General features: G+C 36.7%; 3 protein-coding genes, 1 non-coding gene and 1 pseudogene across 4 annotated transcripts; 3 read left to right on the plus strand and 2 right to left on the minus strand.

Annotated features, from left to right (window-relative positions):
- The first annotated feature begins 7,187 nt into the window (after positions 1–7,187).
- On the plus strand, positions 7,188–38,077 carry LOC149001964 (dihydropyrimidinase-like). Its single transcript, XM_089136542.1, has 13 exons — positions 7,188–7,542; positions 7,641–7,790; positions 16,642–16,693; positions 18,270–18,539; positions 18,618–18,829; positions 25,540–25,660; positions 32,076–32,163; positions 32,252–32,330; positions 33,217–33,304; positions 33,408–33,448; positions 33,534–33,586; positions 34,567–34,723; positions 37,377–38,077. The coding sequence occupies exons 1-13, from the start codon at positions 7,390–7,392 to the stop codon at positions 37,566–37,568; spliced, it is 1,656 nt and encodes a 551-aa protein (XP_088992668.1). The 5' UTR covers positions 7,188–7,389; the 3' UTR covers positions 37,569–38,077.
- An 8,808-nt stretch (positions 38,078–46,885) lies between these two features.
- Positions 46,886–46,958, minus strand: TRNAE-CUC (transfer RNA glutamic acid (anticodon CUC)). The gene has a single exon. It is a non-coding gene; the product is annotated as a tRNA-Glu (tRNA).
- A 2,041-nt stretch (positions 46,959–48,999) lies between these two features.
- On the plus strand, positions 49,000–51,012 carry LOC149001966 (uncharacterized). Its single transcript, XM_089138618.1, has 2 exons — positions 49,000–49,401; positions 50,755–51,012. Exons 1-2 carry the CDS (start codon positions 49,000–49,002, stop codon positions 51,010–51,012), a joined length of 660 nt encoding a protein of 219 aa, XP_088994744.1.
- A 3,913-nt stretch (positions 51,013–54,925) lies between these two features.
- LOC149001967 (splicing factor 3B subunit 6-like protein) lies at positions 54,926–57,485 on the plus strand. The gene is given in 2 exon segments (XM_089137284.1): positions 54,926–55,087; positions 55,090–57,485. Coding segments are annotated over 2 exon segments (372 nt in total). The 5' UTR covers positions 54,926–55,065; the 3' UTR covers positions 55,440–57,485.
- Positions 57,486–58,240: 755 nt separating this feature from the next.
- On the minus strand, positions 58,241–58,990 carry LOC149001968 (flavonoid 3',5'-hydroxylase 1 pseudogene; annotated as a pseudogene).
- Between the last annotated feature and the right edge of the window lie 3,267 nt (positions 58,991–62,257).

Below are 62,257 nucleotides of genomic sequence, written 5' to 3' on the forward strand. Positions count from 1 at the left end.
GTTACTGTTGAACCCCATAAATGGCAGACTAACGTTTGCAACAGTAAACGATGCATTTTAAAAGAGAGAAGAACAGCAGATGCAAAATCTTTGTTCATAACTCAGAATATGGTTAGATTCTAAGGACCTTAAATTGGTATCTAAGAACCCATCATGACAACAATTAGCTAGGGAGGATGAACAAGGATCTAAACCCTTATCAGCTCATTAATTATTAACAAGGACCTCACTCACACTCCAAACCCTCGTCGTCGTCAAAAGCAGGAGCAACGATCATCGTCAGAACCCTCGTGGTCGTTGAAACCCTTATCAGCTCACCCTAACCTCCCTATTTCTCTCGTTTCGTATGCTCTCTCTCCCAACTTCGTTCGTAGGCTGGAATGAAGAAGAAGAACGAAAGAGAAAGAGGTTTGGTTTTCCCTCCATTTTGCATTTTTAGATTCATATCTAATTGGATGATGTGGCTTGATTCTGGTCGTTCGCAACTCAGTTCTACGCATTTAATGCACATCTCTGAAGCAAAATCCCAACATTTGAGGTATTCAGAAACCTTAATTATCTTAAACAATACAAAACTAATTTACAAGAAAAATGATGAGACTTATATTCCTCAAAGAGGACTAGAAGCTAGATCCACTAACAATGACAAAAAATACAATAAAAAGAAAATTAGATCATAGATTGTTATACCGACCAATTGGTTTCTTCCAGTGTCCCAAAGTTGTTCAATACTTTTTCTCCATAGAACTTTATGATATCTAAATGTGAATATCATGGATCACATTTTTAAAGCAAACATCATGTTGATAATATGGATATTGGATTTCATGTGTATACAATGAAGATGGATTAGTTCCTTACACATTGATTCTGGGGTTGAATTTTGCTTCCATTTTATTCCACTTTGATTAGTGAGAGGGAATGAACTTTTTAGAAAAATTATGTGATTAGCTATTTTTAGGTTATCTTTTACAAAAGTAACCACTTAATTTTTCACTTAACAAAACTATCTAAAAATGAATTTACATTTACAAAATTAACAAAAATAGTGATTTTTTTTATTCTTTTGGACAATTTTAACCTTTAAAATCAACCAAACTAAAGAGGGAAAATCAATATTTTGTCCATAACAAAAAAGTCACTAATTTTTCATACCCTTTGGACATTTTCACCCATCATATTGGTATAATTAATTTTAGGGGTAAAAATGTCTAGAGGGATAAAAAATTACTATTTTGATTAGTTTTGTAAATGCAAACCTAGTGTTATCTAGTTTTGTTAAGTGAAACATTGAATGGTTACTTTTGTAAAGAGAAACCTAAAAGCAACTAATCACGTAATTTTCCCAAATTTTTTGGTGAGAAGAGCCCATAACATGTGATAAGGGTGTCAATTGCGTATCGAAACTATTTAACCATACCAAACTACACCATCTAAAACCGCACCGTCGTTCAAAATTTGGTACGGTACGTACCGAAACCGAATTTCTTCTATATGGTTCCGGTTTTAGATACTCATATTGTAGGTATGTATCAAAACCGTACCAAATTGATACCATACCAAATTAAGAAATATAAATGTAACTTTACAATTAAAACCTCTTTACATTTACCCTATCCCTAATTCCCTATTTCAGCTTTTCATTTCATCCTCACTTCTCTTGTTAGTTTTACTTGCTTTGTCTCTGTTAATATCAGATTCTATCGATTGTTTGATCACAATTTCATTAGGATCTTAATGAACTAATAACAAAAGTGGCATGGGTTCATTTATACTAAAATTGTACCACACTTATTTTTCATTCCATAATTTATTTTGCGTAAAAGTTACCAAACCATTTTTTTGTTTCTAACCAAAAATGAATTCTTTTACTCATTTAACTTAAATAGGCAAAATAGATTAAGAATTGATACCAAAAAAGCCCTAAATCTAGTCATTTATTTATAAGAAATTGCCAAGTACATTATTTACAATTTTTTTTAATGGAAGAACATATTATTTACTTAGGATGAGGTTTTATGCAGGGGAAAGAGATCATCTTGGCCTCCACCATATTCGATATGAGAAAAGCACTTATTAATTATTATTTTTTGGGCCGATAGAAAACTTATATTAAATTCTCCATACTAATACTTTTATAGGATATAAGAGTTATCTACAATGAAAAGGGTAGTTACATGCCACCACACCCTAGGTAGTAAATACAATATTTGACCTAGTAACATAACGAAAAACAACTCTAAAAAAACTAGGAACAATTTTTTTGATTTCGTGTAATGTGCTGCAACTTGCCCAATCAAGTGAATGAGCATGCCCCAAAAGAGCATAGATAGTAGACTTACCATATGAATTAACAAGAACCTGATCTACTCATACTAAATTTGCCAGGCCAGTAATAGGCCATCACGAATAATGTCCATCTCAATAGTATCAGTTGATAATCCCCTACATAAATGAGCCAATGTTGCAATAAAAGTACTTGTGGACTCCATCAGGGGTGGACCCAAGATTCAACATTGGGGGCTGGAAGAATGACAATCCAAATAACTTTTCGGTTGGGGAAGCACTAATGCTTTTCTGCAACACATATTGTGTGGGCTTTTATAAAATTCATTGGGAGTTCCTCCTCTAAATTATTTTATTATATTAAAAAATATGCCCACATATATTTTGTGGGGCCCACACATTTGAAAACAATAGGTACATCATTGATAATAATAATATTTTTTTTGACAAAATATAGATTAATTAAAGCAATAAAAAATTAAAAAAAAAAAACGTAATTCAACCCTTTAAAAAGTTATATGCAAACCAAAATTTTATTTGGCAGAACCAATTTTTAAGGTTTTTTTTTTTCCTCTTCATGCAAATGAATGGTAGTTTTACCTTATTAGACACTTTATTCACAATATAAAATCAAATAACAAAAATTACAGAAGAAATAAATAAACAAATAATATAAAATCAAATAAAAAGAATAATAAAAAAGAAAAAAAGATAAACGATAAGTTGAGAAAGAGTACCTAATTGTGAAGAAGATTATTTTCCAATTTCTCTTTAATCCGTATTTGTAAAAAGGAGAGAGGAGAGAATAAATAGGGATTGAGGAGTTAGTTTCTAAATAAGAATGATATTTTGAATACCTAATAAGATTTTTTTTAAAAATATTTTCTTTAACCCACGTTTATAGAACGGGAAGAGAATTAATAGGAAAAAAATATGAGAGAGAAGAGAAGAGAATAAATAGGGATTGAGAAGTTAGTTTTTAATTAGGAATAACATTTATACTCATTATTTTACCTTTAAAAATTGTTCTCGATATAGGTCCACCCGTGAACCCTAGATCCATCAACTAACGTACCAAGTCAAACAGTTGCCTTCCCGAACAAACCCCTCAAAAGGCGAGAAAACACGTACCCACTCACCTTGGATCCGCTAAGTCACACCCACAAACAAGCTCACATACATCCAAAAAACTAATATGAAGTTAATTTTTTTATTTTTTTGGATAAAAGAAAATTCATTAGATGAAACTAATAGCACTTACAAATATTAGATATTGTTCTGTTACTGTCATCCATTTGATTATCTTCAATATTTGCATATTATTCAAAAAAAATTTGGAGCACTGGGTTTGGGATATTATCAAATATGAAATTAATTGGCTGTGGATTGTTTGATGGTCTGCAACTATGAGAACTCTCTCTAATGAAGAATGTCACTGAACACACCAAAATCTGGATGAATGATATGGAAGCAATTCTTCTCTTTCATACCCCACACAAGGAGCAATGACCTCTTCACCTAATCCCAATTTTGGTAGACACTAGTCTACTTTTTTTAATGTTTTGTTTTGTAATTATAAGTCCCCAACTTATACTTCTTTACTTTTCATCAACTTGGTAGGCAATGCTCTTAGTACTAATACCTCTACTAACAAAAGTGAAAACCAGCTAGCCATGAAAACTATAAATTATGAGGAAAAAAAAAAAAGAGGAAAAAAATCTCTTGTCCCTCATCTTTTCAACAGTCATATGTTCATATGTGGTAGTGACCAAGGGGTGAGTTTTTAACTGGGATTTCAACCACACCACAACCAAAAATGTGTAGTCCCTCCAAAAAGGGGAGTCCATAGCCTATGCCATAGTAATGTTATATGACATTGAAAAATCATGCTCATACCCAAGTGCTTTTCGAATTAATATTTTGATGGGGATTTCGTGTCCAATGCAAAACTAGGACATTCTAATGATGGATTGTTGGTATACAGTACCATTTTTTTTTATGAGTACTCATTTTTTTATCCTTTTCCTCATCAAATGTATTTCCAATTCAGTTCTCTTGAAGAAATCCATTGTACTCCCTTAAATTGGTTGCGGAGTCTGGTTTTCTTTGTTCTCTTTCACCTGTATTTTGTAATTCATGCATTTCAATTTAACAAAAATATTATGATATGTGCAGGGGTCCCTTACCAACAGCTAGGAGTAACAGGTTGGAGCATTGGGATATGGAGAAGTGGACATCTACAATCCGTCAATTTTGGAAGGCGGGAATTTAGAGGATTATTGGATACTATGCTTTTTAGCCTACAATTAGGCATGCATATTGCGAAAGGGAAGAGTATAAGGATAGACGAGATCTTGACTAATCATCATCAAATTAAGAAGCTCTTACCAAGACCTTCAATAGAGAAGTGGTCTCTAGAGGAATTACCAAGGTTATTGGACTTAGTTGACATAACAAAATTTGTGAATTACGTTGACTTCCCTAATCCAATGCTCAATCTGTATTTTGAAAAGTATGCATATTTTGCAGCCACACAGCTGAATGGTTGTAATAGTATATCACGTACAATATGTAAATGCTACCAGCACTACTTTCCTTTAATTAAAGTTTTTTCCTTCACCAAAAAAAAAAGAGAATCATGGAAGCTTGTCGTTGTGCCCTTGGTGGTCCATATGTTTGTTTCCAAAATTATTAGGCTTTATAGTTTCACCTTCTTGATGTGAAGAATCATTTGAGAGCAGATGAGGTTATGAGAGTTAAGTAGAAGATTGTAGCGAATGCTAACAACCCTTTGGTGCCACTGTTGGAATTCCAACCATTACATGTTACAGTTGGGATGTTAAAAACACACTAATTGGGGGGGAGTCATGAAGCCTTTAAGAAGCACGAATCAACTAGAGCTTGTGAGATGGCAACAACTTTAACAATTAAATGGAACGGAAAGGTGGCCCATTGCAAACAAACCAAATATGAAATATACCTAAAACCGACGCAGGGCTACATGTAGACCTGTAAATGGATAGTTGACATCCGCCTCCGAATTTGCATTCATATTTGTCTAAGGGTGTTCATATCCGAAATTTTTTTTACCAGAAAATATTCGTATTCGTCCATTAATCAACTAGATTCGGATAATTGTTTATAAGATCGGAATATCTTATTTTGGCAACTTTTGCTTGTTTTAATCCTTAATTGCTCCTATGACATGTAATAAATACATAAAAAAAAAGTCAGTTTTTAAAATTTACTAAAAAGATGTTTTAGCAATGTTACATTAGTCGGGATGACCTTGTCTATAGCATTTATGACATTTTGTCAATTTCCATTATTTGGTTCAACCGAACTTTGTGTTTTCATGCATTTATCTTTTGTATTTCTTTCTTTTCTTTGTTATGTGTCTGTATTTCTTTTCAAGTTCATGAATGAGGTTTTTCAGCTTCCTGCCAAAAGCAAGCACTATTCACCAAGCACATTGCAGACAAACCAAATATGCCTAAAATCAACGCAGGGCTACTTGTCAAGTGGGAAAATTCAATGAAAAATATGCGAAAAGTATATCAGCAAATAAAAAGGCAAAGGATGAACGTCGAATAAAGATCTTCAACATGAAGATTTACCAACAAGGAAAGCTATGCCTATGTAGCATGCTAAAAACAAGTTGTTCTCATCCGCAATATAGCACAAAATAGATAACTGGTCCAATATATAAACAATGCTTCCAGCTCCCCTCCCATATGCTTAGCTCATTTGGTGGAGGATATTAGGGAGTTATGCTCATCTTTCCTCTCGTGCTCCTTTTGTTTTGTTCCAAGAGCGATAAACGCAATTGCGGATGCTCTTGCAAGGAGGGTCCAGTCGATCCCGTGTATGGCGATTTGGCCTATTTTCATTCCTTGGCTTCTAGAGTTATGCTCTCCGATTGCCTAGGCTGTTTTGTGGGTTTTCTTCTTTTTTTCTTTTTTTTCGTTTAATGAAAATTTCTTACCAAAAAAAGAAAAGAAAAAAGAATAGATAACAAAATTCATGCTAACTTTTGCTTATCTTAACCCTTATTGTTCCTAAATCCTATGTTGACATGTAATAAATACATTAAAAAATCTGTTGTTAAAATCTTCTAAAAAGATGTTTTAGTAATGTTACATTATGTTTATTTTTTTTGGTAAAAGGTAGTTTGTTATTATGGGGTGGGAACTAAATTAGACTACAAAATTTGAAACATTTCCTCAAATCAAACCAAACAAATTTATCAAAACCAAAGAACACATACTTCTATAAATTCACATGCGAACCACGTGCATTTGCAAATGGCATTTTTCTTGAATGTATTTAAAAAAATTGTCTGTTCCAAAGAAAATTTAACATTTATTTTGCTAAATCTAATCTATTTAACATCAATTTCAAATAGAAGAGGGAACTTTTCTCATGACCTTTTTTTAGTTGAATTTTGGTGGGCCATCGTAATCTTGATCTTTAATTGCAAACGGTTCCAAAACTCGTTGTATGGTTAGTGCGCAGGACTGAAGCTCACTGAGTTTTACGGTTTTTCCACCCAAAAAGGAAAAATAACTTTAAACAGATACTCTCATGTTTTTTGTGAGAATTTGATCAGATATATATATTTTTTAATTTTTTTGGTAAGAGACTTTGATCAACGTTTGAAACAGAATATCTAGTAGTCAAACAATATAAAGTTATTTTCATGTTTGAGATTGTAATGCAATGATCTTCAACTTTTCGTTGCACGAGAGTTGAAAATTTGATCCAAAGGAGAATATAAAGAGCACATATTTCAATTGGGATATTGACAGGAAAGATGCGAATACGATAATAAAGGGTATAATTCTAAAGAAATTTCTTGATTGGTTGAGTGATTACCTGCTCTGATCCAACTTCCGTAGAAGGAAGGAAACCTAGAATTTCGGGACATAATTACCGTTTTATCCAACAAATGGAAATGGAAAACTATGATTATACTATAATTCCGTTCCGATTGATGACGTGGTCACTACCCACCTCAAAGGTCAAAGGATTCAAAACGGTTAAGTGGAGATGTGAGAGAATAGAGTGTGAGAGATCAGACTCCGTAGTTCTATTGGAGGTGTGATGGCAAAGCTTCATGCAACTCTCCAATGGCGGAAAATCGAAGAAGGAAGATCTATAGCTTCTCATTACAGATTTCAACTATATAGTCTGTTATCTGTTTTAGCATGTCTCTTTATTATTTTTCCGTTCTCCAGATCGAACCAACTGGGTGGGGTAAGTTAAGTTTGAAAAGTTCAATATCTTTGTTGTGGGTTTTCAATATCTGTTACTGAGTTCCAGTTAATTGATATTAATTTGAATAAACCTAACAGTTTTGTGCTTATGGAGAGTCGGAGTCATGTGGGTCAGCATCGACAAAGCTGTTGATCAAGGGTGGAACCGTTGTAAATGCTCATCATCAGGAATTGGCTGATGTCTATGTGGAGGATGGGTTGATTGTGTCCGTTCAACCAAACATAATTGTAATTTTCTGCTACAAACTTATCATTATGGATTTATATTTTCATTTATGTTTTGGAATTATAACACCTAAGATTCTAACGCATGTTAGAAAGTAGAAATTCTAGAGTTATGCAACGTGTTAAATCAAGCCCTTTAACCTATTCTGCTAGGTTGGCCCTATCTAATGTGACTGTGCCCTGTTGAGTATGGCTTATGCTTCACATTGTGTTACCGATGGACACGGAGATCTATGTCTCTTTGGGCCTCGGAGTTTCTTTATAGTTTGGGCTTTGACCCATGAATAGCTGTGGCTCAAGGTTTCTAAGCGCATATATATATATATTCTTTTGTAACAGAACATCTGAAATAGTTGTTTAAGAAGAATATAGTGAAAAACATAATGCTGGATGTAACTTAACATTGAGGTGAACTAGGGTAAAATCCGTCTCTTTCTTTCTTTATGTTCGATTGTGTGTGATTGATCGCCCTAATCCTAACATCTGGTATTAGAGCCTGGTTCCGATTGGTTCTTTTCTTTGAAATTAGTTGCAAGGTTTTTGGTGAGATTCGATCTCCGGAGATGTTGGGTCACCGAATCGAGGTGGAGAAGTTCGGAAGAAAGGGTTTTGAGTTGTGGAAGCTAAAGATGGAGGCTTTACTCTTAGATAGAGATCTGTGGTATGTGGTTGAAGATGATAAACCATTTGTGCTAGCGAAAACCGCTGAAGGTGGATCATCAGAGGCGGTTGTGTCTGTTGAGATGAAGGAATGGATAAAAAACGATCGGAAGGCTCAAAGTCTGATCTGGTTGTGCCTTACTGATAATGTTTTGGTGAACATGACTTTTAAGAATACAACGAAGGATCTCTGGACGAATTTGGGAAGCCTTTATGAAAGCAAATCACTCGTGAATAGGTTGTTTCTGTGAAAGAAGTTGTACAATCTATGAATGAGTGAAAGTGATTCGTTTTCTGAACATTTAAATGAATTTAATACTATATGTGGACAACATGCATCTATAGATGTTAATCTAGATGAGGAAGATAAAGCTTTTACTTTACTTTGTTCACTACCTAACTAATAGGAGCATATAATTATTTCGATTGGCTATGGTGTTAGCAAACTATCTTTTGAGACCTTAGTAGCAACCTTGTTGTCCAAGGAGATGAGAAAGATGGGTTCTGAAAGTACCACGTATGAGGTTCTGTTGGTTAGAGGGAGAAGCAGGGAGAAATCTAAATTTGGTGATAGAGGTAAATCTAGGGGATAGATCTAAATCCCGAGATAAATTTGGAGTAAAGTGTTGGAAGTGCAAAAAGGTTGGACATTTAAAGAAGGATTGTAGAAGTAAAAGTGTAGGCCTAGAAAAGCGAGATGAGGTATAATCTTCTGCTACAAAGAAGGACGACAATAATAGCATAGGAGATCTGTACATGGTAGGTAGCTCATCTCAGAGTGATTGCAATGAACGGATAATTGATATTGGAACATCTTTCCATATGACACCTCATAGGGAATGGTTTTGTAGTTATGAGCCATATCACGAGGGCATAATGAGAACAAAAGATGACACAAAACTTGATATAGTTGGTTGTGGGAAGGTGTGGCTGAAGATAAAAGATGGAACAATCAAGGATTTGCCTAGTGTGATGCATATTCTTGGCCTTACCAAAAATCTTATCTCAGTGGGAACTATGGCAGATGTTGGTGTCAAATTCAGCTTGACAAGTTTTCATGCTAACTAACTCGTGGGTCTATGGTAATTACAAGAGGAGAACGACATGGGAGCTATGGAAACTAATGTGTAACACAGTGTTTAGTGGCGAGAGCTATATCTCTAAGCAGGTGAAGGAGGACACTTCAATGTTATGGCATAAAAGGTTGGTCATATTGGTTGGAAGGAACTAGAGACCTTGACAACAAAGAAGCTAGTGGATGGAATGCCAAGATGTTCTATGGGATTTGAGTTCTTGTGAACATTGTTTATATGGGAAAACAAAAGTGGGTTTCATTTAAATCCAAAGGAGGTAAAGCAAAAGGTATTTTGGACTTGATCCATAGTGATGTCTTTGAACATACACCTAATGCATCACTTGGAAAATCGAGGTATTATGTTTCTTTTACTGATGATTTTTCAAGATATGTGTGGTTAGTTTTCTTGCAAAGCAAATATGAGGTGTTTGAAAAATTTCAAGAGTTCAACGCCTTGGTAGAATATCAATTTGATAGAAAAATCAAAGTACTGAGGACTGACAATAGAAAAGAATATTGTTCAACAAAGTTCAACAAATTTTGTGTGAACAATGGAATTGCAAGGCAGAATACACAAACATATTCGCCTCAGCAAAAGATGGAGTGGCAGAGAGGTTGAATCAAACACTAATGGAGAAAGCAAGATGCTTGTTGAGCGGTGCAAGCTTAGCAGTTGAATTTTGGGCAGAAGCAATGGCTACTGCCTGTTATCTCAAAAATAGGTCCCCTACCTTCGCTTTGAAGGATCAGATCCCATTTGAAGCATTGTTTGGGAAGAGGCCGGACATTTCTCATCTCAAAGTGTTTGGTTGAGTGGCATATGTGCAAGTGCCAAAGGAGAAAAGAAATAAGTTTGACAACACGTTAGAGAAGTGCATCTTTATTGGGTACAAGGATGGTATCAAGGGATATTAGTTGTGGAATCTAGAAACTAGACGTATCTCTTATAGTAGAGATGTGTTCATAGAATCAAATTTGAATTAGATTTTTCTAGATGCTCCAGAAAGGCCACAGACAGTGAAGTTAGATGTGGGTTTTGAAGAAGAGTCACACAGCCAGCACACAAATTGGAGCAAAAAACTCAGATTCTGAATCTGTCGAACCTTATGAGACAGAGGATATGGATTCTGAAACTAAGGTTGAGGCTGAGGCTAAGGTTGAAGCAACAGCTGGTCTAGTGTTAAGGAGATCCACCGGGGAAAGAAGAGAGACAGAGGATATGGATTCTGAAACTGAGGTTGAGGCTGAGGCTAAGGTTGAAGCAACAACTGGTCTAGTGTTAAGGAGATCCACGGGGGAAAGAAGACCATCTGAAGAGGTATACACCTGATAATTATATTCTTTATGCCATAATGATAATTGTGCCTTGAAACAATAAAACAAGCTAGAAGCTTGGATAATGCCAAATAGTGGGAGGAGGCTATGGAAGATGAGATGATCTCCCTAAATGAAAACAAAACTTGGAGTTTGGTGAGACTACCTACAGATTGCAAGACGATTGAATGCAAGTGGGTGTTTAAGAAAAAAGGTTGGTGCATGGGGAGATTGAACGCTACAAAGCTCGGTTGGTTGCAAAGGGATACTCTCAGATTGAATGGGTTGATTATGGTGAGGTATTTTCACCTGTTGCAAAATTATATTCCATAAGACTTGTTTTATCTGTAGCAGCTGCATACAATTTGGAGGTGGAGCAACTGGATGTAAAGACTGCATTCCTCTATGGTGATTTGGAGAAGGATATCTACATGAAGTAGCCAGAGGGATTTGTCGTCAGAGGAAATGAAGACTTAGTGTGCTAGTTGAATAAGTCTTTGTATGGTTTGAAACAGTCTCCTAAGATGTGGTACCAGAAAGTCGACTCATATGCCTTGAAGCTTGGGTTTGACCGTTGTGATGCTGATCATTGTGTTTATGTAAAAATGTTAGAAGATAACATTGTTATTTTAACCTTGTATGTAGATGATATGTTGCTTATTGGGAAGAATATGAAGATGAGTATAGTTAAAGGACTACTAGTAGAGTAGTTTGAGATGAAAGATTTAGGCCCAACAAATCTAATCTTAGGGATGCAGATTAAGAGGGACCGTGAAAAAGGAAGGTTGTTGTTAAGTCAAAAGAAATATATTGAAAATGTTCTGAAGAAATTCAATATGTCAGATTGCAAGCCAGTGAAAACTCCCATGCTGACAGGTTGCAAGTTATTAGCTCTCTAGTGCTCCAAGACTGAAGAGGAGGAAGAAGAAATGTCATCAATTTCCTGTGCAAGTGTAGTTGGGAGTTTGATGTACACCATGATTTGTACTCATTCATATATTGCCCAAGAGTGGGAGTATTAAGGAGATATATGTCCAAGCTGGGGAAAGAGCATTGGATGGTAGTGAAGCGTGTGTTTCGCCATCTTTGTGGTACATCTGATATTGAGTTATGCTATGAAGGCATGGAGAGCTCAAAGGGACAACCACCATTATAGTTACAGTACTCTATGGATGCTGGATGGAGGTCACATTGATAGTAGAAGATCTACTAGTGGATATGTCGTTTCCTTATTTGGCGGAGCTATCAATTGGATGAGCAACAGGCAGAGCACAGTTGCCTTATCTACTACAGAGGTAGAGTACATGGCCTTAACACATGCTGTAATATAAAGAGCTTGGTTTTACAAAAGGTGGAGTGGCAGTTGGTGTGATAGCCAGAGTGCAATATCCTTGGCCAAAAACCTAGGTTTTCATGCAACGACCAAGCACATCAGCATACAATACCATTTTATCAGATAGAAGATAGAACAAAAGGTTGTGATGCTAAAGAAAATTGACACATAAGTAAATAATGTTGATCGTTCTTACCAAGGCAGTGAGTCCAGAGAAGTTTGAATGGTGTACAACTGCTTTGGGTTTGAGGAAGCATGTGAAGCATTCACCAAGTGGTAGAATGTTGAGTATGGCTTAGGCTTCACATTGTGTCGCCGATGGACACGAGGGTCCCACTCCCCGATGAGCGTGCCAGGGTCTTGGGAGGCCACCTGGGGGTAGGGCCCTGGAGCCTGTAGAGGACCCATGTCTCTTTAGGCCTCACAGTTGTGGGCTTGGGTCCATGAATAGCTGTGGCTTAGGGTTTCTAAGCGCATATATATATATATATATATATATATATATATATATATATATATATATATATTTCTCTTGTAATAGAACATTTGAAATAGTTGTTTGAGAAGAATATAGAGAAAAACCTAATGCTGGACGTAGCCTCACATTGAGGTGAACCAAGGTAAATCCATGTCTCTTTTTTTCTTGTTTTTTGTTCGATTGTGTGTGATTGATCGCTCTAATCCTAACATGCCCCCATTAGACATATAACAAATTATTCATTAAATAGATTACTATCTTATGGTAAGTGAGTTATGCTAGTGTTTCTTTGAAAGTTTTAATTTTGTTTTAATTATTTTTTAAGTATAAGTTTGTGGCTAGGTATCAATAATCAATTAGTTAAGAAAAATAGATCTTAAGCTGAATATGCAAGGTTAGATATTTTCCTATATAATCTGAAAATCCGTATCGTTGTGTTTGATTCTTCTCTTCCACTCTTTAACTTCAATCAAGCTTGGTTCATGATTTTCGGTACTCAGTAATTTATTTCTTACAATATGACTTTTCTTGGTATGTGTTGTCATAAGGAATTTAGTTGTTGTCATAAGGAATGTAGTTTATATTTATGTCATTAAATCCATAAAGTTAAGTTATACCTTTTTCTTGTTCTCTTCTTTTTACTATTATTTTTTTTTGGGGGTGGGGGGGGGGGGGGAGGAGGAGGTACGGTTTGGGGGATGATCAAAAATCAGAAAGAAAAATAAAAGACAATTGATATATATATATAGTCGACCGATATGATGTATGGTGTGAAGTGTTGGGCTGTTAAGAAGCATCATATAGATAAACCTAGTGCACCAAAAATGAGGATGCTAAGATGGATGAGTGGCAAAACTAGGAAGGCTATAAGGTAAGTAATGACTGTATTAGAGGGATCTAGGGGTAACTCTGAACTCTGATAAATGATAAGCTATGAGAAAGTCGATTGAGATGGCATAACCATGTTTGATGGGGGCCTTTGAATGCCCCTGTATAGAGAAGTGATTTAATTTAGATCAAAGGAGCTAGAAGAGCTAGGGGCAGACTTAAGATAACCTTAGGAGAAGTGGCAAGAAATGATGTGCATGGTTTAGGCGTTACATCTAGCATAGCCTCAGAGTGTCAAATAGAGTAGATTGGAAGGCAAGAATCCATGTACATTTAGTTGGGATAAGGCTTCTTCTTCTTGTTGTTGTAGACAGTGTAGGGTACAGTTTTCTCATTCATTTAAAGTCAAATTTATCAGGGGAACAAATGTACAATGATGATAAATTTCTTTAAGGCAATTTACTTGCTTCTGTATTCCTTTGGTTGGTGATGATTCAACTGTTTTGTGAATTATGTTAACAAGTATGTGATAAAATGATCATGTATACATGTATGTGAAGGGTAAAACTCTGTTCTTGATGGGCTTCTATCTACTCTATACAGTCTAGAAAGGCTGTCTTCTTGGAGCATTTTATTATCATCTCAATAGAATTTGATCTCTTTGTGAACAAATTGGAAGAAAGAAGAAAAAAGATGGATTCTTCAAAGAAAGGACTGTTATAGTTTACTACTTGTGGAAACCATAAAATTCAAGAATAGTTGCGCACACAGCCTTCTAGGATATAGTATCCTTAGCAAGTACCCCCTGTTCAGCCTAGTAGGAATCTAGCTAATGGTCAGAAAATTCAGTGAAATTTTGGCCTCAAATTTACCATTTACCCTCCCATCTAATGCCATTCCCTGCCAGACATCCACTGTTTTCTTGTTCCTCTTGTAATTGAGAATTTTCAGTTCTTTTTCTTGTAAGCAAACTCACCAGGGTTCTTCTGAAAATTGTGATTTGAAAAGGGTTGGAAGCCTGGGGTCTTCAGTCTACTTTTTGGGCCCATTTGACCCTCTATGTGGCAGATCTAGATTGCCTACTCAAATTCGTTGCTTAATGCCAGTTGGAAATAAAAACCAACTCCAAAATCCGATTTCGGTTCTTATCCTTCTCTTTCATTTCCTTTGGATTCCCAATGGGCCTCTAAATAAGACAGACCCATAAAAGTAAAACAATGTAACTGACCCAAATTTTGAACTGAAAATACCCTGCTGATACAAATCCAGCACCAGATTGGCCTATTTTCATTTGAAATCAACGTAGGGTTGGTAGATTTGAGGATTGGGCCTTTGTTTTATACTTTTATGTGGTAATGGGCCTATTCCATGGGCTCAAAGTTTAGCATGTAGGACCAAGTATGAAAGTAGGTTAGTTATAAGGGCAGCAGAGTCTTTTGTGTTTTATTTCCATTTTAAGAGTCTAAGTCAGTTTCTATTTTCCTAGTTGTTAGTTAATTTTTATGTCCTAATTTCACTAGAACTTCTCATGCAACGGTATGAATAGCCCATCATCTATTAGAATAGACTACTGTTGATTAATGGATTATTTCCCTTCAAGCCTTGAGAGCTTTTGTGTGTCTTGATGCTACAACTATTGGTTTATGTTAACTTTGGTCAAAGAAGGACCAAGAATTGAGCATCCCATTGAGCTTCTTGGTGAAGTCAAGCCAAATCCTTGCTATGGCTGAATAGATAGCCTTCAAGAAACCATTCCATTCGTTCCAAATTCTACAAGGGTCCTCATCTAGGTATCTATAGCCTACATTCCATTTCCCTTCTCATATCACCCTTTTCTATTTTTCCTGAATTTTTGGACTTTTCAAGAGACCCAAAATTCAATGTAGATCTACACCAATCTAATTGCTAGTTTTGTCCCGCATTTTAGGTACATTATTCCCTAGCCCTATTGACCTGAGATCCTCATTTGACCCCATTCTGACTATCCAATTTCAAGATATAAATATTTTCTTGAATTTTTGTACTTTTGAAAACCCCCCAAACAATAAACTTCTTATTGTCTAATTCAACCATCCAAACCCAACCAAACTTGGGGAACCATATCTCTATATTACCTATTACCTACATTCCCTCCAAGTTGCAACCCATTCTCACACCTATAGACCCTAGTTCCCATTTCAAGGGATTTATCTCATAATCCCCATGGGATGGGTTACGTATCCTTGATATCCTCAATGTCATTTAAAAGCACATGATTTTTAAACACAAAGCCCTATTTTAACATTTCTTCCCTAAAAACCAAACATATCCACTGCATATAAGTTGGTTCTCTTAAAGATCTTGAAAGAACTGGCCCTCATTTAATTGAGACTACATCAAGTGGTATCAGAGCAAAGATGAACTAGCAATGGCAGAATATGATAGATGTTAAATGTATTCTCAGGTTCATCAGTGTAGGTATAGAGGCATAATAGAATGGCATAGCTCTCCAAAGGCATATGAGTTAGTTTCCTCAAAAGATCTTGGAAGAATTGACTCTCATTCAATTGATGCTACATCACTTGCAGTATTGTAAGTTTTTAATTTGAAAAGCTCTAGAGTGTAAACCCAAACGTAAATCGGTTCCTTAGCAACACTCCTTGATCATAATCAACTCAGGCAATTTGGATGGTGCTCAGCCCATGTGAATTGCCAAGTTCAGGTCCTGAGGAACCCAAGCTTCAGAAAATAGGGTTGGGTTGGCCTGGATGGAGCCTGAATTTTGACAGATTTTCACTGTCTGATACAGTCTTTGCAATCTGTACTACTCTTACACTATTTTAAGTGTACTCCATGATTGTCACTTAGTGTACCAAAAGAAAAATGGTGAAAACATTTATTAAATATATTATTTACTATATAAATATGTATTCTTTGATGAGTGTCAAGTTGGATCACTCTGGGAAAGTCAGGTCCAAGACTGATCTGGAAAATGACTCAAAACCTTTTAGATACATAACCAGAGGTCCAGAGTGCTATCATATGTATATGCATTTGTACCTAGATGAATTTATTAGCTTCTCTTGTAGTAATGTGGTTATCACTACATCACTTTGGCTTTTGGGGGTAGTTTACTTGATGTTGTAAGTTTATTTTAAACCTAAAAATGTTTATTTTCTATTCACAGGTTGGTGATGATGTTACCGTGCTTGATGCCACTGGGAAGTATGTCATGCCAGGTGATAATTCTTAGTTTTTGATTTAAGAAACAGGAGAATGGCATGAGCCCTCAAGTGCTTTCCTCTTTATGTGTGTGTGTGTGTCTGTATTCAAGTTGCTATAATATCTCTGGTTTTATAGATTTTTGCCACATGCAATGGAGTTTGATATCACTGTTTTGAAGGTTTTATTCAATATAGATTCTTGATGCTGATTATTGTGGATTGTCCATTCTATTACTATTTGGATCGTTGAAAATGAAATTGTAAACAGCCTCTACTGAGAAGCAGGGGTAACGATGATTACTTTACCCTACTGAGACCCTGCAGTGGTGGGAGCTTCATGCACTGGGACACTCTTTTTTCACTGTTGAAGAAGAGTATGATGGGCTTAGATCCACCTAACAAGTAGTTTGCGGAAACCATTGAAAACTTGATTACTAGGTTATAAATAATTCTATTTGAACAAGAAAGGTTCGACTTAGACAGTATTTGCCACTATTACCATATTGGTTTTAACAACAAATCTAGAAGATTAAATAATAAAGCTATTGATCATCAGTAAGTACCCAGAATCAGCAGGGATTACAGAATGTATCTCTGATGGCAGACTTGAATAGAATCAAAACTGATATAAATAGCTGACTGTGATCTGAAGAACAAGATGGAATAAGAAATGATATATACTCTGGGATCACCAGTCACCAACATAGAACCTGATTAGAATCACCATAGAGTTTGATGGTGGCAACTAGCTTCTCTTTCCACCCCAAAAACAGTGGGCTTTTGATCCTTAGAAGTGCTATAAATAGACCACTAGTAGGCCTGAATTGTATTGGTCATAAGGAAATCCTTTCACCCAAGAGAAACAAATAGTAACTACTTGAATTAAAAAAAATAGAGTCAGCAGTAACTTCAACTTTAACAAACTAGAAGTAACAACTTAAATAAAAAGCAAAAACAGCAATTAGTAACCCATAGGTTGTTCTCTCTTTTTAGGGTGCCCTAAACAAGGTAAACTCTTAATAAATGAAGGATAAGATGGGAGTCTCAGAAAGCTGGACTCAACTATAAGTAACAAGATAAAAGTGGGAATAAAAAATTTGACAACACTAGTATAATGAGCATAGAATGTGTCCCATGATGGAAAAAATGCTGCTGGTTCATATCTGAACCACTAGTCAATGCCACAGCCTAGTTTAGGAGTGAGTCAGCTCAAATGAGTTGACCTGCGCTGTTTTTCTTCTTTACTATCTCTGTAAGTACGTAACTCCTACACGGGTACATTATAATGTCTATTTACCAAAAACATTCTCAGTGGTTTGGAGTGATTATTGGTGCAAGGTTTCATCTTGGTTGAGCCTATCATGGTGGGTATGGGCACTTTGCACTGTCTAGTATGGGTTGAGGCATGAAATATGCCTTCTTATCTTCCACCATACTTAATGCATAAAAACATCTTTTGAGTTCAAAGGGCTTCTCCCATTGTAATATGGTTTACTCATGTCTGTGTCAACATCGACATGTTACCTCGTCCAGTATAATAAATAAGACCCATTAAGACAGAGTTCAAAATTTTTTTCTGGCTATTTAACAGGTGGAATTGATCCTCACACGCATCTAGCAATGGAGTTTATGGGTACTGAGACCATTGATGACTTTTTCAGCGGACAAGCAGCTGCATTGGCTGGGGGAACTACAATGCACATTGATTTTGTCATACCAGTTAATGGGAGTCTGACTGCAGGCTTTGAAACCTATACAAAAAAGGCACAAAAGTCATGCATGGATTATGGTTTCCACATGGCCATTACAAAATGGGATGAAGATGTTGCAAGAGAGATGGAAGTCATGGTTCAGGAGAGAGGTTAGGTCATTGTGTGGAGTGGATGAATTGTAATTGAAAATATTTTTCTACTGATGATTGTGCCCTTTTGCTGTATAGGTATAAACTCTTTCAAGTTTTTCCTTGCCTACAAAGGGTCCCTTATGATCAGCGATGAACTTCTATTGGAAGGCTTGAAGAAATGCAAGTCTCTTGGTGCTTTGGCTATGGTTCATGCAGAAAATGGAGATGCTGTTGCTGAAGGACAAAAAAGAATGATTGATCTTGGTATTACTGGTCCAGAGGGACATGCACTTTCAAGACCCCCTATGGTAAGTGGTAACTAGATTATCAGCATATTCTTTGATTTTCTTTTCCTGCCAGATCAACCAACATTTAATTGGAATTCCGTTGTGGCAGTTAACAGTTATTTGTTTGAGCAGTTAAGTTTCTCAAATGGGTTCAAATCATGGTTGAGGTGCTAATCAAGTATGCGGTTAAGGAGATTAGAACTAGTGATTGTTTCATTACTTGCTGTAACATAATAGAATGTTCCAAAGGGATTATACCAAGTATTGCTATATGTTTGCTACCATGAAATGTGGAAGGTATAATATGTCCAGGTGTAGCTGAAGAGGGACTGAGATGGGCCTCTGGCCCCATTTATGTACCCGAAAACAAAAGGAAGAGGGACTGATGGCCTGGTATACCAGCTTTGTCCTTTAAGATGAGAGCAAAGGCAGGATATCACTTCTTGGTAAATTCCTACTTTAATTAGAAGTATCCTGGTGACAACTAAAGTCTAACATATATGAAGCAGGCTTACTCTACCACTGCAGTTCATCTCTTTTGAGGGTGTGAAGGCAAGGATATGGACTCTCTAACCATCTTTCCTTTCTTCTCCTCCCAAAACAGATAACTTTTTGCTCCTTTTTGGACTAGTCCTGGTAGAATGGTATAAGAATATATGACCTTTTTAGATGTGAAGAAATTTAGGTTGTTTTGTGTTGAACCAGTTTCATCATTTTGTACAATAATCAACACACTTGTACAGATATGAAGTATGAAATAACTCACTAGTATCTGATTGTTGTGCAGGTTTTCTTTTGTAGAATCATTTGATCATTTTGTCAAGTAATAAAGACAGATATGAAGAGTGGAACAGCTCATTAATATCTGAATTGTTGATCCTAATCAATTAAACTAACAAAAACTGGTATCACAAGTCAAAACTATTTTCTTGTTGCTATTGTCATAAATTTAAAACTTTATGGCCCCACTTCTTTGTTTAATAAGGTCTTTTTCTGGAAAATTTGCTTCAGGACACCCAAAGCTATAATAGTTCTACTTTAATGACTTCCAAGTACAAAGCGTGACGTAAAAACATCAATCAAGTATAAAGCATGAGATGAAAATAATCAATCATATGAGTAATAGAATACATGGAGGTTAAAGAACTGGGATTATGTAAAAGGGTTTGCTAGTCCAATGTGTGACCCCCCCACCTCCGACATGCATAACACGACAAACAGAAAAAGTAGGGTAAAACACAATAAATTCGCGTGTGAGGTTAAAAAACAAGGATTGCCCAACAACAAACAAAAAACAGCCAATGCATGATTATGGATGGGGACCTCCCAAATGCAAATAAATACTAGAATAAATAAGATGTAAACGCATCAGGCTAAAAACACTTAAGGTACAAACAATAAAGGGTGCAAGCTGAGGTATTTGTTAGAGGAAGATCCAAAGAGCAAGAGTGATGAAATATCCTTCTGTTGGCAAGAGTAACAAAAGAAAACTCAGCCTTATTCCAACTTAATGGGTTGGCGATGTAGTAGCCTTGGCCTGGCCAAACCAACATGATCCATGTTGGAAACTCAGACCAAGGGCTGGGCCTAGACCAGATTTCTGGTTTAGAAAAGGCTGGGTTTTGTAATATTAGTAATATTTATTTACTTTTATGGGGTAGATTATGTATGATTCCCTCAGATATTTTCTTATTTTAAATGTGGGTTCTATTAGTTGGTTTCTTATTTCAGTTGGTGCTACTCTAGTTAGGTTTCTATTTTTGAGACAAGGCTTATTCTCTATTTACTATATAACTGCATGAGGATTCTTGGAGTTCTGATTATGAAATTTGCTTAGTGAAGAAATCCAATGTGTGTGACTGTGTTCTCCTCTTTCCTATTCTCCTAATTCACTCTCAGTGCAGCCCATGTCAGGCTCTGCATTAGTTGGCTATCCAGATCCAAACAAAACAACAACTTGCCTTGTGATTAAAAGGAAGTTTTCTGGTTATGGAAACCCAATTAGGAGTGATTTAATTAAAAATATATAGAAAAATAGACCAAATATGTGTTCATGGTACCGTTCACATGAACAGCGTCACAGCTTACATTTTGCAGCTTTCTAGGATATCTTGTGGGTCCATCAAGTGGAGAAAGTTTTAATGCTGGGCTGCCAAAGTTTAGCTTCTATCTTCACTCTAAGAGTAGGCTTAGCTTGCTATTTCCTTAAATTTATAATTTCAATTTGTTAGTATTTTTTTCTTTTCTCCAAAGTAGGAGTTTCTATTTTGATCCTTAGCAGCTAGGTATATAGTTTTGTTGTACCTGTAGTCTCCTTTTTTCAGATTTTTTTCAGTTAACTGAATTGGGACTCCTTTTTTTGGTAATTCACTTATTATAAATAATACTATGACGCTCAGCAGAGTAGGGCAGTGATGTAAGAGAAAAGGCTTCTGGTTGAAGTTCTGAAGATGGGGTAACAGTGTAAGGTCGTGGGTAAGATGCAGTGGGCTAGAGAATGATGGGCTGAGAGAGCTGATCCTATCCCCCTTCCAATTGCCCTTCTTCTTCATATGTAAACAGAAAAGAAAAGCAACAAAATGTCAGTTGATGTTCTATTAAATGTTTCTTCCAATTATTCATACAATACCTATTGCACTAGTTTTCCTGGGTTTAAGGTTGTATTGGAGAAAGAAGAAATTATATAGGAGGAAAACGGAGTCCTAACATGCACAAACTCAATTCATTCTTTTCTATTCCATCCCTAATAAACGATGATACATGAAAACCAAATAACCCTAATCCTAATTTAAATCCAAAGTGGATCCTAAAATAAAAATTACTGCATAAACTGAATAAGTAAACCTAAAATGATCAAATATCCTACTAAACCCATTCATCTCCAGCTGGATACACATGTAGATTTGGGTCAGTTCAAGGCTTGCTGCATCGATTACTCTTCCATAATTTCATGGTATGGCTCATAAATCTTAGTTCCTATATTTTTGTTGATTTTTGAAATCCTTCTCACATTCATCTTATTCAACTCAGAACCTTTTGGAATTTTTTTTTCTGCTGGTGAATGCTTCCTATCACTGATTAATCATTAAATTTGAGCATTATCTGCACACTGTTTGACCTCAAAAGTTCTGCGATCAGTTTCACTGTGTATTCTGGACTTTCAATTTTCCAAACTCCAGCATAGAAACACTATATCTTTTAACCAAACCATGGGTAAGATAATACCAGGACTATTTAAAGGTTCATTAACCTTGTTTGTGACCTTGACGTGAAAATCTCTGCTTCCATGCATTTCAACCATTGAATTACTCATTCACTTAAACTACTCAATCAAATCACCATACATCAACTTAAATTCCATGGGTTTTGCTGGTTCCAATGAGTTTGGATTGACTTCACCAACCATGACATTGTCACCCTCTAGTTGATTGGGTCCTGTTAAGAGAGACAATTGTGGTAGAATTGCTTGAATTGATCAGTGTGATCTCAAGCTCTCTATTTATAATAAAGTGGAAAGAGCACGATTACATAGATACCCTAGCTTGGGTAACAAGAAATAGGATTATTGGCAATACTAATGGCATCCTTGTTGTCGCAATATAGCATCATAGGGTTTAGAACTTGGACTCCGATATCTTCTAGTAGGCCTTTCAACTATAGTAGCTCACAAACTCCACGAATCATAGCTCTATATTCAGCTTTGGTATTGGATAAAGCTACCACATTTTATTTTTTTTACTCCTCTAGTATTAGATACCTCCAACAAAGGTACAATAACCTGAAATTGACTTTCTATTAGGAGATCCAGCCCAGTCTGCATCAATGTATGCTTCTACCCTTAGATTATTAGTGGGTGACAGAAGTATTCCTTTTCCAGGAGTTCCCTTCAAATATTGTAATATTCTGGTAACAACCTTCATATGAGTTAGGATCATGCATGAACTGGCTCACTTTCCCCACGGCATAAGAAATGTTTGCCTAGTTTGGGTCCTTTGGGATAAGTAAATAAGCTTACCTACTAGCCTTTGATATCTTCCTTTGTCCACTGATTCTCCCTCATTTTCCTTAAGTTCAGCTTTAGCCTTAATGGGGGTATCAACTGCTTTACAACCCAACAGTCCCACTTTTGATAATAAATCTAGGACATACTTCCTCTAGGATAGGTATATACCGTTCTTTGATCAAGCCACCTCAATCTTTATGAAGTACTGTAATTTCCTTAGATTTTTAATCTCAAATTCTCTGCCAAGAAAATCCTTCAACCTTTGAATTTCTTGACTATCATTCCTTGTGATGACAATATTGTCCACATAAATGATGTGAAGTGTAATATTGGTACCTAACTTCTTGACAAATAGTGTATGATCAACATTGCTTTGCTTGTATCCAATAGAGGTCACTGCCTTTTGAAGGCATCCAAACCAGCATCTGGGATACTGTTTTAACCCATAAATTGACCTCTTCAACCAACAAACTTTCTTTGCAATATTGTCATTGGAGAAACCATGTGGATTTCTATATAAACTTCTTCCCCCAACTCCCCAACTCCTTTTCTAACACCAATAGGAAGATTAGAAGAAGATACCTTAGGGGGAACAATAGAATCTGATTCAGGAGCAAAGGACTGAAGTGGTAACATGTCACTTTTCTTCACCTGCTTTGGCTGATTGTAATATTTCCTCTGATAAGTCTGCAACTCCTTATTTTGGTCAATTTTGGTTTAAAAGACCTGAATAGTGCGCCTCACAGGAGTGGTCTCCCCCTGACCAGGTTCAAATGGAGGGGGAGAATTAGAGTCCTCAGGTATAGTGGCCAAAGTCTCCCCCTAGTCAAGAAACTCTTCTTGAACTCCAAGTTGTGTTGTGGTGGTGTGTGGGACTCTATGTGTGTGATAGGAAGGTTTAGAGTTGGAAAGAACACCTCTCCTCTAGGACTCTCCCCCTAAAGAGGTGTATAATAAAGGCAATATTCATTAGCAATTACATCTATGGGTATAATGGTTTTCTTGAAAAGGGGATGATAACATTTGTACCCTTCTTGAGTAGCAGAATACCCTAGAAATATGCAGCGCAGGCCGCGGGGAGCTAGCTTACTCTGGTGGGCTGTGTTTTGGCATAACACATATCCAAACACTTTTGGGAGAATAACAAAAGAAGAGGCTCCCTGGAGAATCTCATTAAGACATTTAAAACCAAATACCCTACTGGGTTCAATGGGGTTTTAAGGATGGGTTCAATCATTCAAGAAATAGAAGAAGGTGATGGAAGAGGAAGGCTAGCAGGGCAGGTTGGATGGCGGTAGTAGGACGATATTGTGAGGGTTCTGGTTGAGGCGATGAGACTAAAGACCTAAGGGATCTCTTTAATGGTGACGATGGGATCTCTGCGATGGTCAGAAGATGAATTTTGGTTACAAATGAAGTAGCAGTGGTGGATGGAGATGATGGGATCTCTACGATGGTCAGGTGATGGAGAGTAACAACGGTGGTCGGGCGATGGAGAGTAGCAGTGGTGGTGAAGATGAGTAGCAGCGGTTGATGAAGATGAGTAGCAGCGGTGGGGAATCTTTGTTAGTGAGAGAAAAAAATCTTCCTTAGGTAGAATCGATCTTTCCGTCTTCTTCCTATTCTCTCTTTTTTTCCCCCTTTCCTAATCGATCTTTGGATTTGATACCATGTTTGGAGAGACTATTGTGGTAGAAATGCTTTAATTGATCAGTGTGGTCTCAAGCCCTCTATTTATAATAAAGTGGAAGAGCACGATTACATAAATACACCTTACTTAGGTAACAAGAAATAGGAAATTACATGAACCAAAACTCTAACAGAGTTGAACTCCTACTAGAACTCAACCAACCGGTCCATTGTCTAAACTAGATTAATGCCATTGGAAACAATATGGTTGATAATGGATAGTGGTGGAAAATAAAGAAATCAAAAAATTGAAAAGACCAAGAAGAAAAAATTAGTAGGATGAGTTTTACATCTTGGAGATCTCAAACCCGGATGGTTTGTCAGCAATGGACTACTGAAGGGAACAGGCCACAAAAGCTCTGGTAGGTATTCTGTTAAACATTTCTTGTAAGTGAGTTGTGGTAAGAGAGGTGCTGCTGGTCCTTCTAATATCCAGAAGGAGAGGACTGAGGAACTCATTAGTCAAATTTTGGTGTGTGGTGGGTATTGTTGGGTTTTTGAACTTGCTGGTGGTATGATAGACTTAGAGCAGATCTTTTAGGGCCTGTGGTTATAGAACATTTAGATATGCTGATCTTTCCTCACTAGTCACTACTAAGCTCATTTGACTCTATGGTTTTCCCTGGCAGTTAGAAAAGCTAGAATGTACTTCTACCTCAATAGAGGAAATCCCTATGGTGGATTTGTACTTTGTCGTTAGTTTTCCTAGTTAGATTAGAATTTCTAATTATCTTTGTTTTTCCTATATAGGTTCTTGTATTATTTTATTTCTAGCATTTGTACTGTTACCCTGAGTATGGGTTACTAGTAGTAATATATTATATAAGAAGACCAGCATGGGTGTCGGTACGATCCACTCTTAGCAGTGTCACTCTCTTCTCTCAATTTTCTCTGTTTCTTTCTACAGTTACTGGTGTTCAGTCAATGATACTGTGAGTTGTGACACTTGTCTTATGGCAAATATCTGTTTTCTCTTTGTAATGAATGTCAGCAAAGTCATGCTTTGGTTCAATTAACCACATAGTTCACTTTTGTGCAGCTGGAAGGAGAAGCAACTGCTAGAGCCATTCGTTTGGCTGGGTTTGTTAATGTACCACTTTATGTTGTTCATGTGATGAGCATTGATGCAATGGAGGAGATAGCCAAAGCTCAAAAATCAGGTTGGAGCTATTTATACTTGTCGAGGAAATATACTTGATGCATATTATTGCAGTAATGAGTTCATCATATTCTGATTTGAATTATTTCATTATACTTGCTTTTGCATATTAAATGAGTTCTTGTTCTGTGCAAATCATCCAATTACCCTAACACTGTAAGTGTATCCTCACAATGATTCCATATCAAAAGCTTCACTGGTTGTCCACAACTATAAGGCACTGAATTTTGCTATGTCCTATTGTCCTTCAAAGAATGTGGTAACAGTAAATGGATTAGTGGCTGAAAATATGAAATAAAAATACCAAAATTGCAATAGGCATTAGGCAGCTGAGGTTCAAAATCATAGTGAGCAGAATTCTGGTGGCTTCCACAAGTCACAGTGGCAGTTCTATTTTAGTCCTTGTTTTATGGTTTTGGCATTAAAATTGCTTACAACTGCCACTCTGAAAAATTGAATCAAAACTTGATTTCATGGTTTTGTTGTTAAATTGTGTGACACTGCCACATCAGAAAAGTTAATTCGTTGCTCCTCTGAGTAAACAAGATGAGATGACATGTACTTTTTATCAGATTTAGGTTGTAAGTGTTTGGTTTTAGATTTTGATTAATAAAAGTGAGGCAAACATACATGGGGTTTCCTTGGCATTTAGAATGGAACTAGATTACTTATTTTGCTATAAATGTTTTTGTCTATGATGTTAATTTACCTTGAGATTTGTATCTTATACATCTCTTGTTCGTATAAATTCTATATTTTATTATGAATTCAGATGTTAGTGTTGCAGTTTATATCTTTACGCACACACACCCTGTTTCTCTCTCCCTCTCTGAAACAGTTTCAAGCTCTTAGAGCATTGCGCATTTTCCATCCCCTGTTTCTATAGCCACTTTATGTTTAGGTCACTTAGAAATAAACTGTACAGGGAATTAGTTGACAACATGTTCCACGTGAAAATTATATTTCTATTTCAATGCTAATTTTATGTTTTTGTGTATTCATTCTCTCTCTACAACATGTCCTTTTGTTGAGGTCATGGGATTGCTTTGCCAGTCCTTATTGGGGAATATTTAGGGTGTCCATATCTTCTCCTCTTTTATCCACATGAAAGGATGGCCTGGCCAAACCATATTGTAGCAATCCTCTGAATTCAATACACATTCAATGGCATAATCCCTGTTAGCCCTTACCTTTACAGAGATCCAGATATTGGAGTTTTACCCCATCAGATTTCCTGGAAATCCTTAAATTTTGTTACTCAGGTTTCAAATTAGCTATTGCCCTGAAAAACTACTTTATCTTTTACCGTTTGAATGGCAGCCAAACAAATTAAAAACCTGAGTCTTAACTCTGAACATTAGCCTACAGGAACAGTGGTTGATTAAGAGATTCTTGTAAGCTTTGAAAGGTAATTGCTCAGAGTAGCCCCCAATGGGGAATCTATAGTTTACAATCTGAGTAAGTCCTACTCTGAGTAGCAAAAGATATAAAAGTACAAGAAGGGATAGAAAAACCAGTCTAGAACCGAAATAGGAAACAAAAACAACACACAAAATAAATAAAAGGAGCACGACTCCAATATGAAGTAGGAGAGGAGTCCAAGTACAAATAGGAGAGGGATGATCCATCTGAGTTAGCACAAGATCGAGAGGAACTTTTCTAGTCCTTCTCTCAACACCATAGTTGTCACGGCGATGAGGCGATGCGAGGCGGCTCAAGCTAGTTGAGGCAATGAGTCGAGGGCACCCCGGCGCTTGACGGTTGGGTGGGAAATTTTAGTGACATCTCATTTACTCCAATTCTTATAAATCTATCTATCTTATATGTAATATAATAATAATAAATAAATATAATATTAGCCTACCTCAGTCTCCACTACTACAACCCCTGTGTCTTAATAAAAGTTGCCGGAGAAGGGGGTCTCCCGCTGCGGTCGTCCGGTGGGGGGGGGTTGGGTGGGTGGGGTGGCTCGTCGCTTTTCTCTTTCTTTTGTTTGTTTTTTTTTTTATTTTAACATTTGATCACTGTGCGCTTCTTGCATTGGTTCCTGTTCTTTACATTGGAATCTAATGTAATTCAATATTGCCTTCGTTTGGCATCTTTCTGTGTTTAAGAAAAGCGCGCCTGGGGTATGGCTCCGAGGCTCTTGAGGCGCCTCTCCCCCGGCGGTCGCCTTTGCCTGTGGGCGCCCTTTGGGCTCCGGGTGCCCGGCGCCGGCGCGCCTGCCTTGCTCACCTCCCCCTCAAGTTGGGGCATACATATCAAACGTGCCCAACTTGTTTGAAAATGGAAACACCCATCCAGGTAACCTTCTGGTGAAGACATCTGCTACTTGATCTTTAGACCATACAGATTATGCCGCTTTCCAACTTCTCTTCTGTGAAATGCTTGTCAATCTCTATATGCTTTGTCTTGTCATGTTGTAATGGATTATAGGCAATTCGTATAGCTGCTTTATCGTCACGGCCGAGCATCATAAGAAGGGGCACTGGCACACCTAGATCTTCTACTAGACCACGTAACCATAATAGCTCTCAAACCCCTTGCGCCATAGCTTGAAACTCTACTTTAGCACTAGACCTTGTAATAGCATTTCGCTTCTTGCTTCACCAAATAACCTGAGGTGGACTTTCAATCATGTGAACCTCTCTAATCTGCATCAGTGTAAGCTTCAATACGGAATTGATTATTTGGGGATAAGAAAACACCTTTGCCTGGGGTTGATTTCATGTAATGAAGAATTTCAAAGATGGTAGCATATGATTGGAATGCGAATTGTTCATGAATTGATGACAATACTAATTGCAACAAAAATTTCAGGTCCTGTATAAGGTAGATTAGCTTACCATTAGTTGCTGATAGCATCCTTTATCAAAAGGTTCCCCTTCTTTATCTTTGAGCCGGATAGCAACTTCGGGAGGAGTATCGCTTGGATGACAACCTAGTAAGCTTGTTTCAGATAGCAAGTCTAGGACATACTTTCTTTGGGATAGAAATATGCTTTAGCTGAATAAGCAACTTCAATCCCTAAAAAGTATCTTAATTGTCCTATTTCCTTTATATCAAATTCATGACTTAAGAATTTTTTCAATTTCCATATTTCTTCATCATAATTGCTTATCTTGACTATATCGTCAAGATAGATATAGTCAAGATAGACAAGAAAGTGGTAACTTGGTACCTGCCTTTTGATGACAAGGGTGTGATCAAACATTACTCTATTTATATCTTGTTGATACCATCGCTTTATGGAATCTACCAAACCACACTAGGAATGATTGCTTTAGCCAATATAATGCATGACAAAGTTTGCATACTTCCCCTTGGGTCTTGTCATCAAAGAAACCAACAATAATTTCCATGTAGACTTCTATTAGTTCCACATAGAAATGCATTCTTTACATCCAACTATTGAAGATCTCATCCTAAGTTGATAGCACATGTAAGTAATACTCTGTCTATGTTAAGCTTTGCAACGGGTGCACATGTTTCCTGATAGTCAATCTCAGAAGTCTAAGTGAACACTTCGGCGATCAGTCTGGCTGGCCTTGTATCAATCTACAGATCCATCACTGCCTTGCCACACAATGACACCCACCTGTAACCAACAAGTCTTTTGCCTGGAGGAAGAATAACAAGCTCCCATGTCCATTTTTGTGAAGCGCTTTCATTTCTTCCAACATTGCTAGCTTCCACTGAGGATCTACATGAGCCTCCTGCCACTTCCGTAGGATGGGTATAGATGAAAGAGAAGACATAGAACTATGATAAGAAGCTGAAAGAGAGTCAAGGGTGACAACATGGGATATAGGATAAGTGCATTTCTTAACACCCTCTTTTGTTAGAGCTATAGGTTGTTTAACAGTTTAAGAGAAGGATCCTTACTAAGGGATGAAGCAGGTGGAGATCCAGGCTCTGGTTTTGGAGAGCACTCTTGGAATGTTAAAGGTGCTTTGGTATGGTCTCTTATCGATGTTTGCAAATTTATGACTTCAAAGTACTTTTGCTAGGAGTTTTGTGGCTCCTCCTCACTAGGTACGTTGTTAGGCTGCACTTTAGGTGGCTGCTTTGTAGGTGTCTGTTGATCCATTTCATCTTAAATTGTTGGATAAACATATAGGTTGATTGACGCATCTTCACCAGAAATATTCTCTCCCCAAAGAGGTGTCGAGGTGTACTAGGATGAGGCTTCTTGAAAGACGACATACATGGAAATAAAGAACTTGTGGGGTGGAAGATGGTAGGAGCAATAACCTTTCTGGAAAGGAGAATATCCCATAAAGATACATCCAATGTTTTTTATCAAGCTTGCTAGTACAATGATGATTACAAACAAAACAGACATAATCGAATGCTCTAGGGGAACAAAGAAAGGGTTCTTTCCAAGAATGATAGCTCCAGGTGCTTTGAAGTCATGAATGTGAGAACGTGAACTGTTAATTAGATAGGTGATGGTGAGAACAGCATCACTCCAGTACTGTATGGAAAACTATGAGCAAACATTAGGGCATGAGCAATCTTTAGCAAGTGTAAATTTTTCTTTCGGCGTCACACCTAAGCATGAGTATTAACATAGCTTGTCTGATGAAATGTTGTAAGCTTTGAGAGGTAATTGCCCAGACCCTCAAGGGGGATAGTTTATGATCTAAGTAAGTCCTACCCTGAGTAGGAGAAGAAATATAAATACAAGAAGGAATGGAAAACCAATCTAGAACTAAAGTAGGAAACAAAACAGCAGAAAATAAATAAAAGGAGTCCAAGTGTAAATAAGAGAGGGGTGATCCTTCTCAATCCTAGTACTAGAAGCTAGTGCCAGATCTCTCAGGAGATATATATTTTGTCTAAAGGGGAATATATTGCGTATTTTGAATGGTAAAGTTTATTGAATTGCTATAAAGAACCAAAAATAAAATTCAACAATTGAGTGAAGGGAAAATTTTCTTCATGAACAACAAAAGGAAGAGTAGAGTAGCAATTAAATGCAACTAAAATTAATTTTTCTAGTAGTTTTGAATATCTTAATGATTGTTAGGATATGTAACAGGATAAGGGGTGGTGTAGTTAAGATTGTCCAAATGGGTCAATTGGGCCTTACTGCCTTAGAATACTTTATTTGGCCCATGGGTTGGGTGGGTTCTGTAAACCTTAGGCTTCTTATTTGTCGAGTTATTGATGTAATAGGCCTAATTCATAAGCCCATAATGTGAGGGTAATGTTAGCATGGTATTAGTAGTTAAATTCAGTGTTTGAGTTCGATTATGGTTCTTATTTACTTAACAGCTAGATTAAATTGTTTTTCTATTTTATTTACTTTATTGAGCTTTAAGAATGATTAGGGGTCCTTTTATGAGTCAATCTAGGAAATATCACCCATCAGTTTAGAGAAGATTTGCATAGAGAATGTCATTTTATTAGAGTTTGGTTCGTTTAGAAACTCCATTTGGATTGGCGTCCCAATCCAGATTTCTTCTCTTATCTTCGATTCTCTGTCTCTTTTCTTTTTCTCAAGAATGTCTTCGAGCATTCAAGCTGCCATTCAGGAATATGTTCAGCAACAGTAAGCTGACTTATCCCCCACTCCAATTCTTTTTCTTCTTCTAATGTTTATTTTCCCAAATCCTAACTCCACCTTTTATCAATTTTCATTTTTTGCAAACCCTAGCCACTAAAAACCCTCCACGGCCTTATTTCTCCCTTAAAAGCCATCAAAATTATCCTACTGCCTCCCTACTTCAACCCCTACATCTCTAAACTCACCTCTCCCAAAATGAAAATTTTCGAAAGAATTATATGAGATATATATGGTCAGGATTCATACCACAAGACCGAAGCAGGAAATGACTAGCCAAAAATGTGGAATTAAAGATGAAGAGGATGCAACAATAGCATGACTGAATACCACCACATCCAGTGCTATTAGATCCAACCCTCATAGATTCACAAATAAACCCAGAAGGCATTCATTCCTTGTTCATCTTGATCGTTAAAGAACTATGGAAAGTCAATTTTGAAGGAAAACACAAACTAGAAGCCCTAGTATAGGGGCTCATGTGAAGTCATCCTTTCTTGGAAATTTAGCCCCCAATCCATCCTGTCCCCTTGTTTACAATCTCTCTCTCATAACAAACACACACCATCCCATCTCCAAGTTTAAAATCTCTCTCTCTTTCTCTCTCTATTACACACGTGCACGCACAGTCTAATAAACACACAGACACACAAAGCATATTCCTGCATTTGTTTGTCTTACAGAACTATATCTATAATGTGGGAAATGGTTGGTGATGGTTTCATCTTTGTGCTTTGGTTTTTGTTTTATTGATTTCTCACAATTGAATTTGAAGGTTGTATGTCTTCTGATGCTGTGACTGATGATTTCGGGTTTTTCTGATAATTTATTTTACTTCAAAATGTAGGCCAGAAGGTTATTGGAGAACCAGTAGTCTCTGGACTTGTACTTGATGATTCAGTGCTTTGGAATCCTGACTTCAACATTGCAGCAAAGCAAGACCCCCGCACACTTCCATTTCCAATTTTCATTTTTTTTCTTCTTTGGGTATGGTAACAAGAGTTGAATGTTCTTAATGTTTAGGTATGTCATGAGTCCCCCAATAAGGAAATCAGGACATGATAAAGCTCTTCAAGGTGCCCTTTCAAGAGGAGTTTTGCAGGTGTAGTTTATATCACTGGACTAGATAGATTTTAAACAACAGCATATGACCTGATGTTCGTAAATAAGCTTGGATAAATCAGACATGAATTTTGTGAACAATCATATCCTCCAAATGCAGCCTTTAAATTTGTTTTGACTTCTTATCCAAGTAGATTTGAGAATGTTTGCAGTAGTGAAGATAATTTTTTCTTAAAACAGCATAGTGAGGACTGAGGAGATCAAATTTTGAATCTTTTGATTGTACTTTGTCTTGATTATGTTAATAATTTATGCTTACTTTCTCGTTCTAAAGCCATGTACAACTACTTCTGCTGAAATTCTCAAATAGTACCAACTGCTGATTCTGTTACTATTTGAGTTTGGATCTATTATGCAGATATGACAACTAAAATCAGTTCGATGGTCCCACCTGCAAAGTCTTCCCTCACTTGACCCAACAGTGAAACTAGTCATCCTTTCTATGATTCCCACATACTGAAGAAGAAAGTTTTGATTGGATTTTTTATTTGTTCATGCATATCAAAAAGTGATCACTGCTTGGGGATCCTTAAAGCATACATACCTGATGTACTACTACTTGTTGTCCCAAGCTGATCACACCTTCCAATCCCAATCTAGATTCAGGTGGCCAAATACTGATCTGGAATTCTGGATTAAATTCAATCTGGGTGTCTCTGATGTCCTTCATCAACCCCAGGTATTAATCCAGTATGGGTGTTTCCCAGCCATTCCTTGTTTTAATAGGTTGTCATTCATCAACCCCAAGTAGCGATATCTGTGTGACGACTTTATCATTTTTAATCTACTGTAATTTCATATATGGTGGTTTGGAGCAGTGCCAATAAAAATTCCATAAATTGATTTGAACTTTTCACCCTTTTCAGCTTGTAGGAACTGATCACTGTACCTTCAACTCCACACAGAAAGCTTTAGGTGCTGATGACTTCAGGAAAATTCCAAATGGTGTCAATGGTAATTCATTTTTTTGGTCTCCAAATATGCTAGTTTTCAAATTCATTGTCAGGCATATGATTGTGACCTCTTATAAATTTGTGAATATCATTGCATTTCCTAGGTATTGAAGAAAGGATGCATCTCGTCTGGGAAACTATGGTGGTAAGCTGCAACATTTTGCAGTCTGACCATGTAAACCTAGTGGGTGAAATTGGAAAGCTAATCATCACAATTTATTATGATGCAGGAATCTGGCCAAATATCAGTTTCTGATTATGTGAGAATAACAAGCACTGAATGGTATTCTCTGTCGTTCTCCACATATGCACTGTTATCTTTGTGAAATTTACTAAGGATATAGAATATGATGACATGGTGTAATCTGATGTGGCATACTCAAACAGCATGATGATGATCCCTATTTGTTCCTGTTAATACCCCCCCCCCCCCACACTCCAAGACAAATACATTATTTCAGAAGGTGCTCTTCTTAAAATTTGGATGGTAATTAGAAGGGAAAAGGAGAAGGTGAACTGAAGAAGATGGGAAGCCTGAGAAGATCAGATTTGCAGGGAAAGAAAGAGAAATTTCAGAAGAAGAGAGGTGGTGTGTGGGGTTGGGGGGAGACATGCGTTTAAACTAAGTTCATTACTTTCTATTTTGAAAAATAAGTCACGATTACATGAGTACTGGAGATAAACAAGATTCTCTGACCCCCAATAATCCTAATCCTTAATTAAACTCAAACAAGGCTCAAAACAAATTACAAGATAAATTCTATAACAGAAATAAAAAATAATTAAATATCCTATCAAATACAAAACTCGGTTGAACATGGTTCACCTCCGTCTGGTTACTCCAGTGGGTTTGGTTGGCCCAAGGCTGTGCTGCATCAGGCCTGCTTGGTGGGTTCCCATCATATTTATTGAGGATCTGCTAGGTGGAAGGTTTGACGAAGATAGCAAAGTGGGGAATGAAGGCTGTCCTATTTCTGCTTACTGGCTTGTATACCCATTCTTGTTTCTCTTGCACCACATTGTTTTAAAGAATTAATTATTTCCTTTGAGTTGCAAAAGAAGATGATTTCTTGCATGGTAGATGAGTTAAGATCTTCTTTCTGAGCATGAAACTTTTGTATTTAAGCGTTCTTATTTTATGGAACCTATGAAGAGATTTCTACTGTTAAAAGAAAAAGAATATTACTGGTAAGATGTCTCTCTTCTATAAGCTTTCATCTTCTTTCCATTGTGGTTGGTAAATTTTTTGTTTGTGAACGACAGCGCCCGGATATTTAATATATATCCAAGAAAGGGAGCAATACTTGCTGGATCTGATGCAGATATAATCATACTCAACCCAAATTCAAGTTTCGAGATAACTCCAGCTACTCATCACTCGAGGTCAGATACTAATGTCTATGAAGGACACAAAGGAAAGGTAATACATGTCATGACATTTAGGTTCTACATGAGCAATGAATTGGTTAGGTCAGCATAGCATTTTTATTGAAATGGTACGTTGTGCTACTTGCTATCACTTGTTAGGCTCTTGACCTATACTATATAAGTGATAGACTGCCAAAGGAATCAATCATATTAATTATATTGATTAAAATCATTGTATTACATCCTTGATATGTTCATAAGTATCCCAGTTTGCTACCTTCGGGTCTTTGTAAGACATGGGCATTGAGACGTAATACAATAATTTCCACTTGCCAGATAGGCTGCATGCAGTGATGTATTGTACTTGGAGATAAAAACAGCCTTATACTCCGCTATTGTCACATATGTGAATTGATTCTTAATGAGATCGACAAAATGGTTAATATCTAATCATCTGCTCTAGTCATGAAATTTCAACAAATGTTTTACGTTTGACAAGACAAATTGTAATTTAGAAATTTGAAATCCTGTTTGCAATGGTTTCTCTTAAGTTGTTATGCAATTTAGATGAACTAGACCTAATATGCGAGAAGATAGCACCATTTAAATGATGTCCAAAGGGAGGACTGACCACGGATTTCCTTAACTTGTACTGCATCCCTCTTTATTCTGTATCTTCTCCCAGTCTGTAGCAACCATAAAGCAGGATTTCTGGGACATATAGTATCTGTCAAAGACTTTTGGATTTTATTAGTGGTTGTAAGGCTTTCATCATCAATTTATGCTGATAATGTTCAAGGAGAAAGAAGATGACAATTCCCTTAGGCACCACTACTAACAGATTAGTGGTGTCTATTCTATATGATAATCTTGATGCAGGAATTTCAGTCTGAGTCCTACAGCTTGTGGATCTCACATTCAAGATCACTAATGTTGGAAGGAATATTATCATACATCTACTTAGATACATGATGTAGGTTCAGATTCAAGGAAAAGATGCCGAAGTTGATCAGATATATGTGCCAAGTTGGCCAAATTAATTGTGGAGACCCAACTATGTCTTCCTTTGATAATCATGGAAGATTTTGGTCCTGAAGGATGAGTAACTCAATTAAGATGAGAGAGGCAGTGAGCCATTTAATTTGCAGTTTCAGAAAAACTGAGTTCTGCCATTTTCTTTAGGGTTATTTTTGGGTGGTCAAACTTTTTCTGACTCACTATGGGTAATCTACTATGAGACACTTGTATTTAATTATGTTACTGCTTTTTGTTGGGGGTGGGGGTTTGGTCGTCTAACTTAATTGTCTATTGCGACCATTAGTTTGTGAGTTCAAAACATGGGAACAGTCTCTCCACGAAGTGGGGGTAAGGCTGTATGTACATTTGCCCCCACACACCTTGTAGCAGCAGGAGTGTGTGCTGGTATGATCTCTCTCTTTTAAGTTCTGTTGGCCTAATTAGGGAGAGGATCTATAAATGCACTATATTGGGGGGTTTTAATCACTATCTCTATTGAAGAAAATCTCATTTTCTTTCTCTTTGGGTTTTGCTTCTTACTTTTTGGTTGGGTTATTGATGATATTCAAAGCCCTTTTCTTTGCACTTCTATGTCATCTAGGTGTTAACCTCCTAGGCGAATAGTAGGTGCTACATTTTAGTGACAACAGTAATTTGATTAGTAAATGGTTCTGTTTGTTTCATAATTCGATTTTGCAAAAATAGCACATGTAGCTTAACAGATTTTAAGTTCATTTTGTGATGTAGTAGCATATTACTGGCTTTTTTTTTTTGGAGATACAAAATTATGATATAATAAGTAGTGGGATTGCTATCACTATGAATAGTGTAGTTATGTATTTAAATACATTGAGAATATTAACATGTGACACAAGGCGGATTTTGTTTTTCTTTTGAGGGTGGGGAAGTGGGGTGGCTAAATGAATAGGACTGAGAAACCTTCATATTATTTAAACTCTTTACAGAAGTTTTACACTATTGAGTTCAACAAGACCTGATTACCATTAGTGAGTATTTAGGCTTTATTGGGAGACATGCCATTTTGCACGCATTTGCTTCTCTTGCTATTATCTAAATAGAGAATGAATGACTGGGAAAAACAGTGAAATAGCTTGGGTATGTAAGTATGATTTTCTATTAATCTGTCTAAGATGATGTGCTTGGATGCTTATATCCATTGTTTCCAATCTCTAAGAGAAAATGTTGATTGGGATTATTGGCTATTTGCAACAAAGACAACAAATTCAGTATTCTGAAACGAGTTGCAAAAAATTCACATGGTGCTTGCTGGAGGTACTTGAAGGACACGGTCAAAATAACTTTGCATTGAAGATAATCTGCTAACAACTCAATAGAAGATATGGAAATTAGATAGTGAAAGATTGTAGTATGGATCAGTCTTAAGCTGAGTTCAACTCTGATCAGCATCTGTTTATGTAATTTCTTGTATTTATAGCATGTTTAATTGCGACTTGCATGGTCTGTTTACTTCAGAAAATCAATTAATAACAATTCTGTCTCTCTTACACAGGTATATTCCTGTTTCTTGTTGCTTGTATGAACTTTCAGTTAACACACATACATAGTTGTTCTACTATGTTTAATCTCCCATGCCTAAAGTTTTATCTTGTACCCAAATTGGGACCAGATCTAACCTATTTGCACCAATCTCTGAATTACTTCCACAGGGTAAAGTAGAAGTGACAATTGCAGGAGGAAAAGTTGTATGGGAAGGTGGTGTTCTCAAGGTTCAACCGGGTTTCGGAAAATATGTTGAGATGCCCCCTTTTAGTTATCTTTTTAACGGTATTGAAAAGGCTGATGCTGCGTACCTATTGTCTCTAAATGCTCCTGTTCGCCGTTCTGAAGCTGCGGCTTGAGTTGCAGATATCATTGTTCTTTTCTTGGCAGGTAAGAAATAACATGGGGTGCTATGCTGTGCAGTATTAAGTTAGATTTGTAGTTCACTGCATTAGAGTTGTGATTGTATTTGAGCTTTATTTAAGAACAAAAAAAATTACTTGATCATTGTATATACATATGATTGTTATTAGTTGTTTTTTCATTGTTGTCATGACTACTTTATCTTCCTTTTCCCTTTGATTACCCAAATTCAAGCTAAAATGGAAAAAAATCAAAACTAAATTCAATATGATAGAGCAATCAGATTTACAGTTCTTCAAGAACAAATGGTATCATCTATCAGAGTTACCAACTACAGAATAAAACCAAGTAGCACAATTTTCTATGAACAATTATGAAAACTAGCAAGGAGTTTGCAGAGCTGATTGCATTGTGTACAAATCAAATCCAAAGGCAGCAACTAAAATAGCTCGGTGTCTTCTTTTTCCTCTGCACATCAATGAAGGTAAAGGTTAATCCACTTTACTAACTATATATACATTAAACCTAACATCGACTAGAATAAGGCCTTACCGTTATCACAACTGAATCATCTTGATGATGATGACGATGATGATGATGATGATGGTGATGACGACGATTATTATGATTATAATTACTCTTATAATTGTGATTGTGATTTTGATTATGATTTGCAATCAGTTCTTCTTCATTTCCGAGACTTAATCGATGATCGCTTTTGTGTCGTTTCCTATTGGCACGAGCTTCAGTAAAAATCACTGAGTAATTGGTTCCTGCAGCTTTGTGATCCCAGGCTCCAAATTTGGGAACAGACGTCCAAGTATTTTTCTGAAATTATTACATACATAATCAAATTATGAAAATCACTTTTCTAGTTTCTGCTAGAAAAACAAAAACATTTGCCTCCATGAAATTAACATGAAAACTATGAAAATCCTAATAAAAATGCTGATTCATTCCTATTGTTTTCTTTTGCTTACCTCTTGGTTGCTCTGCACAGCTCCTGGCTTTGTCATTAGAAGATAAGAGAACACAAGAACTTGACACAAATTTCTGTTCTGAAAGATTACTGCTCTTCAAAGTTCTAACATTCATGGGTTATAAATACAGTGTTGATCACTTGAGACAGCCTGTGAGTTGGTGATGAGAAGAAAATTTTAACTGTCTAACCGTTTGAACAGCTCTTACACCGAGCACAAAGGCATACCTAATTTTGACTAATCGAGAAGCGTGGAAGGATTTCGTTTCCTAGATTTGGTGGGCCCGGAAGCCATCCATTAGAGAATTAGCTTCACTTCTATTTTTACACCACAAATTTAAGAGGGGGTCCATATCTAGATACTGACAGAGTGGCGAACAGATAAGACCTCTTCATAATTACGTGGTTGAAAAGTATGAATGGATAATAATCCTTTACGCGTAAGGATAGAAGATCCGACTCGGTGATGTGTACTTGTGCATGAAATGACTCTAATATCCTTAAGTCTTTTTTGACTTTCCAGCTGAAAGATAATAAAAATCTAGTCTTGGTTTAGGATTAACATCTGTTGCCTGCATTTTATCTTTAGTGAGTTGTATCTCATCTGTTGGTGAAATTTTATTCAACAGAATCTTTTTTTATTTAGAGTTTGGATAAGCTACATCCAAGGGATTGAGCTAGGATTTAACATCGACAGAGCCAAATGCCATATTTTACGCAGAACACAACGAATTTTCTATCCATTATCTTTATGGTTAAAGATTTTCTCCAATAGGAGAGCTCAAGTACTAATATTTTACACATGGAAAGAGGGTTAGAGGAAAATTTCAAAATTTAGAAAAGGGCATGAGGGAATTTTTGAAAAATTGGAAGGGAGGTAGGGCAAATGCTGATATTTCACACATGGAAAAAGGATTATAAAGGAAATTTCAAAAAAAATGGAAAGGAAAAAAGAAAATTTCGGCCCCAATGTAGCTCCACCCCTTGGCTACATATACATACGGATGAAGGTGCATCTAAGAGCCAATTGCATGTCTCATTTAAACCATTTACATAGGATTGAGGAGCATCCAAGGATACAAATGAAATATGTGATTGACTATGAATCTCTAGGGTATGATATGGTCGAGCCGCTTGCAAGGGCGGAACCAGGATTCAATATTGAGGGGGCCGAAGAATGGAAGTCCAGATTAGGGAAACACCAATGGTTTTTCGCCACACATATTGTGTGGTTCCTTATAAGACCCATTGGGGGTCCCACCTATGAATTATTTTGTTATATTAAAGAATAGATTCACATATATTTTGTGGGGCCCACACATATTTGATAAAAATAAGTAAATTATTGATAATGATATTTTTTTCAACAAGATATAGATAAATTAAAGCATCAATACAAAATAATAATAATAATAATAATAATAATAATAATAATAATAATAATAATAATAATAATAATAATAATAATAATAATAATAAAAAATAATAATAAATAAATAAACAAATAAAAAGCACACATGGCTTCAACCCTTAAAAAATCAGATGCAAACCTTTTTATTTATTTTTATTTTTTTAAGGTAAGAGATGCAAACCAATTGTACTTAGTTACCTTACTAACTATAGACATTTTATTTACAATATAAAATCAAATAGCAAAAATTGTAGACAAAATAAAGAAACAAAGAATATAAAATCAAATAAAGAATAAAAAAATTAAAAAAAAGAGAAACAATAAATAAATTGAGAAAGAAAAAGAGTACCTAATTGTGGGGAAGATTTCTTCCCCAAATTTTCTTTAACCCACGCTTATAAAAAGGGAAGAATAAATAGAAAGAAAGAAATAGAAGAGAATAAATAGAAAAAAAGAAGAAGAGAGGAGAGAGGAGTTATGAGAGAATAAATAGGGATTGAGGGTTAAGTTTCTAATTATAAAAGACATTTTGAATATATAATAAGATTTTTTTTTTCAAAAATTTCCTTTAATCCACGTTTATAGAAAGAGATGAGAATAAATAGGAAGAAAAAAATGTGAGAGAGAAGAGTGGGGAGAATAAATAGGGATTGATGAGTTAGTTTTTAACTAGAGATGACTTTTATACCCATTATTTTACATTTAAAAATTGTTCTCAATATTGGGGGACCAAATAGTGACATTTCACATGTGAGAAGAGAAAAAAGTGAAAAAATGAAGGAAATTAATATAAAAAAATTCAAAAATTAAAGGAATTAATATAAATTTTGAAAAATCTGGGGGGCATGGCCCCCGGCCACTTAGTGGGTCCGCCCCTGGGCCAGCTTGACCCATTTCGGTTTGGTTGTGCAACTCGTTGGCCGAGTTTGGGTCCGAATTTGGCATTAACTATAATTTGGAGATGGGTATTGAATATTGATTACTTAAGGGTGAATAGGCCACAAATTTGATGTTCTTGTGGTATATTAATGTTCTCGCCCTTTATGCTACCATTCCGGGGACTATCGTTGCTCCATCCCATCCCTTGTTTCCGCTCGTTTGTCCAAGATGATACCCCCTTTTTTTTTTGTTGCCCTTTCTTTTTGGACCTTGTCTCCTCGTTTGTTCTGTCTGGGGCCCTCGCTCTTGGATATTGAGTGCTGGTTAGGCTGTACTTTTAGAGGCTCTTCCATCATTGACACTTTGGGGGTCTTTTGGGGGCCTCGTCTCACATTTGGATGGACATCTTCTTTGTGGATTACAAATCTCAATCCACGGACCGTTTGGGCCTTGTGGATATTAGCTCTATGATTCGAAACCTCTTCATAGATATTTGAAGAAACAAACTCATTATTGTTATTTGGGTCTTGTATTTCTTTATTGCTTCTCCTGGTTTGCCCCTCTTTTCTTGTTGTCTTTTCTTTCTTCCGTGTTTTTATTATATTCATTATCATCAAAAACTCGTGGGTTTCTTTCATGGCACCCACTTATGTTGGGTCTTTCTTGTTGCTCACTTTGAGAGTCCTGGCCTTTTGCTTTTTTCTTTCGTTCCCAGTAACTTTACGTTGATGCTTTTTTTCACTGTTTTGTTTTTACCCTACTTCCTTAATTTTTCAATTTACAGAACTCCCTGTTCATCTTCGCTCTCTCTCGCGGCCGCTCTTTAGCACGGAGATTCGTTTTATTTCTGCCCACGCTGAATTGTTTACAAGCTCGATAACATAGAACAAATTTGGTTTCTTTTGAGGCCACGGGGCATTCATGCGTGGTGCCGCTACCTGTCTTTCTTTTCTATTTAGTAGATTTGGTACCGGTCCTAAAGCGATTCTAGATTCCCTCCTATGTTTTTATGTCGGTTCTTGGAATGCCTATGTTTGTTGTCATTCAGCCGAGTTCTTCGGTTAGCTCATCCGGAGAATTTATCCGGTGTCCAACTATTTCGGCCGTTGTGACTCTTCATCTCGTGTTTGTAATAACCCCGTAATCTACCCTGTTCGTTTTGCAAGTCCGTATCCGGTTCCGCTGGTTGTGGGCTGGTTCGAGCCCATGACTTATACCCGGCCCTGGTTTGGATTCTCCGGAGAGCCCGCCATATGAAAGGAGATCCGTGGACCCCGTGGATGGGAGGTGGATCTGCTTGGTCGTCGGTTTGAAGTGTTTGAGATCAGGTAAGGATCCCCACATGTTGGTTTGTTGTTGATGTCGGGGATCACCGGATAAGCAAGCACCCAAGTCTGTACTAAGGGCCGGTTGTTTAGGCGATTGTTGACCCAACCATGCCCCGCGCTGTCGGTTGTTTTACCCTCTATAAATAGTCATTCATGACCTAATTTCGTATTATTTTATTTGTGGAGGTTGCTTTGGATGGTTGGGAGATAGTGTACACGTGGTTGGTGGTGAAGAACTCTCAAATCGCGGAGAAGGCGTGGATCTCGCTTGGACTTTCAAATCTTTTAGAGGTTAGTTAAACACACTCTCTTTTGACTTGATTTTCTTTGTTATTAGAGTGGTGTTCCTTCTTCTAAGATTCTATAGATGATGAGTTGAAGTGTTTAGAATCTTTCCCATCAATGATCGTGACAAAATCACGCCCAAAGATGGATTTCCTTAACTGGATCAGGGTTGACTTTGTCAAATGAGATGAAGTGGATTCTAAATCTTCTTCTTCTATAGTCTGGAATGTGATGGTCTCTCTGGCGTTAGAAGGACGAAATTCGGATTTGAATCATCCCAAAGACAGATCAAGGATGGATGATCAAAAATCTAAATTTTGGACTTAGGATGAAGGTGCATCTAAATTTTGGACTTAGGATCAAGGAATTAATATAAATTTTGAAAAATCTGGGGGGCATGGCCCCCGGCCACTTAGTGGGTCCGCCCCTGGGCCAGCTTGACCCATTTCGGTTTGGTCTAGTTTAGTGCAGCAAACTCAATTGGCCCATAGTTTGGGTCCGAATTTGGCATTAACATATAATTTGGAGATGAAGGTAAATTGAAATATATGCAATTACTCTCAAAGGGTGAATAGGCCACAAATTTGATGCTTCTTGTGGTATACTTAATAGTTCTTGCCCCATAATTATAAAGCTACCAATTCCAGAAGAAAAAAAAACATATACAATTAGCTACCAATCCCATCCCTATAAGTTTCCTGCATCGTCTGTCCAAAAGATGATACCACCCACTTTCTTTTCTTTGCTTGCCCTTTCATTCTTTGGAACCTTGCCCTCTCCTCCGTTTGTTCTAGATCTAGGTGCCCTCAGCTCTTGGATATTGAGTGAAGCTGGTTAGGCTCTACTTTTAGAGGCTCTTCCATCATTGACACTATTGGGAAGGTACTTTTGGGGGCCTACGACTCTCACATTTGGATGGAACATAACTTATTTAGATGGATTACAAAATCTCAATCCACGGACCAGATTTGGAAAGCCATATGTAAGGATATTAGCTCTATGATTCGAAAACCTCTTCATAGAATCGAGACAACTCTGTTGCGGGCGTGTTCTTGCTTCCCGGCTGCCCCCCTTCGTTCGAAAACCTCTTCATAGATATCTGAAGAAACAAACTCATTGTTGTTACTTGGGTCTTAGTGTTTCTTTATTAGCTTCTCCTAGGCATTTGCCCCCCTCTTTTCTTGCTTGTACTTTTCTTCCCTTCCAAGTGTTTTTATTATATTTATATAATCATCCAAAAAAAACAAAAAAAACTATAGATTGAAGAGTTTTTTCCATGACACCCACTTATGTTGGGTCTAAATTATTGATTGCTCACTTAAATAAGAAATCAAACTGTACTTTTGACTTTTTTTCAAAATATCAAGTTACCCATAGTTAACTTTTCAGTTAACTTTAAAGTTGAAATGACCATTTTGCCCATAGGGTGAAGGGAGATCTAAGTTTTGATTTTTTACCCTACTTCACTTAATTTTTCAAAATTTACAAGAAAACTCCCTAGTTCAATCGATTCACCGCCCCTCTCCCTACCAGAAAAAGGCAAATGCTCAACTTAAGCAAAGGGAGATTCAAGATTTTAATTTCATGCCCACGCTGAAATTGGTTACAAACTGCGATAAATATAGAACAAATAATTGGTTTCTTTTAGGGAGCCACAGTCCCATGGCCAATTCATGCGATGGTGCCAAGCTACCATGTCTTTCTTTTCTATTTAGTAGATATAAGAAGTATCAGTCCTAAAGCAAGATTCTAGATTCCCCTCCTATGTTTTTATGTCTAGTACTTGGAATGCCTATGTTTGAATTGTCATTCAGGTTAGAGTTCTTCTAGGATAGCTCATCCGGAGAATTTATCCAGATAGTCCAATTGTTTCGGCTAGGTTAAAAGTAACTCTTCAATCTCTATTTGTGATAACCCCGTAAATTTAACCCTAGATCCGTATTTGCAAGTCCAAGTACCCGAAGTTCCAGCTGAAAGAAGTTGTGGGCTATTTGGATTGAAGCCCGTGACTCATACCCTGAGCCCATGGATTTGGATTCTACCGGTGAAGAACCTGCCATACTGAGAATCTGAAGGAGATCCAGTGGAAACCCTGATGGACAGGGAAGGTAGATCTAGCTTGAGTCAAGTCAAGTTTGAAGATGTCCGAGATCAAGGTAAGGATCCCCCGCATGTTGGTTTAAGTTAGATTGATGCCGGGGATCAACCAGATAAGCATAGCACCCAAGTACTGAAAAATACTAATGGGCGATTGTTTAAGGCGATTGATTGACCCAACCAACTGCCCCAAGCGACTGGTCGATTTGTTTACGGGTTTTAAACCTTGTTTTTCCCCCGGCCCTCTATAAATAGTCATACACGACCTAATTTTGTATTTTTATTTGTGGAGGTTGCTGTGGACGGTTGGGAGATAGTGTACACGTGGTTGGTGGTGAAGAACCCTCGAATCGCTGAGAAGGCTTAGATCTCGCTTGGACTTTCGAATCTTTTAGAGGTTAGTTAAACACACTCTCTTTGTACTTGATTTTCTTTGTTATTAGAGTGTTGTTCCTTCTTCTAAGATTCTGTAAATGATGAGTTGAAGTGGATTCTAAATCTTCCTCTTCTCTAATCTGGAATTTGATCGTCTCTCTCTGGCGTTCGAAGGACAAAATTCGGATTTGAATCATCCCAAAGACAGATCAAGGATGGGTGTTCAAAAATCTGAATTTCAAACTTAGGATTTTGCCCAAGAAGGGGGCGGTCGATTGGCCCAACCAGCCGCCCTGAGCGATCGAGTGGGTCACAGTGGCCATGTCAGTTTGATTTTTGCTCCATTTTGATCTCGGACTTTAATGAAACTTCTTAACCCTAATCTAGGTGATCTCTAAGGTCTGTTGGAATAGTTACTTGTGAGGTTTAATAATTTTCTCAATAGTTTTTCTGCTTAGACAAGTAAGATTACAATTACATATATATGAATTGACTTGTAATGTGATAAATTGTCTATTAATTTGAATGCGTAATTAGTCTTATAACCTGCTGTAATAGTAGTTTAAATTGATTACTTGATGATGTCACGTTGTGGATGATGATAAGATGTACTTGATTCATTATTTGATATGGAATGATGTTTTGGTGCGACTATGATTGAGGGTCGTTAATGGGTATTTCTGACTTGGGATATCAAGGATTGTGGTATGGGACATTGTTCTTTGATACTCCTAGCACTATCATGGTTATTGAATTACATACCTAGGAGGTCTAGACTGCATTGTTAGATACCCTTACATGCTACTACCCTTTTGGCAGGGGAATTGAAGCCGAATGACCCGTAATAGCATGACATGACTCTATTTCATCCTATAGCGGTAGCCAATCCGTGCAAAAACCCAGTGGTCCACTGTTGATCATGCATTGGTAGGATTGCATATGTTAGGGTTGAGCTCATAGACGTCCAATAAGCGGCTTGGGAGTCATGATGGGACATGAGAACATCCACCCAACAATATGTGGATGGCCATAGGGTTTGGGAAGGGAGTCGAACAAAAGAAATCAGTCTGTGAGGATTCTCATTCTTAGGTAGAGAAGGATTTGAACCAAATTGGTTGGTGCCATATGGAAGGTATCTAGACCACATGTAGTATGATACCGTAGGACCTTGCATTGAGTTAGAATCCCTAATATGCGTCATTACTCATGCCAATAGTTGCAGTGAGAGAGAGTGGACCTAAACCCAACTATGGTTGATTGACCAACACTGTACCCTTTGCCCCAGATCCCAATAGAGGTAGCCAATCCGTGAGGGATTAGAGTGACAAGACCAAGGGCGGACCCACCTCATGGTCCCCCCGAATTTAAAATAAATAAATAAATATATATATATATATATATATATATATATTAATGCCTTTAATATTTCCTTTTTTTTGTTGTTTTTCTTGTGAAGTACCCATATTTGCGCCCCCCCAATATTGGAAACAAATTGAAAGGTAAAGATGAAGGATTTACTTGCCCTTGTTTTCTATCTAAAGATTATAATTAAAATCCAAGGTTTAAGGAGGAAACAATTAACTCCTAATTGGAAACTAACCAAATCCCTAAATTTCTCCCTAAAATTTCACTCTATTTATTCTCTCATCACTAAAGAAAAACTTTCTTCCTCACACACAACTTTTCTCCTAGATCTTCTCCACACGATTACAACCAAGTATTTTTATTTATTTCTCTCTTTTTATTTTATGCTTCTTCTTTTTTAAGTATGAATCTTACCACTCTACCAACCCTGCACAAAAGAACCTTATCGCACCATCTAAGAGGGAGCTACCCAGAGCTACCTATGACCTCCCCACACTCTACCAACCTTGCATTTGACAAAAGAACAACCTTACCACTCTACCAACCTTGCATTGTTACCGCACCCCACCCCGCATTGACAAAATAACAAAAATGTTCCGTTGCCGGGACTTGAACCCGAGTCTCTCGGGTGAGAGCCGAGTATCCTAACCAACTAGACTACAACGGATTGATATTTTTTTTTTGTTAATGTTGGATACATATTGTATGAAAGTTTATTGTTGTTTTGTTGTTAAATTATTTATTTTTATTTTGTGATTGATTCGATGCAGTGAGTGAACATATATTTTTAATACACCAAATTAAATTCAAACCCAACGAAATAAAAACTCTCTCCTAAAATTCAAAACACAATATATGAGAGTTTGTAACTTTGTGTTATATCTAGACTCTAACACCTGCAACATTGGATAAGATTATGTATATGAAATTTGAAAAGTTTGTTGTAAATCAAATAATAAATAAAACACTTCCACAAGCAAACAAATCGTGGAAAAATTCATCCTCTCTAAGTCTTCCTTTGAACTTTGAATTCAAATCTTGAAAACATAAAAGAAAATAAACTAGGAACAAAATAGGGAATAATAGGTTTATAAATCGATCTAATTTTATAGTAAGAAAGAGGTGAAAATATATATTTTCTCCTTATTTCTCTATCTTTAAATGTGAAATACCACTATTTGGCCCCCTCCAAAGATTACGGGATTTTTTGAATTGGAAATATCCTTGTTTTTCTCTTTATTTCTCTATCTTTAAATGTGAAATACCACTATTTGGCCCCTCCAAAAATTAAAAATAAAAATTTAAGATAAAGATGATGGGTACAAATGTCATTCATAATCTTTATCTAATGGTTATCATTAAATCCCTAATTTTAAGGAATAAAAAGTTAAATTCTAATTAAAAAATAACTTAAAAACTAATTCACGATCCATGAATTTCTCCTTATATATTATCTCCTAATTTCATTTATATTTATTCTCATGAATCTCCTCTCTTTTTTCTCACACGTCTCACAAAATATTGAAGTACTTAGCAAACTTTGGAATTTTCCTAAATCTTTTCCACATCAAGTATTCACTCTATCTTTCTCAATTATTCCTTTCTCTCTCTCACACTCACAAATTTTATATTAATTTATCTAATTTTTAATCTAGACTCCATATTAAAATATAGTAATATATTCTGAGATGGGACCTACAGTGGGTCCCACATATACATTTGCCCCCCCCCCCCAATGTTCAATCCTGGCTCCGCCCACTTCGCAGACAATTAAAAATAATTAAATATATTACAATCTTATATTCTTTATTCTTGTCCTTTTATTACTCCTTAAAAAATAAATAACATTTACTATAAATTGTTTTAAATTATTTTTTTAACTGTTGTATTTTATTTTCTAATTTCTCCTCCATTTTTTCTTTTTTTCCTTTTTTTTTTTTTTTCCTTTTTTTTTTTTTTTATGTTTACCTGTTCCGTTGTTGATTACAAGTTTAGGAGAAGGTTTTTATTCAACTTTTCAAATTTAACGATCAATCAAATCAAATGGATATAGGAGAACGAGCTACTCCTACGACTTCTTTGGGAGTGAACTGAGTGGTACAGTCCTCAAAAGTAGAAGGATTTGTTTAACCATGGGAAAGAAGTCTACCATTAATTCTTCTTCAAAAGAAAAGGCGTTAAGAATGACATAGTTAATGCATCATTACCTAACTCTATTCCTGAGACCTCAATTCGTGAAAAGCGTCCTAAATAGTCTCCAGTACCTGAAAACAAGCAAAATAATTATTTTGAGCGTAATCCAGGGTTGAAAAACAAATTTAGGATTATTCAGTTGATCAACGTGATGAAATTAGGCATAGTTACCTTAAAGCTGGACCATATCAGCCTATTCTTCAAGAGTATCCAAATCTGGACCATCAAATCATCCTCGACGTTTTCAATCTTCGTGGTTTAAGGTTCATCCTTTTTTGTTAGAGTATTTTCCTTTAAAATATGTAGTATTTTGTTTGCTATGCTTTCTTTTCAATAAGCTTGGAGCAAACTCTGAACATAGGACATTCACTATTGATGGATTTAAAAATTAGAAAAAAGTGGATGGAAAAGAGTGTGTTTTAATAAATCATGTGAGATGGGAAATCAACTCATGCCACAAAGTTACTGAAAAAGATTGTGCAAACTTAATGAAGCAAGATTAACATATTGATTTGATGTTTGAAAAGTATACATCTCAAGAAATTGAAAACAATCGGTTGCATTTGAAAGCCTCAATTGATGTGATCAGATTGCTTGTGTATCAAGGTTGTACTCTTAGAGGTCATGATGAGATTAAATATTCGTCCAATAGGGGCAATCTTATTGAATTCTTAAAGTTGATAGCTTCCTACAATAAAATTGCGGCAGTTGTGCTGGATAATGCTCCTCAAAATACATCGTACACATCACCTAGGATACAAAATGAGATTTTACATATTATAGCAAATAGAGTGAAGAAGGAAATTTGCAAAGAGATTGGTGATGCAAAGTTTTGCTTAATAGTTGATGAATCTCGTGATGAATCTAAAAAAGAGCAAATGACTATTGTTTTAAGATTTGTTGACAAAGCGGGATTTGTATAAGAGCCTTTTTTTTTATCTTGTTCATGTTTCAGATATAAAGGCCTTGACTTTGAAGACCGCTATTTTTTTTACTCTTTCTCATCATGGGCTTAACATTCACAATATTTGAGGTCAAAGATATGATGGAGTAAGTAACATGCAAGGTGAGTGGAATGAGTTACAAGCCTTAGTAGTTACCAACTGTTCATATGCCTATTATATCTACTGTTTTGCTCATCCTTTGCAATTGGCATTAACATCTAGAAGTGTTGACCCAATTGAGAACATTTTCTCCAAATTGGTGTCTATTATCAATCTTGCTAGTGCATCCAGTAAGTGAAATGATGAGTTAAAATTTGTTCATGCTTCTGAAATTGTATACTTGATCTCCATCGATGAACTTAAAACTGAAAGCAGGGTAAATCAGATTGGAACTTTACAACAGCCTGGAGATACTCGATGGGTTCTCATTTGAGATCTATTTCAAATTTGATAAATAGGTATGGTGCTACATGTGAGGTCTTGATCACCATGATTGATAATGGGACTACTTCATCACAGAGAGTTGAAGCAAAATCGGCTTACAATACATTGACCTCCTTTGAGTTTGTTATGATTCTGCATCTAATGCAAGAAATTATGAACATCACTAATTTGCTTTGTCAAGCTTTCCAGTGGAAGTCTGAAGACATTTTAAATGTTATTCAACTTGTGTCCATTACCAAAAGCTTATTCAAAAAATGAGAGATGTTGGATGGGATGGGCTTTTGATTAAGGTGATATATTTTTGTAAAATGCGTAACGTTGATGTCCATGACACGAGTGTTCAGTTTGTTGGAAGGAAGGGTCGAGCTCATCAGCAACAAGATGATTTTACAGTTGAACAACACTATCGAGCAAATATTTTTTATGCTACAATCGATAGCTAGTTTAATGAGCTAAATATTAGATTCAACGAGCATGTTATAGAGTTGCTTACTCTTAGTTCTTCTTTGAATCCTAGAAGCTGATGCAAGAATTTTAGGATTGATATGATCTTTGTAAACTTGTGGCTAAATATTTTTTTTGGATATGAGGTTCATCCGGGCCAGCTTGCATGCACCATGATTTACATCCTCAAGGGAGCTTTTTTATATTAATGCCACCAAGTGGGTGCGAACCCAAGACCTCCCCTAGGGAAGTTGGATCTTTAACTGCTTTAACATATCACCTTTGGCACTTATGGCTAAATATTATACCCAAGATTTTATTTAGCATGGGAGAGATCACTTGAAAGTACAACTATAACACTAAAAGATTGATGTAGTCAAATGTTCAGATTATCCGAACATGTCAACCATTAGTAGTTTGTGTCAGTGGTTGGTGAAGTCAACAAAATATGATGTCTACCCACTTATTTATCGATTAATCAAACTATTGATTACTCTTCCCATTTGTACTGCAACTTTAGAACGAGCATTTTCTGTCATGAAGATTATTAAGATTGATTTGCGAAACAAGATGGAGGATGATTTTCTCACAGATTCTATGATATTATATATTGAAAGAGAAATTGCAGAGAAAATTAGTACAGGATCAATTATGGAGGATTTTCACGATCTCAAAGATCGTCGAGTTCCATTATGAGACACTTGTTTTGTGGCTTTTCACTTATTCTTGTTTTTTTAAGGATTTAATATAGATTTTGAAGTATTATCAGTAAACTTTCCTTTCTAAATATTAGAGGTCTAGTGTTATATCTTAGAGAATGTTTGCCTTATTAGAGACTTGCATGGTTAGCTACTAGATGCATCAATACTACTACATATCAACTTTTCATTATTATTAGTGTCATGTTTATGATGTTGATATGTATATGAGATTGTTGCCTTATTGAGTTCATCATAACTCATCTTTTGTGAGTTATTTCTATTTTCTTCAAATGACTATACTGACGCGAGAGAATTTCCGTATGTCTCGGAGAACCCCCATAAAGAGACTCTAGAGACGTCAATGAGAAGTGGTGCTGCACAACAGGAAGCTTCCCATGGGTGCATGGAGTGCAACGGCAAGAGGATCCAGGTGGTTCGTCATTTAGATAGATCAATGAGAGAGGGTTTCATGATTCCTTTTATAGAGAAATTATAAGATAAAATGCCAGCCCTAAGAAAGACCAAAATAATAATTAGACTTTGATACTCTTTGTTTCCATTGAAATACCTTTTTTGGACATGTTTCTTTTATTTATTCTTTGGTTTATACTCATTTCCTTTATTGGATTTTGGACACTTGTGTTTAGTAATATTAATTATTGGACTATTCCTTGCTTTTAATTTGATATGGTGTGCATTTATTATTATTGATGACTAAATCGTAGATCTTGTAACTATGGATCGCACCCACAAGTTGTCGGGCATGATCGATAATGCCGGGTGGGGTGTGACACTGTTTGCAACCTTGGATCCAAAGGCATTTTTGTTTTCTCATAATTCAACTTCAACATCAACCCCCTCCCAAATCTCCACTTCAGAAGCCATGGGCTAGTTCACTCTCCTCTGAAATATAACAATGGCTCAATAAATCCAAATCTAATCTCAATCTTAGAAGAACAAAAAAAAAATGGGTGATTTTAGTTCTTCTCTGCATCAAAACAATTGCTCAAGAAATCAAAATCTTGAACCTCCCTCTAAGAAGAATTTCATGCCAATGTTGTCCGACTTAAGCACAATTGGTTATAAAGTCTTTGTTCCCACAAAATTATTGCTAGTTTACAATAAAAAAGAAAATAGTAGGGTAGAATTTTATCGGAAAAGGGCTACCCTTGTTTCTTTTGTTATGGCAAGGGTGTGGGTTACAAAATTTGGGAAGGTGTTGGTTTGCTCTTTTCGGGCAAGGAGAGGGGTGGTGAATGGATTTTTATTTGCGGTAGCAGCTGCCTGCTATTGCCAATGGTCAAGATTTGACCAAATAAATCCAACGGTTGTAGTAAAACTTGCAAGGGTATATATGTGTGAATATAAAATTTTATTTTTACATTTAAAGGTTTAAAATTTTTCAAATTTACAAAATTCAGTCCTTGACTCCACCCAATTCCCAAATTTCAAAATATATGCTCCTCCCATCCTCCTCCTCTCACTGGTTTCACGCGATTGCGCCACTGGTATTGGGAGGCTAATGTAGAATTTAAGGTTGTTGTTTTGGAGTTCCATAGGGCTATAGATGTTCTTCCTAACATCAAAGGCTGTTTGAACAATTGAGGAAGTAAAGAAGAATGGTAGAATGGAAGATGGATATTTACCTAGCGAAACAGTAGAAGCTGAATCTTGGGTATCGGAGGAGCTGGTGCTGGATGGGTTGTTTCTGCTTCTATGCGTTTCTTGGCGTATGGGTTTTGATCTGAGTTTCTGGGTTTGAGTTGGCGGTGAAACTCTTGGTAGTTGTGGAGGTATGAGAGGAGGTAAAGGAAAAAGGGCTGGAGAGTTCTGGTAAGGATCATGATACCCCAATACATTGTGAAAGGAATGAGGAAGCAAGGGAAGTTGATTCCAATGCTGGTGAGACTGGTTCCTCCCTCTGCAACTCCATGGCTGCTCAAAAGTGCAAGTCTTGCCAGATTTAGAGTCTTCCCTTCTTCCATAATTTGGTTGACCCAGTAATTGTTTACAAAATTCTTCAACCATCATAAAAACGAAATTGCAATTGAATTGTGTCATGAAGTTTCTAGTCTTTAACACTATCCGTCTCCTTGAAGTTTTAAGTGAATGAACCACCGATCGATGAGGTTCAGTCACACTGGTGATGATCTTTAAGCTAATCCATCGCTAACCAGCATTATTTTTAACATAGAGGGTTGGTTGGAACAAGCGAAGGTCAGGTGGTTCGGCTAGGCCCTTCAAGGGGAGGTGGAGGCTAGGAGCACAGACTTGGACAATTCGGGGAAGGGGTGGACTTTGTAAGGAACAAATTTTGTGAGTTTGAAGAAATTTACAATAACCCTCAATATGCAAAAATAGGTTTCGGTTTATATAGGCCCAAACCACACCTCCCCACAAGGGGAGGATCAATTCTCCACTAATGGAGAATCAATGGTTTGTCCCTCCTCCACTAATGTGAATAAACCCCCTTGACCTAACCATCCTGGCAATCACTACTTGGGGAAGTAACTCTCATGAAAATTCACTTAACTTTGGAATGAATCAGGCTTTAACCCATTCAAAGACCTTAACCCCCACTCATCCTAATGGACAAGAATGGCATTTCAATTTTAAATGAGAAATAAAAGGTCAAGAGTATAGAATTTGAGTAATTCCACCATTCAAGTTCAGCCCACCTCATCACCATGATCAAGACCTCCTATGACCTCTCACCATTGTCCCCTTTTGAGCTCTCATTTTCCAAAGTCTTGAAGGGCCTCCTTGTTTCTTTGGTCATGAAGGCCTCCGCTTCCCTCTATGGTGCCTCTATTACCTCTACCCTTATCTCTTGATTCCCACTTTACATCTTTCAAAACAATTAAATAAAAGAAATGCAAAAACTAATTTTGAAACTTAATATATAGATAATATAGATTTTACTAAAAAACCTAACAATTTTGGTTGACCCAGAAACAAAACCACCATCATAAAAACGAAAGAACGTCTGAACTGTCTTTGAAGTTTCTAGCCTTGAACATTATTGTCTCCTAAGTTTCGAGTGTGTGTGTGTGAGAGAGAGAGAGAGAGAAAGATGATATAAATACACTGGTGATGATCTCTCGCCCTCTCCATCTAATCAACATTATTTTTATTAGAGGATTGGTTGGAACAAGCGAATGGCGTTTGAATCGAGATCCAGCCCCGTGTGTCTCATGGACTCAGGAGGAGGTGGAGGGGAGAAGCACAAATTTTGAAATTTGGGAATCGGGTGGAGTAAAGAAATGAATTTTGTAAATTTGAAAATTTTTAAACTTTTAAATGTAAAAATAAATTTCTATATTCAGCATATATTCCCTGATACAAATTCCATTGCAATCTATTGGATTTATTTGGTCAATTGTTGTGGTTGTTATAGCCATTATTCTAAAGGTTTATTGGGTTCCACCAATCAAAATATGTGGTGAGCAAGGTTTAAAGTATTGGTATTGAGTATCGTATCTGTCAGGTGATTTTAAGAGACATATCCTCTGTTCAGATCGAACTTTGTGCTTTAATGCATCTATCATTTGTATTTCTTTTTTTCTTGTGTGTATCTATATTTCCTTTGGAGTTTATGAATGAAGTCTTTAACTTCCTACCAATAATTCCTACCAATAAACAAAAAAAACAAGGTAACTTGATATTTTAAAAAAAATGTAAAAACATACAGTTTGATAGATTTCTAAAAAATTCAATCAACTTACGTGAACAATCAAAATTTTTAAATTTTTAATTTTAATATAAAAATCCAATGGACAAAATGGTCATTTCATTGATCCCGTCGGGCCAATTCTCTTCGGTCTGCAGCTCCATTCAATCCCGATTCCGAGCTTCTCACACCGATTTCCCCTTTATATAACGCTCACCGCCTCGCGTGTTTCGTTTATTCGAAACCTTGATACGCTGCTGTTTCGATCACTCGATCTCTAGACCCTAATTTTCATTCTTGAAATCAATTAAAATATCGGCAACTGAATCACACTGGTTGTTCGTTTGATTCCTTAGAGAGCAGAGGAAAGCGGCAGTAATGGCAACTATAAGTCTCCGAAAGGAAATACTCGTCTCCCACCTGAAGTGAACAGAGTTCTCTATGTCAGAAACCTTCCCTTCAACATCTCCAGCGAAGAGATGTATGATATTTTCGGCAAATATGGAGCAATTCGGCAGATTCGAATCGGTACTAACAAGGATACCAGGGGCACCGCCTTTGTCGTCTACGAAGATATCTATGATGCTAAGACAGCTGTTGATCATCTCTCTGGTTTCAACGTTGCGAATAGGTATCTGATCGTGCTGTACTACCAGCAGGCAAAGATGAGTAAAAAGGTTGATCAGAAGAAGAAGGAAGACGAGATTGCTAAGATGCAGGAGAAATATGGAGTTTCCACCAAAGATAAGTAGAGCTCTTCTTGAATTAGGGTTTCATGTTGTCGGTGGGGTTTAGATTTTGGTTGTATTGATGTATAAGTAGACCTTTGTTTTCTGTACACATCAATAGTTTTGGAAATTGCTGACAGTTTGTCGAATATTCTCTATATTAATCTGTGTGGCTAATTGCTTTGGCTAGCAACCATGGTGGTTTAAACTATTCTAATTTCGCTTGCTGAGGTGATTTCTTCGGATTCTTTAACCCTTGACCAATTAATTTAAGAACTTGTTACTGACTTTGGGTGACATTGTTGGTTTTATGGGTTTGACTATGGAATAGGTTTTAGGGTGGGCATGGGAATGTTAAAACACTATGATAATATGAAGGTACTTATAAGGAAGTTCAGATGTGAGATTCTATATGAAAGCATTGGCTATTGAGCTAAAAGTTCAGTTTTTTTTATGTGAGGAATTGATTATTTGCTGCTTTTACTGGAGACATGTGATGGGAATCTGTTCTGGTTGAATCCTAGGTTTGAGAACAGACGTCTCCCAGATGTCTGTAGAGAAATCTCAGAACTATTTAGCTTCCTCCGTCCTAGGCTATTAGTAAATCATAAGTGGGTCAGTTGTTATGGTCTTCTTGACTTTTGATCTCATTGATGTGACTGAAACTTTATGGACATGGATTTGAACAAAGTTCTCCTCATTGAATGATAAATGGTGTCTGCGATTCGTATATTTTCTATGATCAGTGTGCATTTTGTCCAACTCTGAGGTCTGGGAAATCTTTCTTGTTTATTTGCTATCTTCTAGTTGCCTCATTTTTATAGGTGAAATGGGACTTCATGCATGGAATTAGTATCAAATGAACAAAAAGTTAGATCTTTGATATATAGAAAGCTGTTCAATTGTCAATGTATATAATTGCAGCAGTGAGCACTATTTCCATGTATGTACATGGCTCAAGCCACCTCCAAAAAGGAAAGAAATCTATATATAACCAGGATTATTAATGTAGTCCCCTTGATGCATAATCTGAAAAAGGATCTGACAAACAGGTCAAGTAGTAGTTAGTACATCCCTAATGTCATGGGAGGTGTCTCTGACTGAGGAAGTGCTGGATAAGCACAAATGCTCTTTCTGGCTGCTTTAACTGTTAAAAGCTGGTAGGAATCCTGCAAATTCTTTTTATCGTGTTTGGATATAGGTTCAAGGTGAGCTAGGAATTGGCAGGGAGGAATACTTCTCTAAAGCATAGGAAAGTGAGATGTTAGGATAGTATGGGTTGTAAAGTTCACCTACCATCTCTCTGGTAATTGGGTGTCTTCCCCACTCCATTTCCTTCGAAGTTCTACCAAATTGGTAAGACCATGTGAGGAAAATGAGTGGAAGTTGCAGAATTTGCCTCCTGTATTCATCAGTGAATGGGACTATGCCTGATGACCGAGTGAGATATTTTTGCCAAGGCTGTGAAAAGAAGGCTGAAAAGCATGACTAGAGAAAACCACAATTGCATTGCAGTTTTGGGTTTTCCCACGTTTGTGCTTAGAAACTGAAATGGGTATTGAAGAAATTAGAAACGTCAATTTCTTATTTATTGAATTGTAAAGACAAATATAAGTTTGGAAATGCATCAGAGAATAAACACTGACATCACCAGAGATCTCAGAAATGGGAATAATCAATGATGAACTTGATAAATACCAAAATTTAAGAGACAGGTGGAAATACCGGCCTTAACTAATCAAGAACGCATTTATGGTTGCAATTAAATGAAAAACTGAAACCTAGAAAATTATGGATGAAATCATGTTATAGTAAGAGATGAAACGATGAATGGAACAACCAGAAATTTTTGGATAAGCAGAAAACTGAAAGAGTAAGAAAGGTTGCACATTGTTATTTGAAAAACAAAGGAAGCTAATCTGAGCTTCTTCAGGACTTGTTATGTAGCTGCTGCCTGCTGGTAAGTCTTCCTAATCTGATTATGCTGGTTGGCGCTAATGTGTCCTGAAAGTTATTTGCTTCCCCAGTCTCTAATATTATTATTATTTGTTTTAATTTTTTTTGTGTGTGTTGATGGGTTTTTTCTTTTTTCTTTTCCTTTTTTTTTTTTTTTTTTTTTGTGTGGGGGGGGGGGGGCTCTCAGGCAATCACCAGTCTTCAACCCAAGAATCAAGTCTCATGGAAGTCATGAATTTACTGGGAGCTCAAAAATCCATCACCATAAATTCTATCGGGTGTACTGTTCGATGCATCTCACTCCCAAGAACCTGAGTGGTCTTGTTCTTTAATATACACATTTGATGATTTCATATTCTTACTATTTTTGGGTAATGAGAAGGGGTGCTTTATGTCTACCAAAAAAAAAGAAGGGGTGCTTTATGGTGATGAACATGTCAAGCAACAATTCTGCAGGATCAACAAGCGAAATGGGACTTCCAGATTCAAACCAACCATAGCTTGTTACCTTGGATGGTGATGAGACAGGAGTCTTCTTCCATTAGGTCACGAACCCAGAACCCCATTGGTTATATAGGCTAGGAGAATAGGAGACCGATTTACATAGAGGTTTAACATGTTACTCCATCTCTGCTTGATTCTGGTTATGCTTGCCTTTTGGATATACTTGATGATTAGCATAAATTGACTTGATTATCTACAGGGATTGATTGGTTGACTTGGTTAGCTAGAGGGATTATTGTTAACATAAGGGGTTGAATTGTCACATCAGATTCTGAACTGCAAGTATGTTACATCAAACCTACCTTCGTTTATTTCCTCAATCCCAAATTAGTCCACAACCATCGTCTACCTCTTTAAAACCCATATCAAGCCGTGTAAGCATCAGGTGCCAATCTTGGTGTCACAATGTCAGACAAATGCACAAGCTTTCAGCAAAGCAATCCCAAATGCTTCATCCATATTGAGCTTAGGTCCCTGCAGGAATCTTTCAATCAAAAGCATGCAGGAGGGTTCCTAATGAATACTCCACCAACACAATCCTCGCTCTGGTCCCTGCACAGATCCTCCTTCCAGCCCTAAATGGAATCCACTCGAAGTCATTCCCATGAGGAGCAATCTTTTAGCATTCCTTCCACTCTAGAGCCTTGCCGGTAGTGAAAATCATTTGGGTTCTCCCATACTGTTGGGTCTCTCGCTATTCCCCTTATATTCACACTTAGCCGTTTGCTCTTGGGAATGTAGTAGCCATTCGCCTGGCAAACTTCTGTGGAAACATCAGGGAGTTTTCTGAAGCTCTCTCAGCAGATGGCTTGAAAAGAAGCTTTTGGATATCAGATTCTTCAAGACGGCGGTTCTGACTGATCACTTCATCCATCTGCATGAGCTTTTTGGAAGATTGTTGGGTTTTTCATCATTTCTGCGAGTGTCCTCTCGATTGCACTGGCTCCTGTATCAGTTGCTGTTGAATAAGTTTTGTACACGCGGAAGAAATGGTTAAGTAGTGAAAAAATGGTTTGTATAAATTCAGTGAGTCAAAACTCAGGGTTGGGCCAATTTAATTGATAAAATGAAGTACCAATTTGATTTTGACACATGACAGCAGGTCTGTACCTCATATTCTAATATTTCCGGCATGGCAATTATTTGTGATTTCTGTGTAATTCTAATTCCTTTTGGCCATTATTTTCAGGGTAGAATTTTTTTTGGGGCATTTTGACAATCAGGTATGGAGGGAAATTTATCAGGTCCATGATTGATGTGACCTTTAAATGAATTTTTACCATTTGATGTGATGTTGGAATACATGTCACACATCTACAAGGAAATAGACCATTCATTTCCTTGTAAAAAATGGACCTGATATTGGTTGGATCAATCTTTTTTTACTAAGTTGATGCTAGTCATCGTGACTTGGGGCCCACAGGCCCTTTGGGATGGGAGGGGGGAGTATGGAGGAAATGGAGGATCGAAATTAGGTCTTTAACAAGAGGTTGCTTCCCAATACTCTAGAAGTGCACCTTTAGTTTGAATAAATCCGTATTAACACGATTAAGGTCCGGGCAGAACTTATGGTATGCGTTTGTAAAGAAAGGTGAAGTCATCACCCCCACCCCCAAGTAACCCCTAATATAAGTTAGACATCATACTAATTTTTTTTTTTTTTCAAGAAAAAAAGTATTCCTTAACGATATGAAGTATCCATGATACCCTTACAATTGAAAGAACCAATTTCTTCAACCAAGAACAACAACAATAACAACAATAAGCCTTGTCATAACTAAATGGGGTCGGTTACATGGATTCTTGCCTTCCAATCAGTTCTATTCGAGGCCATGCTAGATACAAGGCCTTAGCTATACATATCATTTCTCACCACTTCTCCTAAGGTTATCTTAGGTCTACCCCTAGCTCTTCTAGTTCCTTCAATATGGATTATATCACTTCTCCAAACAGGAGCATTTATTTCTTCAACGAAGAACAAATAACAAATGTAAATAATAGCAACTTGCTCACAAGGATTGATTGATCAATCTATTAGGAAGTTGATTTTTTATACATTTGATTGTTTCCTTTGATTAAAAGAATCTAACAAACACTTTATATGATTGGCACAATGCTTGGTGGACTATAATTATAGCACTAGGTCAAGGTATTTTAATTGTCTCTAAATAAAAATTACTAATAGAAGAATTATCTTCTTCTCCCAAAAGGTATGCATTTGTCTTATGATAATATAAGTGTAATTTACTTGGCCAAGAATCCGGTGCATTACAAGAAGACAAAGCATATATTGGTTCAAATATCATTACATTCAAAAAGTCATTGAAGATGGGAGGATTCGATTGTTAAAAGTAGGAATCAACGAGAATGTGGTGGATATGCTTACTAAGATTGTCCAATGAAAGAAATTGAATTAGTCTCTATCTTCTTTTGTTTTCAAAAAACATGATTTGATAAGTTAGTGATTTCCATCGAGGTAGAGATTGTTAGGTTTATGATAAAAATCACTTTTATCTTTTAGGTTCAAATCTGAATTTGGTGGGTCTCACTTAGTGTTAAATATGGATTAGGTGTTTAGTATCATTAAGAGGGCCTTGGGAGAAGTAAATGGGATGAGGAAAAAAGAGTTTCTAAATGAGTTCTAATATGGATTTTGACCAAAAACGGGATTGAGCTCTGGGGGTCTTGTTGTGGTTTTGCAAGGTGTTTTTTTTCTCTTGTTTTCTTTTCCATTGCAACTCCATTGAAGTTTGAGCTTGGATTGAAGGATTTTTTTCAAGAGCTTGAAGATGGAAGGGTGTTTTCAAGGAAATTTGAGAGGTGGTGTGACTAGTTAAGGTAACATTGTATTATTTTTAAATCTTGTACTATTTTGAATATTAAAATAGTGGGTTCTCTCTCCATGGATGTAGTTAATTTCGAACATTTCGAATTAGTGAACCACATAAAATTCTTGTGTATTGTTTGCATTTTTCTTTCATTCTTGTAGTGGTTTGTTGTTACTTTGTGATTGTCTTCAATTTATTTGCACAAGATCCTTGGTTTATTTTGTTCATTTGAATTACTCATTCAATTATCCAGATCCTTGAATTGGGTCTTGTCTTCTATACATGACAGGGCCATACTTTTGTGCTAACTCAAACAAAGCTACGTGAGGCATTTTGCCGAGTAGTGGAAGAACACCCATGACTGGCCAGCCTTTTGGGCCTGGTGGGACTTGGACGTTGGGGCTTGGAGATGATACATTTAATGAAGTGATGAAGAAGAGGACTACTGATTCCAAGAGCTCACGCAAGAGAACCATGTTGAACTCCATGGTTGAGCTTTACCCAGCTTGCTAAGTGGCTAGCTAAGCTCACAACTCAAAGATGGTGTGTGAGAACTAGAAAGGGCTCTTGTTAAATAGGCATTCTTTTGGGAGAGGAAGTTGAAGGCTGTGTAGTTGGCACCAGGAGTCCAGTTGGTGGAGTGGCGTGGTAGACTGCCTTGTAGGGTAGTTGATCCTGATTGATTGGCATGTGGGTTACTTCTCTTTGTAACGTTAGAGCATTTGAATCATCAAAATAGACAAGTTTTTTGTTTTTTTGTTTTTTTTTGTTTTTCCAAAGAATTCCCCAATAAATTATAGGACTCAGTTGGGTTGAACTTTGGTACTACGCAAGGACTTAGTTGGGTTGAACTTCAATGCTGCACATTAATTGTGCTGCCGACGGTCGAGATTGAAATCCAAATCTGCACATGTTGGGCATTTTAGCTCGCAACATTTAAGTTCCACGCGACTCGGTATAATATTCTAATTCAAGGATACTCATTGACTTATCATTAATCTTTGGCCTAAAATATTATATGTGACTAAATCTTATCCCTCATTGGGACCCAATCCTGACACAACAATTGGATTAAACTAATACAAAAAGTAGATTACACTAATTCAGAAAATAGATTGAATTACAATCAACGTTTAAAGTATTGGTATCGAATATCGTATCGGTCAGGTGATTTTAAGTGACATATTGTCGTGCATCGAGTATTATATCGCTCTGACTAATATATTATAGTGTACTTTAATATAGATACGTATCGAGATGTATCATATCAGTTGGGTCAAATATAGATATGTATTAGCTAGTATCGTATGGTATCGTGGGATACTTTAAACCTTGACTACAATAGTGAAGGTGTCAAAGTGTTCATGATTATTTTTCTCTTTTTTTTTTTTTTTTTCTTCAAAAAAATGAAAAGAAAAAACAGAGTTTTCCTGACCAGAATGTCATGAAAATTGCCCTAAGTCTGTCAATCGCAGCTTGTACCCTAGACATAGGAGCATGAGAAAAGGTTATTCAAACCTTTTCCTTTTTCCTGGTAAAAGGATTATTCAACCT

This window comes from Hakea prostrata, chromosome 10 (genome assembly GCF_041222555.1).
Source record: "Hakea prostrata isolate BN-2017 chromosome 10, UWA_Hpros_2, whole genome shotgun sequence".
NCBI lineage: Eukaryota > Viridiplantae > Streptophyta > Magnoliopsida > Proteales > Proteaceae > Hakea > Hakea prostrata.

What these genes read in the sequence shown, in the direction of transcription:
- LOC149001964 (XM_089136542.1), top strand. Translation starts at nt 7,390, where the DNA reads ATGGCAAAGCTTCATGCAACTCTCCAATGGCGGAAAATCGAAGAAGGA. An exon ending in CCGTTCAACCAAACATAATT is followed by an intron (nt 7,791 to 16,641) that starts GTAATTTTCTGC and finishes TTCTATTCACAG; the next exon opens with GTTGGTGATGATGTTACCGT. An exon ending in GACTTCAACATTGCAGCAAA is followed by an intron (nt 32,164 to 32,251) that starts GCAAGACCCCCG and finishes CTTAATGTTTAG; the next exon opens with GTATGTCATGAGTCCCCCAA.
- LOC149001966 (XM_089138618.1), top strand. Translation starts at nt 49,000, where the DNA reads ATGTTTGAAAAGTATACATCTCAAGAAATTGAAAACAATCGGTTGCAT. An exon ending in TTGTTGACAAAGCGGGATTT is followed by an intron (nt 49,402 to 50,754) that starts GTATAAGAGCCT and finishes TGGTTGGTGAAG; the next exon opens with TCAACAAAATATGATGTCTA.